Consider the following 71,056-nt stretch of genomic DNA (forward strand, 5'->3'; position numbering starts at 1 on the left):
AGTAATGCCCCTGTTGCAGCCGTGTAAGTCACACTGAGATCTATAATTCCTGCTCCTTGAGCAACTGCACTATGATAGATCGTATATACTTTTAGAGACAGAGGTGACATATTGATCTGAGCATCTGAACATTGACGAACGTGTTTCTCCCCCTCTCCTCTCCTGTCCCCATCTTTCCCTCTCTGTCTTCCCCTGCATATTACTGCAGTACTAGTGATAACACTCTAATTCATCATTGTGCACTTGTCCCTGTTGATATCCATAGTGATTAATAGGTTGTTTATCACTAATCGTTAACAAAATAGTGACTATATCTAAATTTGTCACACATGAGCCCTCACTATGCGTGTTCTGTGATTAAAAAACATTTTATCACTAGTAATACGATAAATAGTGATAAAAGAAAATTTAGTCACTAGATATGTATGCAATACTGACAACTAGATTAATTGTCACTATAGAACTGCTTACTAGTGAGAACTATGGGTTTCATCACTAAAGTTCATCACTAAAAGGCTAATTCCTGGTAGTGCTAACTTTGAGAGATTAAAAATTCATTAGCAATTGAGTTGCAATCTTGTAAGTTGTTGTTTGTGTTCTTCAATTCGTAATTAAGGATTAGCCTTTTTGACCAGATTAATTGGACGACGCACGGTTAATACTTAAGAGAACTGGTGCAGTGATTGTGGGGTTTAGATTGCATAGATTGGAAGCATGATCAGCTTGCGTCTCATCTCCGCTCACCAAAGTTACCGAATCCTAGCAAAAAAAAAATTCAGATAATACCGTTCCCATGAAACCTATCACTCGCTTCATCTTAATATATAAGAGCAGGTACAATAAACTGACTAGGCGGGCTAAAAAATTATACATCTCAGCATATTCCTATGTGGAGGGGAGAGAATTGATGGCAGAGAAGAAAGCCGGCGACAAATTTGTCGCCGGGCGATAGCTCTCTTCTCGACGTGTTGCCGCTCGACTACATGCCAACTCGCGATAAAAAAGTGATTTGTGGGCCCCACGCACCACAGCCGATCCCCTTCCCCTTGGAGCGAGCTCGTTCCTCCCCCCTCCACCCTCGCCGCCCCCGCTCGATCTCCGCTCCCCGAGCGCGCGCTCGACTCCCTGATTTGTGCCTCTTCCCACGCACGGCGATTTCCGGCTCTCCCTGCGTACGTACTTCTTTCCCTCTCCCACGTGCACACAATCTCCCTCCACAGCTCCACTCCGCTTCCTCTTTCATATCTATATGGTACGATACAGGGGCAGACCTTCCCAGATCAATAGTGTCAGTTAACAAGTTTGTTGGTTTGCCGCTTTGCTTCCACTATCTTGCAGTAGATCCCAAACGAACTTTCTTTGTTGGTGTTTTTTTGCTTGTGGTTTGCCTCTTTGCTTCTACTATTCTGTACTAGAGCACATATAAACGCAACACTCAATTAATCTCTTTAACCACCCAAGATTAATTAGGTATGGTTGTTTGTGTATTTTTGATCTGTACGAATTTTGATCTTTCCAGACTTTGAGGGTTGTTCAGGTCTCTGATATGGTCCTGGCACAAATGGCTACAAGGATGCAATTCACACTGGATCATACGTATAGATATGTGCATGTTATATTTAATTATTTGATTATGAGATGTAGCCAGCTAACAGATAATCTATTGTACCAGTAGCTGGCTTTAGCAATGGGCTAATAGTCAGCAAGTTTTGTGTATGATTCTGGACCATATATCTTGGGACACAGCAGTAACTTACTTCCACGTAAGCAAGCACGTAGTGACATGTCACAGCCACGAAAAATGCAACGTGGCAGCGAACTTTGCTCAGCTCCACTTAAAAATACCGAGCTGGCTCCGTTTCCCTCCCCAGTACTTCTCCCTCCTCCCGCCGCCGCCGCCGCCGCCGCGCGCCGCCAGATGCGCCTCCTCGCAGCGGCGGCGAGAGCACCCCGTTCACAGCGCCATATCTTGCTCTCCTCCTCCTCCTGCCACCTCTCCTCCTCCGCCGGCGCCGCCACCTCGCACCCCTCCTGCTCCTACGACCCCGTCAAGCAGTTCCTCCCCTCGCACCCCGACTCGCGCCACCGACGCCACCTCTCCCTCCCGGCCTCCCTCCGCCGGGATGCCGTCCTCGCGCTCGCGCGCCTCCTCAAGGTCTCCCCGCCGTGCCTCCACGCGCTCGCCTCCGCGTCGTCGTTCCCGCTCCCCGCCCGCTTCGCCGCCGCGCTGCGCCTCGCCGCCGCGGCGCAGCCGCTCCGCCCCTTCGCGGCCCTCCTCGTCGCGGCGATCCTCCCGGACGCGGCCCCTCATCTCCTGGCCTTCTGCGAGACCTTCCGTGGCCGGAGCGGGAGGTACGCCGCGCGCCGCCTCGCCCTCCATGCCTTCCTCGCCGCCGGCATGGCCAGCGAGGCGCTCGACGTGCTCGCGCGGGTACGCTGCTCTGGGGATACGCCCAGCCTCTCTGCATTGGCGGCACTGCTGCGCCTGCTCTTCCGTGGCGGGGATGTCCGGGCTGCCTGGATGGTGTTCGAGGAAATGGCTACAAGGGGCCCGCGACCGAACCTAATCATCTTCAACGCCATGATCTTTGGGTTCTGCCACAGGGGTCTTGTCCGTGTCAGTAGTGGACTGCTCGCCATAATGGGGAGGTTCCATGTCGTCCCGGATGCATGCAGCTATAACATCCTGATGAAGGGGCACTGTGTTTATGGGCAGGCAGAGGATGCCTTCCAGCTGTTTGACGAAATGCTTGCAGCAGGTTGTTATCCTACTATTGTCACATATAACATATTGATGAATGAGCTTTGCCGTGAGGGCCGGATGGTGGAGGCAAGGGGGCTGTTTGATGAGATGGTGCAGGCAGGAGTTCAAGTGAACACTATCACGTTCAATGTTTTGATCGATGGCTATGCAAAGGCTGGACAGATGGATAAGGCTAACATGGCCTGCTCAGAGATGAAGGCCATGGGATTAATGCCTGATTGCTGCACCTTCAACATTCTTTCTGCTGGAGCATACAAGTTTGGGATGACTGCGCCATTTGTAATTGATCAGCAGCAGTTGCATGAAATGTTTGGTCCACAGTTGTTGCCAGATGGAATAGATATGTTAATCTGTAGACTATGTTGGGATGGGCGATTGGATGATGCCTGGGACCTCCTGCGTAGTGCTGTTGAGCAGGGTATTCAAGTGAGCATTTCAGGATTTAATGCGCTGATTGCTGCATATAGCAAGGAAGGATTTGACGAAGAAGCCTTTGAGCTGTATAGAGTGATGAATAAATTAGGTCTTGCACCATCATCATCAACTTTGAATTACTTGATAATGGGACTATGTAATCATGGCAGACTTGATCAGGCACGGCTGTTCTTAGAATATATGGTTAAAATGGGATACTGTGTGAGCGCATCTTTTACCATCTACTTGGATGCATCCTTCAGAGTTGGTGATGTAATAGGTGCCATGAAGTGCTGGGATGAAATGGAGATAGTTGGCATACAACCTGATTTTATTGCCTTCTCGGCATATATCAATGGTCTTTGCAGATTAGATTTTCTAAATGAGGCTTATAATGGTTTTATCGAGATGATAAGAAGAGGTCTTATTCCAAATAATTTTACTTACAACTCCCTAATATCTGCATTTTGTAGGACTGGAAATATGCCTGAAGCATTGAAATTAGAGCAGAAGATGAGGCAGAATGGCCTTGTTCCTGACATTTTTACATGGAACATTTTAATTGATGGCTTTTGCAGAGAAGGGAGATTAAAAACGGCTAATAACCTTTTCTTTGGCATGTACAGTACTGGTTTAACTCCAGATGTTGTGACATATAATACAATGCTCCATGCATATTGCCGCTCTAAGGATATTAATGGTGCAATGATTTTCATGGATAAGATGCTTGCAGATGGCTGTGAGCCTGATATCTTCACATATAACATTTGGATGCACAGCCTGTGTAGCAATCATCTGCTGAATCGAGCAATGAAGTTACTGGATGATTTAGCTGCAATGGATTGTGCTCCTAACTCTGTTACATACAACACATTGATGGATGGGATCTGCAGCGATGTTCTAGATCGGGCCATGATTCTGACTGGCAGACTGATAAAATTGGCTTTTCAACCCAACACTGTCACACTTAACATTTTGTTTTCGCATTTCTGCAAGAATGGTTCTGGAAAGCGGGCTCTTGTGTGGGCTGAGAAGCTGAGAGATGATTCCTTCACTTTTGATGATGCTACGAGGAATATACTCGACTGGGCATACAGGGAAATGGAGGATGATCCTCATGCTACCAATGCAGACATTGATAAGTGCCTATTTCTTGAGTTCTTAATGCTCATGACATGCACAACTATTCACAACAGCAGATCCTTGAAGTTTACAAATGTACCCATAGATACAGTTTTTGGTTATTCTGGCAGCAAAAGTTTGGATACCGGATGATAATTGAAATGTTGAATTCATAACCGCATGAGCTGCTGGATAGTTTTCAGGTCATGGACAGTGCTGCTGCAGGAGTACCATATTCACTATAGTGCTTTTCATGACTGGCAGTGCAATAAGATGCAATGGTTACTGATCACTTTGCTACTCTCAAATGGAAAGTCAGAGGTATTTCAGAAAAAAGATGGTGATGGAAAACGAGGAGAAGATTGCTGACATGGGTGTTGTTTGTTCCTTGTGTAGTCAAACATTTTATGTAGTGAATGAGAAACAATCCTAAATGAACTAACTGATACCGACATGCTGTACGAAGGAATCTTTTGAAGATGTCTGCTTAAAAAAGGTTTGGAACTCTTAACATTCTATTTGATTTGTGAATAGTGATAGTTGTATAATTTTACAAAATTGTCACAGTTTGCTTTGTACCAGATGCAGATCTCATGTTGGTAGTCACATACTCACATTGAAAAATCTGGGAGTATATATAGGTTAAGACCATTTGAGCTGTGGTGCTATAAATGAGCCTGGATCGTTAAACAAATATACACATGTCAATGGGGATATCCAAATGGTGAGGGTTCAAAATCATTTTGATATACTGGCATGGGTTTGGGTTTCTGAAGTATTTGATGAAGTCAGAGAGACCAAAGCAGTATTTGAGTCAGTCACTGCTAAACCTTGTGATCTGACTGAGATAGAGCTGCTCCAAAGGCAACTGCACAAGGAGGTCAAATGTAAGAAAATATTGCTTGTGTTGGATGATGTTTGGAATGAGGACCCAAGCAAATGGGAGTCAATGAAACAACCATTTTCTGCTGTTGTCGTACGGAGCCATATGATCATCACTACTCACGATGAGAATGTATCCACAATTTTCGGGCAAATAAGGTCATTCGTCTAGGTGGATTGCCAAAAGATGATAGCGGGGCACTGTTTTGTAAATTAATATTACCAAACAATTCTTGTACAGAAACAGAGTTGGTACTGGTTGGGTGAAAAATAGTTGAAAAGAGTAATGGAGTGTCAGTAGTGCTGAGGACACTAGGTGCAATGTTAAATTTAGACACTAGCTTGGAGTTCTGGAATTATGTACTGAGAAGTGATCTCTGGGAGCTGGAACCGGGATGGGGTTGCACTTTGCCAATTCTAAAATTGAGCTATTACAGTCTGCCTTTAGTTTTGAAGTGATGCTTTACATTTCTTGCTGCCTTTCCTAGCTGTCACAAGTTTGACTTAGAGGAATTAGTTCATATGTGGTGTGCATTGGGTTTCATTCCAGAGGATGGTGCAAAATGTATGGAATAAATTGGGCACTCGTATGTATATGTGTTGGTTCAGAGATCATTTCTTCAGAACCTTCACTTGGCTGGTTCATGGGAGAAGATTGTCATAGTGCATGACCTCATTCATGACCTTGCTAAATCAATTGGAGGTAAAGAGATCCTCGTCAAAAAGTGTCATGACTCATGAGTCATCTGTTGGTGGATGCAATAATATTGCCAATAATCATCTTTAATATTTAGCTGTTCTTTTGGAACAACACCCTTCTACTTAAATACTTCCAGTTGCTGGACACTTCTCCCTAAGATCACTGTTTTCTCAGACTAAATAGAGAACTTGTCTCGAAGTGTTAGAAATAACATGACGAAGTTCTTTCAGGCCCGTGTGGGGGCCAGTGGTGTTATAATCATGAAGGTTGTTTGCTGCATTCACCACATCTGAGGTATTTATATATCCTAGATGTCTGATCAAGTGATCAGACCAAACTGGATAAATCAGTGGGGGTTCATCATCTCCGCTACCTTGGGGTGTGTCAAAGAGAAATTTCAGAGGTTATTTGCAAAATGTACAAGCTGCAAACTCTACCATCCCAGAAATGTAACGGCACTGTCCAAGTAACCTGTGTCACCTTGTTCTTCCAAGAGATTTCCCTTTCACGATACCATCAGGAATCACGATGGCCAATGCAGGGAGCGGAGCTGCCACGCTGGATGAAATCAAGGGCATTAACATCACCCTTGACAGGATTTGGGAATCCAGGAATGCAATTCTGAGCAAGAAAAGTTAACTCGTTTGTAACTAGCGTGGAATCCTCTGCCTTCCTACAAAAGCATACCCCATGATGAGGCGGCGTTGGAATCCCTGCGTCCTCACAACCTCATCCAGCAACTTGTGATTAGTGGTTTTAGGAGATTGAACTTCTCTTCATGGCTAGGAGACTGGTCCTTGTTTAGAACTGAAGCTGTGCAAGTCCTACCCTGCAGTGTGCCGCCACTTGGACATCACTGATTGTGGCAAGACTCCATGCAAAGATTCTGGCAAGGTACCTCATGTGGATGTAGATTTCCATTTGGCACCAAATGCTTCCTCCCCATCATCTCTTTGCACGCACCATCCTACGCATGTAAAAATAGTGTTCATAATTCTACTCTTGTTGAATTTTTGTAGATCGCGTTGTTTTTGAGTAAAATTGTGCATTCTAGCCTACTGCTGTGGCTTACTTGATGGACGTGAATTATCATCTACCATGCTTTTGCTTTTGCGAACAAGAGTTGTTAAGGTTCATTGAGCTGCTGCTTTTGAGGATTCAGTATATATTTCATGGTTCTGTCGTTGTTCTTTATGCCCACTCTTTTCTGTATTTCTAGGAGAAACAAATAACCTATTGAGAAGTATGTTTGACCTAAGAGATGGATATGCAGCATGATATATACTGATTTCATCATCTTGGAAATTAGTAAGATTTAAGGATTAGTTCTCATCGGGATACTTGTTCTGTTTCCGTTGCAGTTTTGCACTTACAGCTTAAGCCATAGATGTTTTCATGGATCACAAAGGGACTTGATTTCTAGCTGAGTTTTCTTGGAGATGATTATACTGAGTTGGTAAGTTGTTACTGCAGTAATTATTTTAAGTTCTTTTGGCCTATTACTAAATTAGCATAGCACGTATCGCGCCTTTGTACTTTGCTTATTAGGCTTTATTCGGTCTACTAAGGCTCTAATATGCTTTTATGGCTCCTTGATAATTTAAGGCCTGGCGAGATTTCTGCTGGGGTCTCTAAAAATCGATTCAGCTAATGGTTATTTCTGTACTCTGCAGTATACATTAATTTACTGCCAGGATGTGCAATATAATAAAGATTGGCAATGAAATTCTCTTAATATTACTACCTCCATTTTATATTGTATGACTTTCTAGCCTTGTTTAAATTCATTTATTGATGAATGTATATAATTTATATGTCTTATATTCTGAAACGGAAGGAGTATGCAATACTTCAGAACGATGAGATATTGCACGATGAAGCACTGAGACGAAATCATGGACATGCTCCCTGAGCTACCAATCCCTGCTGTTTGAAGATGAATCAACTGCAGAGATTGCGATGGGATCGGCTGGTGCTCTGGACAAAGCTGAAGAGTGAGTAAAAACATCCATATGCTTTGCTGTATCCCGAAAAGATTGCGAGTTTTTGGGCATAACCTTGTAGTAGTATTATTTTTCTGATCTAAAAGAGTCAGATCCTGTAAAAAAAGTCTTAAATCCCTGTGTGCTGACTTGGTACAGTCCCCGTGTTATTGTGACAAAGATTAGTGGTGTGTAAACACTTTGAAGCTGTTGTAACCTTCCGTTATTATTTCCTAATACTAATAATAGAATCCAGGCAAATCCCATTTAGTGTAAAAATATTCAGTCTAATTCACCAGATGAGGAAATGATCATGTGATTTACTTTCACAATATTGCACTGTTGTGCTGTAATTTTCTGCATCACTTGAATACCATTCCATCCTAAATGCTATTCTGATTCTTGCAGAAACTCTCCAGATTGTTGGATATATAGTGCCGGTGGGGAGGACATTTTCATTTTCATGTAGCTTGTGCAGTTGGTAAGCTCCATGATGTCATGACAGTACTGATGACGATGGCTAGAATTGATGATAATGTGATCATCTAGTTAGTAGTAGTTTTCTTGCAAGGATGGTTCTCTGAACTAACAAAACCACTTTTCTGTATACACAATTATGATCCTATCCCTGCATCCTTACATGAGATATTGTTCTATCTATTATGGAAATGAAGGGATATTGTTATATCTATTCTGAAAATAAATGAGAAGCTGACATGATATTTCTTTGGTTTGTCTGTCCCGCTGTTTGTGACGGCAATAAATGATAAGCATGACCTTGTGAAGGTACTTGGAGGATGTTTTTGTTATAGTCTTAGATAAAACCGGGCGCATAACAAACATGGCATTATATCAGGTGAAAACAAGTTAGTTATTCAGAATACACATGAAAAATAACGAGTTCAAGTTTCAGGAAATAAACATGTGAGAGAAGGAATGATGAGGCATGAATAAGGTTTGTTAGAAAAAAAAACAACAAATGTTGTTTATCAAGAGAGGTCTTCTTTTGTGAAAAACAATAGAGGTGGGAGAGCTGGAGGAGATTAGGCATCATATTTTCACTTATTCTTTGTGGAAGAAAAAAAAAGTTCACTTGTAAAATTAACCCAATGCAACTAACCTTCGTTCTAACCGAGCTACTACGTGTAAAATTGTCAATCATCTAAATGGCTTCGTGTGTAAAAAGCTCCCCAGAGCACTACCCTGCTCTACTTTGCGGTAGATTAATAATTCACATTTGAGATGTTAAAAACTCATTTGATCAACTATTAAGAAAGTATAAATCATGGGTTGGACCGGAGGTTGATTGTTTCAAGAGGTTGATTGTTTGATTTTTTTTTTGGAAAAACAAAATACATATTTTCTAACAAAAAATAATTTATCAATAAAATTTTTATATTAATGTTCTTACCGATCTAAAATTTTAAGATTAAATAAAGTATGATAAAAAATATTAAAATTAACTCTAAATTAAAAATAACATAAATACGAGCGAGAAAATGAGGATGCCAATCTTTTGTCCATTCATTTCCTTTTTGGATTAGTTAATTTTTTTAGAGAAGGGTATTTTTACCCGGCCTCTATATCTACTCGGATATATGCAGCCATTTGTTTTATTTTAGAAACTCTGGGAACTTAGCCCAAGTAGAGGATCTAGCCCCTCAAATACCTAATCTAAAATTCATGTTTCTATAGAGATTTAAACTTAAAGACCTTGGGTGTTAGTTAGGTTGATGTAACTTTGGATTAAATAACTCTCTCATGAAAATACTACAATGAAGATGAACATGCATGTAAGATGCTACAATACCGACCAAAATTGGGCTAAGTGAACGATGCTTGAACAAGCACGACCGACATGACATTGTCTCGTGACAACTGGCAAGGCAGGTGTTATATGCAGCTAGGCTGTGTTCTTTTTCACTTTTAGCTTTTGGATTTTCACATATACATTTTTCAAACTTGTAAACGTTATATTTCATATAAAAAAATAACACCTAGCCTTTGTAAAGTAAGCCTTTTACTTTATAGTAGTTAATTCAGTTATCTATGTCATCAAATAGATATCAAAAAATCAAATAGTCTCACAATCCTAAAATCTTAGTTATCTCAAACGCTACCTTATTTCAGTTGTGAAATAGCGATGACTAACTTAACCATTTTTTGGGCCATTAAGCCATTGTGTAAATTGTAACCATGATGTTGACAATAAAGCATAGATGTGTAGCGAGAGGATATCACTTGTTACACATGTTAACTAACTAAAATCTAATGCTAAAATTTTCTTGGATACTACTATACAGTCTAGCGGATGATTTTTCAGAGCAAGGGATTGTAATAGACCCCCCCCCCCCACTCGAATTTTTTTGAGAAATAACATTATTTTAATGAAAAATCACAAGATTAGAGGTCATCCATAGAAAATCATAACTTTAACACCCTGTCAAACTGTGAGTGTTTGATTAGGCAGAAAGGGAAGTCAAACGAGTACATAAGTTCAGACCACACGAGGACGTAACACACTACTTTTGTGGTGTAGATAATTGTGTGTAAAAAAACCTCAACCTCCATCGAGCGTGGTCCTCCTTTTTATACTTCTAAGGGTAACTGTCCGGTGGAGAAGTTACAAAAGAATAAAAACAGTGTGCATAGACATGGGCGGTTCTAGGGCGTGACCTCGATGGGCCTAAGACCACCAAAAATTTACATCTAAGGCATACTGTATATGAAAAAAGAAAAATAACTCCTATGAAAGGGAAAAAAAAGAGAAACTCCCTCAATAATACACGATAATGAATTATTGATTAATTTTAAGCTTGTATGGTATATTTGGTATGATACGTTTATGGTATTTAAACAAATTATATAAGTTGGACTATCCAAAATTAAAATCCTAAATACGCCACATAGATAGGACACCTATAGCAGGGATATAAATGCCCTTTGTGACCGGCTAGGGAGCCATACCTCCATGTTGCTCCTGTTGACGCACAGTACCAAGACACCCATAATATTCTTGACATTTTCTTCTTGCATCCATCATTCGTTAGTAAACGTGATTTCTAAGCCAACCATCTCTGCCTCATCACATTCGCGGACAGGAGTAATAACGCCCCTGAAGTTGACATGTAATAATGACAACAAGATCGGTAAAGTGAGTGTCAGGGTGTGTGTGCGTGCTCCTAACCGTCCTTGGCTCTGACGCACACCATTTGTTGTCAGTCTAACAATTAACGGGTTGGTGGTACATTACTCAAGCTCCTTGTTCAATGAAAGCATGTGGTTGTAGGTATCAAGCGCTGACTGTTGTGACACCCCCCTCCTCTGGTTCGGGTTGGGTGTTGGGCTGCCCCGTCCCTGCTTTATGGGTTGCCTGTGGGCGACCCCTTTTTTGGGATTGCTTACCATTAGAAAGGAGATCATGGTTTCCATATCACCGATAAAGTCTAGAGTGAAAAGTAGACTACTCTTGGCCCAAGATGCAGTATTGGTAAATAAAGATAGTCTAATGTGCAATTTACTCTTCAAAAATTTGGTTGGCCTTAAATGTTATTATCTTATTTCTCCCATCTTTCTCACTCATTTATCCTCTTTCTCTCTAGTTGGACTGTCAGAGGAGGTTCGCAGATCCAACCATGGGGATATGGAGTAGGAGGCGATACATATGTGGTTCCTCTTAGGTGCTAGCAAAGAGATATTTTCAGTTGACTGCAAAGATGTGGGCATCAAGAAAAGAACAAAGTAAATCAACAGGTGCCACGAAGCAAAGGGAAATGGCGATGTCCTACATGAGGGTTGTGGAGCGGCATAGTAGGAATGGACACATTCCAATAGAGCATGGGAGTCAAACTGGTCGATGGGGGTACTGTGGAGGAGTTCAGGGCTGATGACCCATTAGGCCAAGAATCAAGGCTGACGTAGGAGCCAAGGCATTGCCCAAGGGGATCAACTACAACAAAGAGGTGAGGTGAAGAGACCTGAAGGCTAAAGGAGGAACCCAACGGGAGGAGTTGACAGTGACCATATATGGTCTTAACATTAAGTCACTATATTTGTCTTATGATCCCAAGGTGCTTCCTTCGCTTGGGTCCCCTAAGTCACCACCACTATTTCATTCTTGCCCCAACGTGACATTACCAGCTCATCCTCGCTCCCTGGTTACCGAGGCTCTTCCTCAAACACTGACCTTCTTCTTTCTCGATAAAAAAGTACAAAAGTGTAAAATTTAAGTTGAAGAGGGCTAAATCAGATTTAACCAAAAAACTCATTATAAATGTGTCGGCCTCCCGTGATAAACGAAGCCAAATACGATTGGCAAAAGCTAAGATTTAAAACAACATACAAATCCACGGATTGCTAAACACGTTGTTGCTTGATGCTCGTACTTGAAGTTTTTATTTTTATTTTTATAAATATTTATAGAACTAGATTTTCATTCAAAAATAGTAGCTGACGTGGTAGACGGAGATAGGGCGGCGATGACGGCCGTTAGCTGGTCGGTGCATATTTTTGCAAATTAGCCCCTTGTTGCCCTTAGGAGGGAAATGGAAATTTTTCGGCGCTCGGTCGGTGAGGCGTCGCACACGGGAGTCAAGGACTAATTAGGCTCAAAAAATTCATCTCACGATTTCCCCCTTAACTGTGCAATTAGTTTTTATTTTCATCTATATTTAATGCTCCATTTATATGTCCAAGGATCCGATTTGATGTTTTTGAATAAAATTTTGGAAACTAAGTGGGCCCTAAGGGTGTGTTTAGTTGTGAAAAGTTTTTGAGTTTGGTTGTCCCATCGATGTACGGATATACATTTGAAATATTAAACATAGTCTAATAACAAAACAAATTACATATTTCACCAGGAAACTACAAAACAAATCTAATCCTAATTAATCCGTCATTAATAAATGTTTACTGTAGCACCATATTATCAAATGATGACACAATTAGGTTTAAAAGATTCATCTCACAATTTACAAGCAATCGGTCTAATTGGTTTTTTGTTTTGCCTACATTTAATACTCCACATATATGGCTAAATATTCGATGTGACAGTGTGAAAATTTCTGTTTTGGGATTAAACAGGACCTAAATTGCAAAAATAACCGTCAGCCCGTTAACAGTCGTCGCCCAGGTCCGATCTCTGTCTGCCACGTTAGCTAACGCGTCCTTCCAGAGGACATTTTCTATATCGCGCCCTCTGGTTTGGCGCGAGGAGATTAGAATTACAATTTTTTTCAATAGACATATATTTCTGTAAATATTTTAAAAATGAAATTAAAAATAAAAAGTCCTCCTCCGACACCCAAATCAGATTCGAATCCAGCGCAGTCTCCTCCGCTTCTTTTGCGTAAACCCCCTCCAACTCCTCTCCATTCATACCCAACCCCACCGTTCCCCTCCCCTTCCCTGAGTTCCCTCTCCTCCACCTCGCTCCCACCACCTCCGCCTCCTCCTCGACTTGTTGATCCGGAGCTCCGACGCACCAGCACCACAGCTCCGGCGCGATGTTCTCTTCCGCGAGGTGAGGGTTTTCTCTTTTTTTTTTCTTTTTTGGTTTGGATTGTCTGCTGGGGGGTGTTCTTGGATTGGGCTCGAGGTGTTCGGCAGATTGCTTGGTCGGCTGATTTGGCTATGTGGGCGGGCGCTGGTGGGGTTTGTTTGGCTGCAGGGGCTTCTGGGGGCGGCACCGGCGGAAGATACTGGCCTCGCTTGGGGTCGCCGGCGCCGGCTACGTCGCCTACAAGCTCTACGACGCGCACCGGAGTCAGAGCCAGCTCGTCCGGGTGGAGCAGCGCGCGCTCGAGGAGCGCGCCGCCGAGGAGATAATCAAGAACCAGTAAGATCCCAGAAGCTTCCTTTAAGGGTGTTCTGCTGCTACTTGTGTGTAGGGTTTAATTGGGTTTCTTTTACTTCCTCTTCTTCTTGCATTGCTGTGGTCTTCTTTGATGTGTGGCGTAGCAGCTGCGTGAGGATAGTCGAATCTAAGGTTGGGGTTGAGGAAAAATTGAACCTTTTGTTGCACGGATATAATTGTAATTGTAGTAGACTATTACTTTCTTAGTTGTGTTCAGTTGGGTTGGGGATTTTTGTTCTTGCATTGTTGCTTTGCCAAGTCCTATATCGGTTGAAGTGTAAAATTGTGGTTTGGACCTCCTTGAGACAAGAATAAGAATGCCAAGTTGGGTCTCTTAACTATTTTAGACGATTTACATCTCTTTTAGTATGATAGGAGGGATGGAGAGAAAATCTTGTTGTCTTATTTATGTTAGACTAGCTAAATACCCGTGTATGGATAAAATGAACTATGCACATGTTAGCATTGTTTGGAACAAGTTAATTGTGAGATTTTTCAAACAATTTCATCCCTACAGATGGCTTTGCATGGTTAACTTGTATTCTAGAGCTGAAATAATATATTAATAATACGTAAGAAGGATTTTTTTCTAATATTAAAGGACATGGAGTAGTTGGTAAAAAAATCACCATAGGAGGTGGGGTGGCAGATTCTCCACCACCATTGCTTTCTTTATAGATGAGAACTGAGGAGTGCTACAATCTATGTTCATGGAGTTTATGTTAAGAATGAGAACCAACTACAAGGTATGAGGTATCAAAGTGCTAGAAAAGATGTCCTTTTCTGTTTTAGTAGTGAACTAGTGATACAGAGTGGTCTGTGATGTACAGAAAACAGTGTAATGTTGAGATTAAGTATAGCATTGTTTCCCAAACAGACTGCCTTGTGATCATTTTGTATGCTTCCTTTTGCAGATTGCAGACCCATTTTGAAAATGTGCAGAACATCTCGGACACCACCACACTGCCTTTTGCTATGCATTATCTCCGTTCAAGGATCATGGAGGAATTGGATATTTCACACCTGACTGAGAGGCTAATGCATGGGAAGGGAGAACCCAGTGCCCTGACACCAAAGGAGAAGTATGATACTTGGGAGAAGATAAAAATTTTGAGTATGCTTCTTATGTTACATATTTTTTTGTTGCATGCCTAGTTGAATTTTTCTTTGGCCAATAGACTACAATAAATTATGGATTGATATTCTTGTTGTATGGCTTCTTCTTTTTGTAGGTTTCACAAGGACAGTTTCTTCAATATGGGCAATGACATTGCTTAGCTTATATGTTAGAGTCCAGGTCACTATATTAGGCAGACATCTATACTTAGATTTTGCTCGTGTTACAGATGGTGCACAATTGCAGGTAAAACTCCAAAAATTATGCTTTTTCCTGTGCTCTCAGTTGTTTCCACTATAGGAAAGTTATAGTATGCTTAGATCTTTCTTTATCTTAATTACCTGGTAGTGATGCTTGTTCTTTTGAAAGTTAAAATTTGAATTTATACTTGAATGAATTTAGCCCAAGCTATTTGCTGATATTGAAATATATCTTTTTATAGGAGGGATCTGATACCTTTGGCAAAAACGGGCACAAAGACTTTCTTGCAACTGCTGATTACCTTGCCACATATGGTATCAATGCATTAATTACAAAGATGCAACATGCTGCAACAGATATCTTGAAAGAGTAAATATTTCTTTCCCTGTCCATGTGGCGATTATATCGCCAATTTTTTTATTAATTATTGGATTACCAACATGATCAGCACTTTAGAATGGAAAAGTGTTTCAGTTTTACTTCCTGAAATAAGGATTACAGCAAAGCACTCATTTATAAATGAGTATCCAGACTTCTATGTTCAATTCAAACTAGAATTGTATTGCTTGGTGTGTTTCTCTTAGTGATAACTTCTATGGAAAAATATGCAGGAAACAACTGAAAGACCCTATGAGCATTGATCAAGTATTAGAAACAATTTTACAAATATTGAACCAGTTCATGGGTCTTTGTGAAGATAACTCTTGGATAAATTACCTTGTGCCTGAGAATGCCAATCTTTATGCACAGTTGATGGCTGTGTCCAGCAGCGGCTTTGATGATTCTTCACTTCTGAAAGATGTTAGAAAGCTTGATCAGTTAATGTCTGAGACACGTATAGTGTTGTCAAGGTAATGGTACTCCTATGCATGTTAAGCAATATGGTAATTTGCACTGCAAATCTTTTGTTTTCTCAATCTTTCACATTGCTACACATTATTTTTTTCCATCAGTTTTGATTACTTTAAAATGCTGCAAAAATACTTTTGATCCCTATGAAATATATAACTACATAGTGAAATTTATACTTACAAATCTATCTCAAATGGCATGTGGTATGTAAGCTACTAGATCGTTATTATGATCTTCTACAGTTATTAAGAAAGAATTAGGTTGAAACTTGAAACACATATAACGATGGAAAGTAGTGATGAAATTAAAAGTTGTTGAGATCAACATTTCAACACAATCAAGTGATACAACAAATTTTCCTCTCATCTGTATGCATACCATTATTATGATATTGCTACTGGATAAATAAAGGTGCTCAATTTTTATTAGATGGTATTTGTTCATTTGCAATATGTATGCAAAAGAGTACAGTGTCATTGCTATACATAGATAAATGTTGGTTGTGATAGGAAGGTTGTATCCTTCTACAGTAATTAATTGCAAAAGTTTATGATCAGTGACATGTTAGTGATTTACTCTTTCTATGATTGGATATATTTCTTAAAAGAAATTACATGAATATCCTACATAATCAAACATTCTGATTGCAGTGATGATTTCAGAAATATCATGGATAGATCATTGAAGAAGATAGCGGGTGTCGTAATAGAGGACTTGGCTGTACAGATTGGAACTCCAATACCACCATCTGGATTGCCTTTGGCAAAGCTCTTGGCCAAAGTAGCTCAACTGAGCTTGCCATTGCTTGAGGAGCCAAATAAGAACAAGCACATTCAGATTATCCGAAGTATGCCTGAAGTGGAACTCTTCTACACTTTCCTCTACGCGAACATGCCACCAGAAACATAGTGAAACACACTGATGTGGAAATACATTGGTTCCAAATTTTGCCCTTAAAACTCCAAAAGACCTGATCTATATGATATTTTGAGCATTCTGAACTCGGGAAACAGAAGGCGGAGAGAACAGTGATTTATGCTCTACCCTATATGCGCTAGCGATGTCCAGTTATCACTAACACGGATCTAACTGATTGCAATCCTTTCCTTTGATTCATGTATCTGCTTGTGTGCTTCTAGCTAGAACTGGTACTGTTTCGGCCATTTATTTATATTTTTGGGAGCTTACTATGAAAATAACGCTTGACAGATGTTTCAAACACTGAATGGTTTATGTAAAGTGTGATATAGATATTACTGTTGATTGCTCATTTGTTTGAATGTAAAATTTTCTATCAATGTTTTCTTTTGATTGTTTATCTGTGCATGCTTGTCGAACTGTGCAGTGGAAGTGATTCCATGATTTAAACAACTTGGTGACATTTTACCCAATTCCAAATTTCCGAGTCATGTAAGGCCAGCCTACATGAGCACATGAGGACTACTTGAAAAGATGTTTGTGGTTCACTACCAACATGAAATAATGGATGCTATGTTTCATGTGCATGAATAGCTTATGCTACTGCTTCAGATGTAACCAGTTAGAAAATAGGATAAATCATGCTAATTATTAGTGGTTCCCTTTTCTCTACTTAACGGCAGAACCCTCAAATTTGAATTCTCAAACTTGACTTAGTGCACACAGTTGGAAAGATTAACACCATTATACTTTCTCCTGTTTTGGATGGTTTTTTAATTGCGACGACATTCATTTTTGACATAGATTTAATCATTCATCTTATTTAATATATATATATATATACTATTTATTTTTATCGTGATTTGTTTTTTTATTAAAAATAGTTAATACACACCTTTCATATTTGCTCACAACTTTTGAATAAGACAGCCGCAATCAATAATGTACAGCCATTTTCTATCTATTTTACATTAGATATGCTGTATGTAGGCAGAAATATTTGCATCGAGATTGGCATGGATAATTTGAGATGCTCATAACGTTACAAGTAAAGGAGAGGTCATACTAGTACAAGACAGAATCAAGTAGAGCGATTAACTATTACCTGTGAGAGACAATATGAGAAACCCATGTTCAACAATCAGTTTTGTCAGCTATAATAGGCGATTTCCATATTAGCAGTGCATTACAAGTTTACAATTGGCATGACTGCCATTCCATAAGAAAAAAAAAACAGCAGCAAAACCTATCTGTATTCCTGAAGAAATTGAGTAACACAAGCAGGAGTTCATTCTAGAACAATACTGCTACCAGATGGTATCGCGTACGTGTGATTTGTTGCGAGGATTCACAATACAAAAGAAAAAAAAAGAAGCCTATTTCAAGATTATAGGATGAAGTTAATGTAAATCTAAGCACGTAATTCATACATCTGATCCTTTAGGAGATGGAACCAAGCTTTGTTTCTCCTCATCAAGCTCAGTGCTCTCTTTATCATCTTCAGTTTGCTCAGATGATGCTGCCGGTTCACGCTGCACCACATTGTTTCCCTTCTTTGTGACTGATTGCTGGTAGAGAACTCCACCAGCAATGGTGAAGAGCAAGCAAATCAAACCAAATGGACTGGAATGCTTGTCCCAGATCACAACATTGATGGCCACGGTGAGGAACTTGTTGACAACCCCGGTGACTGTAAATGCTGTTGCCGAGATCGCCTTCCTCGCTGCGAAACCGAAGAAACTGATGAGCAATCCAAACACACATGACAAGGCCACTGCCACAGAGGCATCAACCTGAAACCAGCCTTCTTCCCTTGATCCTGTTGTCCCGAAAACCGACTTGTACTCCCCCGTCAGAAACCAAAAGATCGGCGCCATCATCAGCGAGAGAAGGTTGTTGTAGAGCACAAAGCCCCAAGTGTTAAGCCCCAGGTTTGTGACAATGTGCTTGATGTACACCATCTCAGTTGTTATGACCACCAGATAGGCAAGCGCCCATGAGTAGGCCGTGAGGCTGAATGCTGAATCTGTCATCACATAGCCGACTGCTCCTCCCAATATGACCACAAGGGAAAAGAATGTGAGCTTGGAAGGACACGGTTGCTTCCGGAAGGCGGTGTCGGCAATCGCAACCAGAAGCGGAGTCAAGGATCTGAACACTATAAAAGTGTCCACATTGGCATGGTAGAGGAGGTTTGTGTTAGTGAAAATGGCAAGGTAGAAGACGACCGCGGCTGGCGCGAATTTCTTGGCATTCTCCAGGTTGAAGGGGTCATGGCAGAGAAAGCCTAGCTTTCCAAGGATCCAAACACCACCAGCAGATGTCAGGTACTGCAATGCAGTCAGCAGAGCAGGATAACCAAACTTTGTGACTGCATACTTGTTAATGATTGCAAGTAAGCTTGAGCACAAGGCATAGCCTATCACAAGGCTGCTAGTTGCGTAGTTCTGTTTCGCCATACGAAGAGTGGAGAGAAAACCTGCAATTGCGTAATATTAGCAATATATTCGAACATGAACATATGAATGTGATATGTTTCCAAAGTATTGTGTGGACTATTTGGATCCTAAAACAAGAGTACATGCCCTTGTTTTCAATTAATTCATACACTTGATTATACATAAAACAGGCAAGGGCAGGTGAAATGACCACATTGGCTACTAAAACCTCCCCATATATTCATATCGATATTATTGGGGAAACAGAGATCTTTTTTTTTCCTGTTAACAAGATCAACAAATTTAGCATGCAGAGTGCTTCTTCACTTGTTGCTACACCTATGACTAGTGCATGTAGCAAATCTAAGGCATCAAAATCGAAGTGAATCAGAACATGCCATGTTGCTTGGAAGCTGCAGAGTTCATAAGAAATACTTCTGCCTAGAGCTCACATCATATAACAAGAACTCTCAATGAGAGTTTCATAGGTAATAAATAGGATGTCATGTAATCAAAAAAATTTTGATGATATGCAAAGTATTAATGAAGAAAGAGATGAAATGAGTTTTATGGAGATAAAACCTTCTATACACTTATCTAGATAGTTTGTGTCTTGCATGTAACCTAGAAAACATCAGGAGATGAAACATGAATTAAGAGAGGAGTGTTTTATTTTAGTTTCAAACTTTTTAGATGATATGTTACTCTACGTAATCATGTCCATAAAACTTACACTGAGTATGGCCTAACAACTCGTGTTTTGCTACTACACATCTCTCAACACCCAGTTGAACAAAAATCCCAACTCATCAATTTAATGCGCCCCCCCCCCCTATCAGAATTCCCCATACAATGTTCTCTCCCCTCCATTGCTACAAGTAGAACACCATCCAAATAGTCACAGCCACTTTGAAAGCGCTGAAATCTCAAAAAATAGAATAAAAATGGCGCATTTCACCACTGCCGACATGCCGAGAAGTAGACTACCATCAACCCACAACAGGAATGGCGAGCCAAGATCCTATTTCTCGGCAAAAAGAACCCACCGAGAAACCCCCACGAATCCCCCCGATCCCCCACTGGTTCCCTCCGGCTCGCCTCAACCAAAACAACAGCATGAACAGAAAGAAAGTAACAAAAAGAAACAGCAGCTTCAGATCAGGAACGGGGAGAGGACGAACCGAACGCGAGAAGGGGAGCAGGAGGAGGAGAAGAAGAAGAAGCAGGGCAGGGAGAGAGCGTCTCTCTCCAGGGGGAGGGCTGCGTGCTCCGGTCGCGCAAATGCGAGGCTGCTGCGAGATGTGTGTGTGGCCTGGCTGGGGCTCTCGGCTCGATTGATTTATACGGCGAGTGGTGAGGCGGAGAAGAAGAAGAATGATATTATTCAAACCGTTCGTAGGAGTAGTAATTTAACTTAATTACTGTGATTAATCACGATTGCACAATTTGTTCTGCTCAATGATACAGTGCATTAATCACGGCTAAGCCTTGGGTGGTGGTAGTTTTGTTTTACTGGTTTACACCTGGATTTTTCTTTTTACTGATCTACTTTTGCAATTTCTTTTATGACGGCTTTAGATACTCGCTGAGTTTTTTTTTAATTTGAGGTTATTAACTTTTAGTCGTCTTATTTAAAAAATATATAACTATTTATTATTTATTATAATTTGATTTTATTGAAGAAACTTTAAAAATAGCATATAACTTTTTGTATTTATATAAAATATTTAAATAAGACGAATGGATAAATACAGATCCAGAAGTTAACCGTGTCAAATAAAAAGAACTATGACATTTTTTTTAGTAATTTAACCGCGCAATGGATTTGGGAATGAAATTGAGAATTAGATGTCACCTTATTTGTTATTGGTGTTCTGATTATCCTTTATCCAATATTTTACCGGTATTTTGACATTTAAAAAGTAGATTTCACTTATTTGTTGTTCTGGGTCATGTGTTATTAACTCATATGGTCTCACACCTTACTGTCGTATAGGGTACTATAACTAAATAACATTTTTTAGATTGGAATTTTTCACTTTCTACCTTAGGCTTATAATTCCCGGTCACAAATTCTACTCCGAAAATAAATTGTTGGGAACTACTCTTCTGGGCATGAAAAATGAAACAACCGATTAGCACATGATTATTTAAGTATTAGCTAAAAGAACGTATAAATTTTTTTAAATATACCGTTTAGCCGTTTAGTTACCACGTGCACGAAAAATGAATGATAGGAAAGATCGACAAACAAACACGGGCACGAAAAAAGAATAAGTATATCGCGTTGGGAGTACAAAATTGTCATCTTTGTACTGCCCTGTCATGAATATATGAGGTTGGAAGTACAGCATTATATTATTCGTGTTTTTTTTGGTATTAAAAGAATGGAAAAAAAAAACGTCATGAGAACAGTAGGTAAATAGTGATAGAGCTACGTATTTTGTTTCAATCCTCAATTGGACAATTGGCTCGTTTGCTTCAAAGTTCAATCCTCTAATAAAGACTGAAAACAACTGCTATTGTCTATTATCTCTGTCCCATTTTTTTTTAATTTCTCTGTCCAACTTTTAACCATCTGTCTTATTAAAAAGAAATTTAGAAAAAATTAGTCACGCAAAAAGTAATATTTATGTTTTGTCACCCATAAAAATATTAGTTAAAAAATTTAAATAAGATGTTAAGTCAAACATTATACCCAGAAACTAAAAAATAGACTTATTTTAGGATGGAGGGACGGAGGAAGTACTTTCTACTGTCCTCATGCAACATATCAAAATATTTGTACGTTCGCTTTAACTACAATTTGTATTGACTTAATTGGCAGGTGGCAAGTAGGAACGAAATTGGTTACAGAAATTCATCTCCAAAAGGGGGGAAATGACTTTCTAAAACTTTTACAAATAAAACTTAAAAAAACATCTCCATTTATTAGGAAAAATATCCGAATATTCCTACTGTTCCACTTAATTAGGATTTAGTGGCAACGTGCCTACCATGCCATGCCAACGACCAAATTCTCTGCTTATTTTACTTAATTACGTATGGATATATTTCCATACTAAAATAAATATTCAAGCGGTCAGTGACAAAACAAGCAACGCTATCTATTGCAAACAACTAGTACTCAGTATCTCCCTAAATATTCAATGTCGTTAACCTTTTATAGCTGTTTGACTATTTATCTTATTTAAAAAAATTTACATAATTATTATTTATATTTATATCATTTTAATTGTTAAATATAATTTTGTGCATATATATATATATAGCTTTACATATTTTCTAAAACTTTTTAAATAAAATTTTTAAACATGTGTCAAAATGTCTGGTGAGGAAGGAGGGAGTAGTATTTTTCAGCGATCAATTTTTTTCTCGGACGTTGATAGTTTTAATTTGGAGGCGGAAGTGGTGGCGCTCAGGCGGCAGCCCAATATGCCTGGGAGTTATATCAGCCTCTCAAAGTGGCGTCTCATAGCATATACGTTCTACTTAAGGTTGCACATTCTCGTAAATACTTAATACTTAATTATTTTTATATCATTTCGTATATTGTTAAATATATTTTTATGCATATATATATAGCTGTACATATTTAATAAACTTTTTAATAAAACAAATATTCAAACGCGTATAAAAAAAGTTAACAGCGTCAAACATTTAGGGACGGAGCTATTATGATTTTATCAATTGTAATAGAAACACTATTAGAAAAAAAAGGAACAATATACATTTGGAAGACCACTAATGCCCCAAATTTTAAAACTGAACATCTAAACACAACGAAACTTTACAGTACCGTTACCGTCCATGTGACTCTGAAATGGTTTTGGATCGTGATGTATGAAACTTCGTTGCTATTACAGGTAATTCGGGGTGATTGTTTGACTTTTTTTATAAAAAACTTATTTTATATTGTTAAATAAAAAATAATTTATCAATTAAACTTTAATATAAATGTTTTTGATGATATAAAAGTTAGGGCTGAAAAATAATTTATCAATTAAACTTTAAATTTAAGTCTGAGAATTTAAATTTTGACTTCTCAGCGTAACGAATCGGAAGTGAAAAAATTGTCATTCTTCTCCTATTCCTTGTTGACTCGTGATGTATGAAGTTCTTTAGCTATTAAAGGATGTAGCACTGTTTATTGTTGACTAGCCATGCATCATCGTCACAATTCACAAGAAACCTCGTAAACTCATAATTGAGGTTATCGAAACTACATATTTATAAATAAAAAAGATAAATTTTAAAAATATTTAAATACGTGTTCTTGGTGATTTAAAAACAACTGCTATAAAATAAACTACAATAAACATAATTCTAAAATCAACTCCAAAATCAAAGTTAAAAATTTATATTTTATCTTATAAGTATAAACACAGATACAGCGTGGGTGAAAGACTTGAAGATTTGCATTGGAATCTTCTCTCTGAAAGTACTTAATATACTCCGTACGAAAAGATGGGTCAAGGGTGGTGTCCATGTTCTAAAGAATCTATTCGTAACACAGAAGCGAATGAACATCGATCTTGTAAACCGCAGCAAGTATGAAGTCTGGGCAGAGAGATCGAGGATAAAATTTAAATCAAGCTGACACTGCAGAGAATTGACAGTGAGATCAAGCATTCGCTGGTCTTCCTTTTCGTAAGGAAAAAGGAGAAATCATAAGTCAGCTCTGGTAACAATGATGTATTAAAAAGGGCATGTATCTTTGAACCGTTTGTATGTTGCGAAATTTGTAAAAAGACCCCACCCTATCTAACAGACGGTCACAACGTCTCTTCGCGAAGAGATAGCATGGATGCGTGCTTCAATGCCAAACCGACACCACTGGCACTGTTGTACGTCGTGTCTCGTCTATTCGCTAGTACTATTGATTACCTTGATTTATATGTCAAAAGATAAATTAAATGTTTTACAGACAAATAGATAAATCATTATATAAGTCGTCTATTTAGCTGTCTGTATGTGTTAAATAGACAACAACCGTCTACATGGTTATACTTGCCTAAAAAATATATTTGAGGTTATTAATTATTGTATCTAAAAAAGTCTCTCGGTGTATAAGGACGGAGAAAATTAGGATATTAATCGTTGTGTGGATCTCAAAACACCTCCCACGAGCCAACGACGCGTGGGGCCTAGGCCGACAGGTCAATTACACACTATGTATTTTTCACCTCCATGATTATTTATGGTACTGATTAAATTACTAACTACTCCCTTCATCCTATAATACAAGACAACTATTTTTTCATGTCATATGACTCTTTCATGATTTTTTATTAGTATTAGTTACGTCCTATATTATATTATGGGACGGTGGAAGTACGATGGTACTGACTAGATAATTGGCCTCAACAAATATGTGTGGAGTCCATCCCATGGTCTCAGACACACTACTGAAATCATTAGTTTTTATGTGATATGAATATTACCTTTGTTAAAAAATAAAACTATTTTTTGGTTGCTTACCAAATACTAAGGTTTAGTCAAAAGTTTTTTCTAAGTCACTTTAGTAATATTTTTTGTATTTTGAATTGTTTAGATTTCTTTGCAAAAACATGGCTGTGGAATTATTGTAATCATGGGAATTATAATAATCAATGCAGAAATGTTTATGCTATGATAAAAAATTTGAAATCTAGAAGTGCTTATATTTTAGAATGGAAGGGCAAATACGAACGTCGTTTTTTTAAGTAGATTTGTTCAAGATCCGAGCCAACTATTTTGAAACTACCTGCAGTTTTTCTCGTTGATATAAGCTATAGTATGCAAATCGTTCTTAATATATTAGAAGTATTGTTATACTATGAATTAAATATACCTGCAATTTGACTAATTATTACTTAAAAACCATAGGGCTTATTTTCTAAAAATGGATTGGAGATACCCCTTCCATTCCAAAATATAAGTATGTATTACAATATAAATATTTCTAAACATTTCTATGACATTGATTCCAATACACAAAAATCCATACATTTTCAGCCAATGAGATGATTGGGAAGAAAATTTAAGCAATTCAAAATTGACATTTTTACCACTGAAGTGACTGAGAATCATGTATTTATACCTTAGTTTTTACAACACCATGTGTACTCTCTTTTTACCGATGCAATGTGGGCAAAGATGCCGGAGATTCGAGTTACAGTTAAAGCTGATACTACTACCACCATTGAAGGAGACGCTTTACTCCCATGGCGTATTGGAGTCTACCTCGAGTGAAGAGCAAGTCGTCTTCTGAATTGACCAAACGCCAGGCTAGGTCAGACCTTGGGCAATGCCGTAACAACGGGAAAGACAACCTTACCTGTTTCATACGTTGATCGACCCAGCACACAAGACCAAATGTCGCAGAAAAGGTAAACCTGCAAACAGTGGACCATGCTGCTTGTTTAGTTGTTTGGCAATTGGCACAGTACGTGGTTTGATGTGCACCTCTCAAAAGAAACCCAAAAAAAAAAATGCAAAACGAAGAAGATGCAGAAGCTAGGGTAGATCTTTAATCCTGATTCCCAAATGCAAATACAAGTGTCCTGACGAGGTTCTCACAACGCATTTAACAGGGTAACTCATAGTTCAGGATCTGGTAACACTAGACCTAGACATTGTTTGTTCTCAGCTGATTCTTTACCCCAGTTTTCAGCTTTGGAGAGAATTGAGTCGCAGGAGCTCAAAGGATTTCTAGTGCTTGAAGACGATCAAGACAGCAGTGCAGTTGTCCTTGCATCGCCTCTCACGGACAGCCTCCTTCACGAGGCGCCGCACTGCAAGCGTTGCTGATGAGGTCTCCTTCAATGGTTGACACAGTTGAATAAAGTGAAGTCAGCAACAATTAAGATAGTCTTTGTTTCGGTTTAGGGTTGTGGAATTCCGTAATCATATAACGCATCGCTGAATTAGTAATATTGAATTCGATCGTGATCTGATCATATCATTATAGATTATGTGTGCCAGCATAATCTGACTATAAATCCTTTACAATTGCTGTTAGATGGTGGGCAAAATGCAAAATATACGGCTTTTAGTTGCAGATAACAGAAACAAATAGCACCTTCAATTGATTCTGAACAAACTCAACAGCATCACCTGGTCCAAATACCTGGGTGCATTTACAACACATGTTAAAACAACTCGGAAAAAAAATATTATTGAAACAGGGCAGAAAAACAATTGGCGATAAAGGGGGAGAAGAGAAAAAGAACATACTCCCCATAAGCCATCACAGCCAAGAATAATAAATTGATCTTTTTTCGTTAGTTCAAAGGAGTGGACGTCTGGGGTAGCAATCAGTCCAACCTAAAAGAGTAAGCATATAAGTGATCAGCAAATAAAAAAAGTAGCATTTTCCTATGCCTATGTCAATAGAAAACAGAGGTAGAAAAAGTAACTTAATTTTAGCAATTCACATTATATCTTTGAAAGAACTACAAAGACCTCAAAAGTGCCAGCAAGCTTTCACAAAGCCATTTTACAAGTTGACTCCTCAGCAATGCATAGGATCAAAGATTGGCTGGAACTATAGGTCTAGCATGTGAGAAATCTAGAATTTCATAGTTGCCTTGGATAAGTATAAATGTGCATAATTGCTTATGAGAAATATGTCTGCTTCAGCAAACCTTCTTAAACTGACGATCACCCAAAGCTCTAGATACTTCAATGCGACCTTGTAATCTTCCATTAGGGCCCACAGAACCGCCAGTCTTTTGTAGGGAAACAGAAGTTAAAAAGAATCATGAATCAACACAAATCAAAGTCTTAAGTTTTAACTATACAACTAACAAGATCATCAAATAGCCATTACATCAAAACTGAAAGGGACTAAACCAATAACAAGAAGCAAATCAATAAAGGATCTGTAAATCTTTTACAACGCAGTAAAGCATGGAACACATGATAACATACTCATTGTTAGAAACAAAAAAACTGAAACCAGTACAAGTGGGGTCAACACCTGCATATCATCGAAGAAGAAACAACAGGTGATGAAAATGGATATCGACAATGCAGAGCTACATTCATATTTGCAGTTTTATAGCATAATCAGATTACGTTTAATAAGTTACAGTGGACGCAGCATGATTACATTGGAAAATCTAAAAATAACTTTATTGTATTACATAACAGTGCATGAAGCATAATTTATATTTGAACCTTTTGAAATGAATCTGTAAATAAAGTTTGACAGGAAAACTGAAATAGATGTATAAAGTAAAAAAGAAAGTCACCTTCTGGATTCGAGCACGTTCTTGTGGAAAGATTGCTTTATGTTCTCTCGTCAAAACAATAGACCTCAGTTGATTTTTGGTGTCATCCACCACAGCATTACCATCAGTTGATGTGGAACGAGCTAATACAGCTTTAGCATCTCCAGCATTTGCAACAAAAACCTGTTTTTCAAATAAAATAAACAACAAGCACATAATTGACAATATATTTCACTAAATAAAAAATAATGTTGAGATCTGGTAATTCAAAATTTAGAACTATAAAACACATTGCGTTAAAACAAAAAAAATGGCAAACCACGCGATTAAGTTTTATACATACATAAAACCGTGGTAGATTAGACTTACTACATATAGTATCATCAAGGTACGCATATGGGTATAAGGGGGATGTCATGCAGATCATGAAATTTATATGGGCCCCTCATGAAACGTCCAGCATCTACCACTAAGAGGGCTGAAAGTAAGCACTAACGCAGTTTCTAAACATCTCAGAAGCTTGTTTCCATCAAAATTCCAAATTTCCAGATCCAAAACTATTATAATGTTAAAATATTATGAGCACACAAAGTTCCCTGGACACTGAAAACTAACCGTCTGCCCCAGGACCCAGACACAGACAGCTGTTGCACCATCTTGCCAGTTTCCTATAGTATAATGAGGAAATAGGTACAAATTCAGTAGTCTAAAGTAAAAAACAAAAAAAAAAGAAACAAGAATGAAACTAACAAATTTGCATAATAGAGCTTCAAAATCCACAATACAAAGTATGCTATTAGTTTACAACAAAAGAACAAATGTTTTCCTTTTGTCGTTGTTGAGAATAGGAAAGTGGAATGAAATACAATCTGATTAAAGTATTGGATATCTCGTCCAAACAGAAGGAAAAGGAGACATTTTGAGCAGACGTTTAGCATCTTTAATTAGCTCTGGCTTCTGGAGATCACCACAATAATTATTTAGTTGTATGCATTTTGTTGATAGCACCAGCTAAACAATTATTCTACCAGGTAGAAGGCCTTTTATTGTCAGTTATAATTGATAACAACGCAGAACATCAGGTAGAATTTGCAACAAGTTCACCCGTTACAGGAGACAGTCCAGATATTATTGGGAAATATGCAGGGCAGAGTTATATGATAAATGTGCAGGGCAGCTTTTCCACACGAATTGGATGCTGCAGAAGAGTAATAGGGACACTTTTTATTGTTTTACATGTAAACTTTTGCATAGGAGTTCTTAAAAATCTATTGAAAAATCATGTGTACAGAAGATACAATTAGACAATCAAACAAAATGTTAACAACAAATTCAACTTTGTTTGTGAGATGTAAAATTTGGCGATGAAGAAAACTATTCCTGATTTTTGAATTTTTCTTCGTAGTCTCAATTTAAACCTCGCAGGAGTTCTAGAAATTTGTATGCTTATGTAATATAAACTTAGCTTCATGTGAGATTTTTTCCCCAAGTTTTTATAACTTTTATGCCGTGGTTTCCAGCAATGTATTCATACCATTAGCACTTTCTTGCAGTAAGATCTCATCAGTTTTACGAAAACCTGAAAAAAAACAGAGCACAAATCACTTTGCAGGACAGTAATGTACTAATTACCCATGGAAAACAAATACTTTCTATATAGAAATTAAAGAGCCTGAAACATCAAATATGCACATGACACAGGTACAGTCAGTACATGTAGAGAATATGCTAATGTGCAGGAAATATAACTATAAACAAAGAAAGGTTGGAATTGAAATCATAGTCCTCTTAACACTGGAACAACGGATAAGGCATGGAAATGCCTACTAATTTTCCATAAACAGTAAAATCAGAACTCAACATCATAAAGCATATAGGAATCAAGATCAACCGGCTGCTCAGCCGCTTGGTGCAACCAGCTGCTGCACCTAGCAGCAAGCAAAGCAGCTGCAGCTGCACCAAGAAGCTGAGCAGGACCAATGTGTCTATGTAGTCTGTACTAGGAGGATAATCCAGCTATACACAAAAAAAATAAAAAAAATAAAAAATCAACAAATGCAATCCTAGTATACTATAGTTTAGACTACCATCAGCAAGTAACTAAGATTCATGTAATAATACCTTCAATGATGGCCTTCTTTGCAGCTTTAACATCCATCTGCAAAACCATTTTTAATACCGTTAGGTAATTCACAAACCACACAACTGTGCGCTTTGCATTCACACAAAATATAGATTTATCAAAAGACACCATAAAAACATATTCATCATTGAAGGTGACTTGAACCATAAATCTAGTAATGGACCTAACTGAAACGATTCATTACTGAAAGGCAAGATAAAACATAAATTTAATGATGGGATAGTCCTATGTGATAAAAGAAAAATTCAAAATAAAGAAACATGGAATGCACAATTTTGCAAATACTAAACTATCATTCAGTTTGGAAAATAGAAGTTCAGGTAGTGAAAGGAAGCAGATAATGTAAACAGACCAACTCACGTGGTAATCCTGCTGCAATAACATTTTGATGCAAATGTTTCTGTGCATACTCTGCAGCCAAGCGACCGCCATGCCCATCATATATTGCAAAATGTGCACATCTGCATAAGCTACAAACGTCAGACTAAAGGTACTGGACTCTAGTACTCGATATGACCAGAGAGAAGCATACCTCAGTTTTCCCGGAGATTCCATGCTAGCATCAGGAAGCAGCACCCATGCATCTTCCATAGTATGTCTGCAACCCTTGTCTTCAGCAGCATCAGCTTCAACACTAGTCAATGTCACCTCTCGCTCACTTGATACATTTGAGTTTGTTATTGCTTTCTCCTCTGAAACACACGGGTTTGTCGACACCGTGTTCTCCTTTCGAGAGGCATCTCCCTTCTGAGCCTTTTCGACATTTGCTTCTTGGGAAGCATCAGACTTGAGAATATGCTCCTTCTCAGCCGCAGCGTCAGCACCTTTCGGGCGTTTCGACACCCACTCCTCATTGCCGTCGCTAGCCGCTTCACGCTTTTGATGAACCATAATGATCCCAAAAAACTCTACAGCTTCCAACAGCCTCTCCGATTTCACCAGCACACTGAGAAATGCGCAACCAAGGAAAATAGGAATCATGAGTTTGCCGTGAGTATTCCACTACTTCTGTGCTAGTAGAACCTAATCACAATAAATATGAATCCCTTCATCTGCATCTACCGAATCCCCACCTCTCTTCCCCCATTACATGGACCAACCCTTCCTATCCACCCCACAAAAAAAACCTAGCAATAGCAGCCATTATCATTCACCACCCTGTCGCTTCGTTCCCAAACGCCGCAGGGCGCCGCCACCGCCGCCGGACGCCACCATCCATCACCGCCTTGCCCCCCGACCACATCGAACCCACCGACGCGATCTAAGAGCTCTCCGGAGAAGCAACCCAGCGGTAAAAAAAAACCGGAATAGGGAGAGGCGCCTTGCTACACAGAAGCACGACGACGAAACCTGACGAGGGAGTAGCGGCGGAGTACTGAAACCCGGACCTCCTGCGCCGTAGAGCCGCCGCGCCGCCGGAGTATGACGCCGGTGAACCAGTCTCTCCGCGCGCCGCCGCCTCGTGACTTCGCGAGCGAGAGGGCCGGTCGACGGAGAGAGTGCGAAGGGGATTTTTTTTGGGCTTCAACAGGCCATTTCCGGCCCATCCTAATGGATCTCGGCCCATTTCGGCCTCAATTCCGGGCCATCCGCGAATACGGGACCGAAATTTCTGAACTAAAATCTCGGCCCACTGTTTTGATGGGCTCGATTTTCGTCCTACCCGAACTGGGCCCTAAGGCCCCCTTTATTTCACAGTAACTAAGTATGACACGCTAGACTTTCATTGTTGAAAATATGGTCACATTTCACCATATTTTAATCCAAAATAATAAGATAATAGGCATGACAAACTTAGGGAATAATCTAACGATTATGAAGAGAACATTTGACAGCATGCTTAATATATAGTAAGCTAAAGCATCCAGTTGATCATGATATAGATATAACAATGAAATCATTGCTATCAGGTATTCGAAAACATTAAATAGAATACAGGAGAATGCGATATACCCTGAAAATGGCACTTCGCTGGTGTTTGAGGCAGTACTGCCTCCGTTGGTGTTGTTGTTCCCGTTGATGTTGCCGTTGCCATGCGCACCGCCGCCATTCCCATGTGCGCCACCTCTGCCGTGGGCGGCACCACTTCCACCCCCGTTGCCGTTTCCATCAGTCGACATGGTGTGCGAATGCACTCCCCAAAAACCTTAGCACCCGCCTACCCGTGCAGGTACTCTGGCGAGAGGGGTTCCGGAGGGCCGCTCGTTCCGAACTCTCGTGCGCGCAAGAGAACAGAACCGGGGAGACAGAGAGGTAGCGCAAGAACTCGAGGAAAAACCAGAGAGGAGAAAAAACTATGGAGAAGAACACACCAGCCTCGGAAAGAAGGAGGAATATAAAATCCCCCGAATCCACGTCCCCTGATCCCGCGATTCCGTTACGGAATTAGCGCACAATCAAATCGCGTAATTACCGCTGCGGACGTTACGCAATCACGAGGATTTGAAATTCTTTCCTTTAACTCCCAGCCGTTGCAAAAAGAAGGGACGGGCGGCCGAACGAGCCGACGCCGCGCCACGCCCCGGACCGGGCCGGCCGGCGCGCGCGCGCACGTGTAGCGGCCTTCCTACTGTCTCAGCCAGTCAACGGAGAGTCTCACTAACCTCTCTATTTAAGTTGAGCTTCTCCACTTTAAATCTCCAAGGTGGTATTATTGTCTCTACCATTCATTGTGGGCTAGTGGAATTTTAATCAACTTTAATTGGGCCTAGCCCATTTTGATTAACAATGCCCAGCAAATTTCATAGCTCACAAGAAAAGTTCTCAAGACTTATCTTGTTTATTATACCAGTGCTTCGGTGAAGACTGTTAAGTTGAACTTTTACCTAGGTAAGGAGCTACATCAGACCACAACTGAACAATGGACTATGCCTTGAATTGTCAGTCTTGTGCGGTCAGGTTTCACTCAGAACCTTTACTGATACTAGGCTACCATCTGCATCCCCTCTTGTTTGGAGCATATGAGTCAAACTCCAGGCCCTTTTATGAGTATCTAGAGATTACCCAAATCTCATAGACTGTGACTAGCAGTCGAACTCATATAGGTGTGTTCCTTCTAAGATGTTCTGTAGGTCAACATCTCTGTTTTGGGAAAAACCTCTCGGATCACATTAAGGTATAAGTCATCCTACCATACAGAGTAGAAGAGAAATGCACTATAAAAATGAGTCATTTTAAGGGTCTATTCTCTCAGTTATTGTTAACACCAAAATTTGATAAATTTCCATATTGGATTTGGATAAGGAAAGGTGCAACCGCCGACAGATATTTTATCTGGAAGAGACCAAATTCAATAGGGAATCGTAAAGACCAAGGTTTGGCGACATAAATTTATCTATTAATTAGAATTAGTTTAGATTTTATCTCTAGCATATTAGAGTTTGATTGGGACTTGTTTGTTTTCTTTTATCTATTAGAAATTGTGTCGTGTTAGAACTGTCTCGGTTCAGTTTGATCTTCTAGTCTAGTTGCGTGATTGCTAGTTATTGTATTAGTTTCAACTTTGATCACGTTCGTGTTTTGAGTTGATCTGGTCGACCACTTTAGTACTGTCTCGGTTAGGTCCGATCTAGTAGATTGCGTTCGTCAGATGGTTTATATCAGATTGATGTATTTTACTCATTGTTTTATCGGAGTACCAGCCGATAAGTTACTAATCATCGGCTCATTGGCTTGATAGCAATCTAGATCTATTTAGTATCTATCCTGATATTGCTAGGTTTAATCTTGAATTGTCTCGGTTGGGTCCGATCTTCTATGATTATTCTTAGCAATCTGGGCAATGTATTTTATAGATCTTGGTTGTTTATCTGTCGTCTAAAGTCGATGATTTTTGTCGATCTACATGCTTATCATATTTACATCAATAGAGTAGCCGATTGCTTTACTGCACTATTTCTATACCAATCGGCTTGATTTAGATTAGATCGGCAGTTATTTATGTTGCATCGGCTTATGAGAATTACATGCAAGTTGGTTTTAGCCGATCGTAACACATGATTCATTGTTTATTCCAAGTAATTCGTCGGTTTATTTATTAGCCTTATCGATCTTCATGTTTCCTCTAATCATATTGTGCTCGACTGCATAATGTCTTGGTTAAGTCCAATCTCTGCACGTCTAGTTCAATCTAGTGATAGGGACTCGTCCGATCGACTAAGATTAATAAGTAACTTGGTGGATTACGTTGGTTTAATATTTAATTTCAAGTCTATTTCTATTGGTGTTTCTAGCCGATCCATGTTTTTAGAGCCGATCGCTCATTCTATCGGCTAACCATTGTAGCATCAACATCCAATCGGGTAGACTTTTTAGTTACGTATTGGCTCGATAGCCAATCGACTTGTTTTACTACTTATTCTTGTCAGTTGCAGGATCAAACTGACTGGCACGTCCGCGCACCTTTTCTAAGATTTAGGTCATGCACTGGAGCTGTCTAAGATTGACTTCCAGGCCTTCGTGTGTGACACATCAGATCATATTTTTGACGTCAACAGTTATACAACAGCTTGTCTCACCATCCAAATTCACAGGATCTCCGATCACAATGGATAGGTTTCTACTATTGTGCAACTTTAGGTGGGTCTCAAACCCATTTCCCTCGATGCATTGTCTATCACATTACGTGATAGTCCCTTGGCGAACTGATCTACCAGGTTTTTAGCCGTCTGGACATAATCCAATGCTATCACTTCGAAGTTTTTCTGTTTTCTGACAGACTTCAGTCTTCTCTTTACATGCCTAGATGACTTAATGTTGTCTATTGAACTGTTCACCTTAATAATCATTGTTTCATTATCACAGTTCATTAGAATTGTTGGTTCTGGTTTTTCAACCACCGGCAAATCCATCACGAGTTCACGAAGCCACTCGGCCTCAACTGTGGCAGTATCTAGTGCTATGAGTTCTGCTTCCATTGTTGACCTCGTTAAGATGGTCTGTTTGCAAGACTTCTAGAAAACAACGTCACCTTCAAGTGTGAATACGTATCCACTTGTGGTCTTTATCTCATTAGCATCAGATATCCAGTTAGAATCACTATACCCTTCTAGCACTTTTGGGTACCCAGTACAGTGAATTTCAAAACTCATTGTCCCCTTTAGATAGCGCATGACTCTTTCTAGAGCCCACCAGTGATCATCTCCCGGATTTGAAACAAACCGGCTCAGTTTGCCAATAGCAAATGAGATGTCAGGCCTCGTTGCACTGGATAAGTACATCAATGAGCCAATGATTTGGGAGTATCTCAACTGATCCCTTGCTATCCTTCGATTTTTCCTTAATAGCACGCTAGGATCATAAGGAGTAGGAGCTAGCTTGCAGTCACTAAAGCCAAAGCGACTCAAGATCTTGTCCACATAGTGAGATTGCAAAAGTGTAATCTCACCCTCATCTCCTCTCAGTAGCTTAATGTTAAGAATAACATCAGTCACTCCCAAATCCTTCATTTCAAAGCTTTTGGACAGAAAGTCCTTAACCTCAATCACATTGAGGCTGGTTCCAAAGATCAATATGTCATTGACATATGGACACAAGATTACTCCCCCCCCACCACAACGATAGTACACATATTTATCAGCTTCATTCACAACAAAGCCAGCATATGTGAGTGTTGTGTCAAACTTCTAATGCCATTGCTTAGGTGCTTGCTTGAGGACATACAAGGATTTCAACAATTTACACACCATTCTCTCCTGACCTTCTAGTACATAGCCATCTGGTTGATCCATATAGATCTCCTCCTCTAGTTCTCCGTTTAGTAAAGCTGTCTTAACATCCATCTGATGGACGAGAAGACCATGAGAGGCTGCCAGAGCTAACAGTACCCTAATAGTGGTCAAGCGAGCAACAGGTGAGTAAGTATCAAAGAAGTCCTCGCCTTCCTTCTAGGTATAACCCTTGGCCACAAGTCTTGCCTTGTACTTTTCAATTGTACCATCAAGCCTAAGTTTTTTCTTGGAAACCCATTTGCATCCAACAGGCTTGCACCCATATGGACGCTCAACGATTTCCCAAGTACCATTAGATATAATAGAATCCATCTCACTACGTACCGCTTCCTTCCAATAGTCAGTGCCACAAAGGCCTTTGGTGGTCTTATTGGCGGAGATGAATATGCCTCTTCTATGGTTCTTGGAGTATCATCTATGAGATATACAATGTAGTCATCTCCAAAGGATTTTGCAATCCTTTGTCTCTTACTTTTGAGTATCTACAATGTTATTCTCTTTGGGATTTTCCTCAACAGTTTGATCATCGTGTTCTATCGTTTCAAAGTGCTCATGGGATGCAATAGGTTCTTGACCAGAAGTGCTAGGTGTACTCTTCATGGAAATTCATTCTCAAAAAATGTAGCGTCTCTGGACTCAAAAATTATACCTATACGTATGTCTGGTACACCAGAGTTTACTATTAAGAATCTATAACCCACGCTATGGATAGCATAACCAAGGAATACACAGTCAACGGTTTTTGGTCCAAGTGTTCGCTTTTTGACTATAGGTACATTCACCTTTGCCAAACAGCCCCATGTGCATAGGTAGGAGATATTTAACCTCTTCTTTTCTCATTCCTTGAATGGTGTTACTTTCTTGTGCTTCATTAGAATTTTATTCCGGACGTGACAAGCAGTCAAAATTGCCTCACCCCACCATTTCTTAGATAGTTCCGCGGTATCTAACATGGCATTCACCATCTCAGTTAGAGCGCGGTTCTTTCTTTCGGCTATCTCATTTGACTGGGGTGAATAGGGAGGTATCCTCTCATGAATAATTCCAAGCTCTTCGCAAAAGGATGTAAACTCATTGGAAAAATATTCTCCACCTCTGTCGGACCCTAAACGTTTGATTTTCCTCTCTAGTTGGTTTTCTACCTCAGCCTTATAAATCATAAAGTAATGCAGCGCTTCATCTTTTGATTTTAACAAATACACATAGCAAAATCTAGTGCAATCATCTATCAGTGTCATGAAGTATTTCTTTCCACCTTTAGTCAACATACTGTTCATTTCACACAAGTCTGAATGAACAAGTTCTAGAGGTGCCAAATTTCTCGCCTCTGCTGCCTTGTGAGGCTTGCGAGGTTGTTTCAACTGAACACAAGTATGGCACTTAGAACCTTTGGCAAAAGTAAATTTTGGAATTAAACTCATGTTGGCTAAGCGCATCATACAACCGAAATTCACATGACAGAGTCGCGAATGCCACACATTGGACTCATCATTCTCACAAATATGGTTCACAACTTTATTATTACACATATCATCGAAAGAAAAAGCGGAACAAGCCTCCGTTGTCGTAGCCTTTACCAATAAAAGTTCCATATTTTGAAACAACACATTTATTGGACTCAAACACAAGTCTAAAACTATCTCTACATAGTAGAGAGCCACTAACTAGATTCTTCTTTATTGAAGGGACATGCTGCACATTCTTGAGTTGCACGGTCTTTCCCGAAGTAAACTTCAGATCGATCGTACCAACACCATGAACAGTCGCAAGTGACCCGTTTTCCATCAACAAGGAGGAAGCTCTCCCGAGCTAGTAAGAAGAAAATAGGGAAATGTCAGCACACACATGAATATTAGCACCTGTTCCTCCGCCCTCACTAATGACCATGTTGGCTCACGATCAGGACAGTTCTTGGCCCAATGCCCGGGTTTACCGCACACAAAGCAGTCACCCTTGGCCTTTTCCTTGCCTTTCTTCTTAAAGGCAGTAGTGGCGTTTGGTTTGACGTTAGGCTTGACTTTCTTCTTATTGTTGTGGGATGCATGAGGGTTCTTCTTCTGCACCAAATTGGCGCTAGAACCCCCCTCTACCTTTTTGCCTTTGCTGTCGTTTGCCCTTGCCTTCTCCTCAACACCCAAGGAGCCAATGAGATCAGTAACACTGAACTCCTGTCTCTTGTGTTTTAGAGAAATAGCAAAATCTGACCAAGAGGATGACAGTTTGGCAATAATGCCACCAGCCACAAACTTGTTAGGCAATTCACAGCGGTTGTTCTCAAGTTCCTTTGCTAGCATCTGAATCTCATGAGCCTGTTCCACTACAGAACGGTCATCGACCATTTTGTAGTAATAGAACTGCTCCATGACATACAGCTCGCTGCCAGCATCGGAAACTCCAAACTTGGCCTCAAGTGCATCCCACATCTCCTTCCCCAAAGGCATGTGCATATACACGTCCACTATGTTGTCGGCCAGTACAGTGATCAATGCCCCACGAAACAGGCAATCCGCCGACTCAAATTTGGCCTCCTCCTCAGGTGAGAGAGGCCTTTCGATCGGTTTGCCTCGTGAGACAAAGAAGCATTGCATGGCTGTCAACCACAGCAGTGCACGTGCTTTCCATCTTTTATAATTTGAACCATCAAATGCATGCGGTTTCAAAGTAGCAGCAAAACCAACTACCGAAAAGGACATATAAGGTTTTTGGATTGTTGAAAATATGGTCACATTTCGGCATATTTTAATCCAAAATAATAAATAATAAGACAATAGGCATGACAAACTTAGGGAATAATCTAACGATTATGAATAGAATATTTGACAGCATGCTTAATATATAGCAAGCACAAGCATCCATTTGATCGTGATATAGCAATGAAATCATTGCTATCAGGCATTCAAAAACATTAAACAAAATAGAGGAGAATGTAATATACCCTGAAAATGGCTCTCCGCTGGTGTTTGAGGCAATACTGCCTCCGTTGGTGTTGTTGTTCCCGTTGATGTTGCTGTTGCCGTGCGCACCGCCGCCATCCCCATGCGCGCCACCTCTGCCGTGGGCGGCACCACTTCCACTCCCGTTGCCGTTTCTGTCAGTCGACATGGTGCAGTGAGCAGTCGTGCGAATGCACTCCCCAAAAACCTTAGTACCCATCTACCCGTGCAGGTACTCTGGCGAGAGGGGTTCCAGAGGGCTGCTCGTTCCAAACTCTGGTGCGCGCAAGAGAACAACACCGGGGAGACAGAGAGGTAGCGCAAGAACTCGAGGAAAAACTAGAGAGGAGAAAAAGCTATGGAGAAGAACACACCAGCCTCGGGAAGAAGAAGGAGGAATATAAAAACCCCTAAATCCGCGTCCCCTGATCCCGCGATTGCGTTACGGAATTACCGCGCAATCAAATCACGTAATTACCGCTGCGGACGTTACGCAATCACGGGGATTCGCGCAATTAGCGCTGCGGACGTTACGCAATCACGGGGATTCGAAATTCTTTCTTTAACTCCCAGCCGTTGCAAAAAGAAGGGACGGGCGGAGCGGCCGGACGAGCCGACGCCGCGCCACGTCCCGGACCGGCTGGACGTCCGGCCAGCCGACACGCGCGCGCGTGTGGCGGCCTCCTACCGTCTCAACTAGTCAACGGGGAGTCTCACTAACCTCTCTATTTAAGTTGAGCTTCTTCACTTTAAATCTCCAAGGTGGTATTATTGTCTCTACTATTCATTGTGGGCTAGTGGAATTTTAATCAACTTTAATTGGGCCTAGCCCATTTTGATTAACAATAAGCATAGTCTTTACCGAGTATTTGAAGGCGTCGTTAGATTATTGGGGCCTCAATGGGTACACACGGGTTAAATCTAAAACCTGTACCCAACCCATAACTTCATGGGGCCCATACCTATAAACTCATGAGTGTGAATATACACCCATACTCGCACCCACTGGGTACAAAACCCGTTGGGGCCCTGGACCCATGGGTCCAATTTCCATCCCTAAAAACCATGAGCCTTTCACTAGGACAAAAGGGTTTTCTTCTTTTTTCTAATAAAATTCTTGTCATGTCATCAAAAAATCTAATGTGGCACCTAATTAATGTCAAATGAAAGGACCATTGAAAATGGCCTAATACGCACGCCGGTCACTTTGGAGGCTGTTGTACTGTTCTGGTCGGACTTTTGGTTTCAAATTGGCTATCCTCTTTGTTGCATGGCCATCTCGCTATAGCCTCCATTTAGTGGACCTCTGTTTAGTGGAAACGCTGCTATAGGCCATCTGGGCATGTACAACCAACTAGTGTGGTTAGTAATCCCAGTTTGCCGCAGCTGATGTGTTTGTATGGACTGTTATCTTGTAAGACTCCCTGGAGCTATAGGAAGCTCTAATGGCTTAGGCATGTCTCAAGACTCAAGTCGGAGACCACAATTTTTTTGAGATACAATAACTATGTAAACTTATTTCTTGGACTCATCTAGTGGTATCATGAGTTATAAGTCCACTAGAGGCTCCTTGTATTGTGGATGCCATAAGATATCCATACCTAAGCCTACTAATGGCCAAACCAAAATTGCCCCACTCCACTTGGGTGTGCAGAACACTCCCCAACCAATCCAATTCAATTCAGGATGTGTGAAACCCAATGAATCCAATCCAATAGGGAAGGAAGATCGAACTAGTCCAAACAAGTGTAGAGAAATGAACTCAATCCATTCCAAACCCATTCCCAAACCAAGTAAACTCCAAAACATTACTCACAGACATCAACTATCCTTCGCTTGCTTTTGCCCGTGCTTCCTCTAGTTGTACCCATCCTTCGCCTTATTGTTTCGCCATTGCTGTTGCCCTTGTGGTTGCTCGAGATGGTGGCATTTTTCCTTCCCTCTACTACTTGCGACTCCTGCTCCTGTGCAAGCACATACATGGATACTAGTAAGCTCGACTATAATTAACTTGGCCTCCGCATCAACCCTACAGCCTCATGCATCATAGCGATGGACTCACTCATTGACTCTGTCGGGTCGTTGTCGGCGTCCTTCGTCGTTGCCATGTTGTCTACCGTGGCCACGATGCTCAACTCTAGCAGGATCCCCACGACATCTCATAAGAAAGTCATGTACGTGGTCACTGTCTTCGCATCCTTAGAGGTTACCCGTTGGTTCTTGGCATAGGTTGCCAGCGCCGTCGTGCCCTACCTCTACCGCACGCTAGAGTTTGACAGCATGGCTGGCACCAAGCAAGCGTGCATAGCTTTGGGCTTGCTCACTGCAGACTTTTTGGACGACATGGTGGTAGTGGCAACTAGAAGGACTTTGATTCACCACTAGACAAGACATGATCACTTGGTAAAAAAAACCATCAAGGGAAGCTATTCATGGGCCTGGTGAAGCTTGGAAGCCCATTTGATAGGAATGTTTTGTCATCTCATCGTACTCCTTTGTTTGTCGTATTTATTTCCTCAGATAATAAATATTTAATATTCATGACAAGATTTGATCAATCCTTTAAACCCTTGATCACCAAATTTTTGAATTCAGCATGTTTATCAAATAAAGTTATTCTAGGTCGATGCATTGAAGTTAAGCATTCACACGTTCTCTTCTTTTCTCTAGTTACCAAATTGGATGTTTAAGAGCCTCGAAGGTTTTTTAGAGGTAATATATGTAGAAGCTAGCCAGTCACGCACGACCTTATTCAAATTGTTGAAGGAACTTTTTTAGTATCATTGTTTAAGGCTAGCTGAAATATTGACTCGAGAGAAAGGAAAAACAAAAAAGACAAAGGAAAAAATAAGGCAAGTATTGCACTTGGCAACATACTTGTATCCTTGCACACCCTCGATCATTTTAGTCGGTGGTAGATATAGAAATTTTCTAGAGTCAAGGCAAAATCTACTATGATGGAGTCCTTGGCATCTATAATCGGCGACTTGGCATGTCCACCACTTGTCATGTGATAGCGAGCTTGAGTAGCCATCAAAGACGACTGAGACTCCCTAAGTGATTCTAGCTCATTATTTCACGCCAATAAATCCAAACAAAATAAAAGAAGGTAAACGGATGCATACGTATGCAAACTGCAAGAGAACAATGCATGATGCAGTTTATTGTTCAATTAATATTTCGGTTTTCCTTTATAAATAACAGTTTTCCCTCGAAAGAGCTCTGCAAGAGAAAATAATTCTTCAGATAAAGATTCATTTTACGTTACGACTAATAACGACAACTAGAATAATAGTTGTTAGTGTGTATGACTCTACCTGCCATGATTTAAATCATAATGTTTATAAATATAAATATATGTATAATAACCGCCAGTGTGCATGATCCTACCGTCATGATTTAAATTATAATATTTATTAATCTTTAGTTAGTGCTGAGACCAAAAATTATGTTTTTCTCTATCCCATGAATAATGGCCGTTACTAGCTGTGAGCTTTGATGTATTTCAATATGAGGTGCTATCAATAATTTACTGCTAGCTTTGGCCCGTCCATAAAATAGATGGATTATATTACTCCATACTAAACATGGTTAATGTGTTGGCATTCTTAAATCCATCCCATAAATTTTCTTGCATTAATGCCCTATAGCCTAAAACAAATTTCCTTTTCTTTTCCCCCAGAAACGAGTCGGACAGTTGACACTAGGGGGTGTGTGTGGTGTCATCTCCTTCCTCCTCCCCGTCACGAGCAAAACCAAAGCGACAGTAAGCGACGCTCGCGTCATCACTGACACATGGGGCCCGTCCCGTGCTGGCCCACACTGTCATTGACTAGAGTGAGGCACTACCCTGGCCTGGGCCTCCTCGCCTCGGAGCCCCCGCACACGTGAGCTGCGCCGCGCGCGACTCCCGCTGACCTGCGTTGACCGGCGGCGCAGCAGGGCCCCATCTGTCAGCGACACGTCCACCCTTCACGGCGGTCGCGTGCCAGGACCGGAGGGCTGATCTCTCGCGGCTTCGACCGACCGCCCCATTGACCCTTACAGCCACTGCGGGTGGGTCCCGCGCTGACCTATGTCCCACCTGTCAGTGACTGTTCGGTGGATAGAGACGCGCAGCCGTCACTGGCTTTTTTTTTTTTTGGCCGTTGCTGCATATAAAGCATGCCGCGTTCACATGGTTGTAGTGCCAAATCTACCAACTCTTCTTCTCCCCTCCGCTCGCCCGCTCCGTTCGACGTCGCCGGCGAGCCGCCGCCGCCGCCGGAGAGAAATAAGAGGGGCCGCGACCGGTCAGGGCGGGGCGCATGGAGGCGAGGAGGGTTGTTGTGGTGGTGGGCGGCGGCGCCGGGGCGGGCCGGCTCAACCCGGACGCGAGGGAGTTCGTGCCGTGGTGGCGCCGCCGCCACGACGCCGGGACCTCGAAGCTCTCCGCCGACGCGCCGGAGTTCGTGTACGAAGGCTGGTTCTGCTGGCGATCAGGCGGCGATGATCTCACCGCCGCCGCCGCCGCCGCCGCCGAGGACGGCGACGGCGCGGCGCCGGATCGTCATCAGCTCGTCGTCTCGGAGCGCCTCCTCAACCCGGACGCGCCGGAGTTCACGTTCACCCCGATCCGCCGGAGAACACCCCCCTCCGCCGCCGCCGCCGGGAATGGCATCATCTCCTCCTCCATCCGCTCCTGGAGTGTAAGCAAGGGGGCAACTTACTTGCATTCCATGGATCTCTTTCGAATCATCGATCAAATTCGAATTTTGATTTCGATCTCGATTTCGAAATTTTTCTATCCTTTTTTGTATGTCATTACGATCTTGTTCAGGTAAATCCTGATGCATGCAAAGACGACTTTACGCTTTCCTTTTCGGGTGGCGCCGGCGGGTAGTTGCAGCGTGGAAATCGAGGCGATCGGTCGGGAGGGTTTTACGTTTTCGGTATAGGGATAGCGTCAGACCGAGGTGGTTGCTCATTCACTGAGAGCTTCAAAGAAACACAAGATTTAGGGAGTTGTTGCATGCTTTGAGTGCTTTGCTAGCTTCTCTCTTTTATTTGGATAATTATAAGGAGGGACTTAATATCTCTATTATCATTCTTGATATAGAAGAAAATTGGCGAGAGAACATGCGCTAGAGCGGACTCGAACACGACTCGACCTGACCTCCTGGGCGGCTCCGTAACCACTGGGCTACGGCGCCATTCTCTTGACTGCTTGTCTTTATTGGTTATTATTTATTCAAGCCGTATTTATATATTCCGACATGAGGATATTATATTATATATTAAAAAGATAAAAGATATATCATGCATTTCCGAGGGCTTTATCCATGTTGGCGTCATGCTCTTTGATGTTATTTGGTTTGAAATGATGGTTACATAAAAGAAATTAACCCCTAGATGTTTGGCTCCCCCTGTTCTTCAGGGGCTGTTGTTGTCCTCTCCCCTTGATTTTAGACTTTAAATATTTCCTATTTAGTCAGGTACCACTTTTGGTTCCACCTATCTTTTTCCTCTTTCTCTGTCTGTTCCAAATCTCATGAACAGCTACTTTCCTAAAGTTTGATATATGGTGCATATGCATAAAGTTTTGTCTTCTTTTTCACCCCTTTTTTTGCTGTTTGGATTTCTATATATAATGCTTCTTATCAAATGCATCTTATTTTATCTAATGAAGATCAAAATTATGCGCAATCTACCGCCGTCATAACACATCATCTTTAAATTGGGAATTTAATTTGCTATAGTTTTGAGGCTCCTAATTATTAATTATTTTTTCTGTGACATTTTTTTTTATTCTTATAGAGGAGGGATGGTAGAAACTCGCGACAAGGAAAGGCTCCGTTTTCTTCCCGGGTTCGAAGGGCCCAGAAGGAAGAGTTTGTGAGAAGAACAATTTTTGTAACCGATATTGACCATACTGTAAGAGACTGATATTTTCACATGGATTATCTATAATGCGATCGATGATCTTTATTTTTCAATGGCATTCATACTTCTGTTAATGTAAAATATGATATATTATCTGTGATTATATATGCATTTTGTTTCTGAAAGATAAGGTTTATGCATATTTCAGGTTACTGAGGACATGCTGGCTGAACTGTTTGGGAGCTATTGCAGCGTACGTCTCTTGCTTCTTCCCATGTACTTCCCATGTTTTTTTTATTTGACGCTTAACTTTTAAATTTTTTTATGAAATATGTAAAATTATAAGTCATGTTTAAAGTTTCTATAAAAAATAATTACTAATTATATAAACATTTTTGTATAAGACGAATGGTAGACCTAAAAATCAACAGCGTTAAATGAATAAAACAGAGAGAGTATATATATGTCATATTATACACACTGTTAGCTTTACTGTGGATTAATTTCTAGCTATATATCCGTTACTTCTATTTCTTGCATGTACATATATGAGTTAATCGGTACAGTGACATATAAACTCATATATATGAGAGAAATAGACCCATTTGTGACAAAAAATCAATATGCAATGTGTTGTTAATATTTGTAACGTACCTTTCTTCTCATTTTTCTCAACATGTATATACGTTCATATTCATATTAAAACTGCAGCACCATACACTTTACTTCTTGTCAGATATCCTTTCAAAGATACACCTGGATCAAATGAAACTCTTAGAAGTATGTGATAGAACTATAGGACCTCTAGGTGTCGATCTAGTGTTAGGTATCAAGGTCGTTAGTTCACAGGGTTTTGAGAGAGAAAGCTACACCTTCAGTCTTCGAGGATGAGGCGGCCATGGCGATGGCAGTGGTGGTGAGATTTTCCCGCTCACTTCAGTGCTGTTCAGATCAGTAGGGTTAAGTTCTAGGGTTTTGTGAGGAGCACTTGTGCACGATGAACCGAATTGGGTTGCGTGCGCCAACGGCTCTACTTTTCTTTTTATACAGCTGCGTGAGGAGGGGGCCCACAACCATTGTACGGCTGGCGCCCCCGATCAGCGCGTGTAGGCGGAGTGGGGATCGGGAAACCAATCCCCCGGAGATCGGATCAATCTTAACTAATAGTATGTATGCACCAGTTATGAAATTTTATACGGACATGATTAATTTCTCGTTTTTAAACATGCATGCAAGTCCTGTTATCGTGTACATCACTTCAGGAGAGATTTTGTTTATAAGATGGTCTCCTTATTTGGTTCTACTAAAGATAATATTTCCATAAAGTTAGCTTTTAAGTGAATGTGATTTAACATCATATGTTGCAACAGGCCGTGGTGGCGGATTGTCGCATCTGTGGAGACCCCACATCTGGGCTTAGGTTTGCATTCATTGAATTTCAAGATGAGGGTAAGTTGCACATTTCCAACCCCAATTAATCTTGTTTATGATCAATATAAGTCAGGACTGAGAGGTGCTCATAAAAATGTAGTCTGAAACTATAACCATTGCAACCCTTTTTCAGATGATGCATATGCTGCATTGGACCTTGATGGCTATGTTCTGGGCATTTGCCCTCTTAGGGTTGCACCATCCAAGACTGCAATCATGCCTGTGAACCCTTCTTTTCTCCCTCAGGTCAGTACAGCCATGAAACCATGTTATTACCATGGATGCTTAATTTGTAATTAAGGTAGAGCAAAAGTGTTCCATTTTCAAGATGTTATGGGTCTTAAATTAAATTTTTGTACTGCAGTCTGACGCTGAGAGGGAGATGTGCTCAAGAACAATCTATTGCACGAACATCGACAAGAGTGTAGGCGAAACCTTAATTCTCCTTGAGAGATATTTCTCCAATAAGCAGTTGTCTCCAATTCTATTAAGTTCCTTGTTAACCTTTTTGTAGGTCACTAAATCAGATTTGAAGTACTTCTGCGAGGAGTATTTTGGTCAGGTCAGAAGCATAAGCATCTCACGAATTGATAATTATTTTTCAGTGGCTCACACTATATATATGTTTTTTTTTCTGAATTATCTCCTTCCTTCATTGGTTATATAAAGGTTTCCCGCATAAGGCTTCTAGGTGATGATCAACACGCCACTCGCATAGCTTTTATTGAGTTTGCTGAGGTGATACTCTCAAATATCCCAATTCTCAATGCAGTAATTTTCTTATATTGAATTGACATATATCAATGTGATGCATGATAAACATTACACATTATCATCCTGTTAAGCATGCATGCTTCTCTTTTTGATGGTCGGCAGTCACTTTTTTTGTCTAGAAGAGTAAAATATATGGTCAGTCGTTAAACTTGAGAGCAGATATTATTTAGATCCATAAAATTAAAAATTGCACATTTAGGTTTTTAAACTTCAGAGCGCATGTCATTTCGTTCTGTAAAATTTTAAATTGTCCATCTAGGTCCTTAACTTAAGAGTAGACGTCATTTAGATCCGTAAACTTAAAAATTGCATATCTAAATCCACCATGTTGGTTTAATGAATCATAGCCGGTCTAAACTTCATTGACTGAAGCTGACCGTGGAGGGGGTTGTTTATAAATGTGCTACCCAAATAAAATGTCATGTCAGTGGTCAACTTCAGTCAAATGAGATGTGAATAAACTATGATTCATTAAACCAAGATGGTGGATCTGAATGTGTAATTTTCAACTTTACGAATCTAAATGACATCCGCTCTCAAGTTTAAGTACCTAGGTATGTAATTTTTACATTTATGGACGTAGACGACATCCCTCCTAAGTTTAAGGATCGGTCATGTATTTTACTCTATTTAAAATTTAGATTATGTCACTAGCTTACAACCATTTTTTATGCTTATCTCTGCTAATTAAAAGAGGAGTCCTCCGTTCTCTTCCCCACCTCACATCACGCAAAAACCGCCGCTTCCTCCCACCCCACGCCATGCAATAATCACCGTTTTAAAAAAAAAGCAAGTGGTTTATTTAAAAAACCATTTCTCTTCTATAGGCTTGTGTACTTATGCAGTCCATCATTAATATACAAGTATTTTGTAATGCACGAGTATATTACTGATTTATGTAAATGTCAACCCCATGCACACTCACTACTACAGAAAAGCTGATTGCATTTTAATTTGTTCAATGATTCGAGGGGTTAGGTTCCTAACATAACTACCAACTGTCAGATATTTTATTCTTCTATTGTTCGTTATTTAGTTCTAAAAGGAAATACCATCAAGAGGTATTATAAATCGTCCATTCAATGGCCTTTTAATACATTTCGTTCCTTCAATTGGATAGTACTAGCAAGAATTTCAGCATAATATAAGTCTGAAATCTCCATATCTATAATGCAACTACATGTTGTGTTCACATTTGCAGGTTAATGGTGCTATTAACGCCCTGAACTCCAGTGGCATATTTGCAAGTGGCCAGCCTATCAGGTTCAGTAATCCTTACTACACCCTCTCTTAACTATGCACTATGTTTCTTCCTTGTATTCAGATATAGCAAGACAGAATTACACCTTTTACAAACCATCACCAAACTAACCTTGTTTGCCCATTGTCAGGATGTGCCCTTCAAAGACGCCGATCAGGACTGATCATCTCCCTCGCCGTCCAATCGTCTGAGACATCGCAATGCCGGCCAGAATCCAGAGATATGATCTGCTCATCTGTTGATCCTGCCATGCAGTAGACATATGGCAGCTTCAGCTAGTGTGTAGTTTTTTTTTTTCCTATTGAGTTTCTTCCTCAAAGAACCTTCATTCTGTGACCTGCCTGCAGACAGCAGAGAGCTGAATCTGATAGACTAAATTCTTACTTGTCCATGGTCATGTATGTCAGGTTTGCTTGGTTGTAGTGTACCTGAGACTTTAGCCATTGTCCAGACTCCAGAGAGTCGTGTTTCTGCATCAGTTTGCTTACTGGTCTCTTAAATTCATAGCTTGGCATCCAGTGGTTTCACCAGAACAGATTGTTCCCGAAAATTATAGTGAAATTTATAGCTGAATTTTGAAAGTGCGCTGCAGAGAGAAGTACTTTCTTTGTAGGATAACTGATGTTCATCTGGGAGGATACAACTTCAGGCAGCCCAACTGTGATGGATAAAAGGGGCAAAAGGTGTGGTGCAAGATAACAATAGTCATATGCTTAGCTTCAGGATATTTGTGATGGCACAGGCATTTGTTTTGTCACCAACTATGTATACTGTTGAATGTATGAGATAGTGCAGACCAAAGAAAAGAAAATATAATAGCACATGCCAGGGATTTTCCCAATTACATCATGCCATAAAAATAACTTAAGAGGCAAGCCAAGAAAATTACGTGATACAAGGTGAGGTAATAGAGTGTTCACTGCTCACTCCATATATTCCATAGCACTACCATCTGCCAATGCCCGCATCAAACGCACCCAAAAGGATTCAGTTGATATAACTGAACATAATCTAGAGATGCAAACAACACATTTTCTCTAGATGGTAGAGTTGTGAATGCACATACAACCCGGCATAAAATTTGCATTAGTTCCATATTAAAATAACTTCCTTTATGGATTAAAGTCCCGTTCTTTGGATTATGGATTACCATAAACAGCATTCCTAAGCTCCTAAAGGGTATGATTTTGGGGAAAAAACATTCTTCCTCAGTATTTAATTTCTTAGAAAACTTCTCTACATTAATTTTCAATTCTCTACTTAATACATTTATCTGGAGTTCAGATCCTCTGTAATACTGCACCTATAATACTGCAGCCTGTATTTGTTTGTGCCCTTGTCATAAATAAATTTCACCCACCCACCAGCTAAGGCCCCGTTGGAACAATTTCTGGCTCACAACTCTAACTTTTTTGGAGTCGTGCCAGATGCAAATTCTAATTTTTTGGATAGAGTTACCACAGTTGCTCCTAAGAAATGAACTAGAAAGGACAGCTTCTCCAGCGCTTCACTCTACCCTAAAAGGCTCACTATCCTCAAGTTTTTTTATGTAATTACATAAAATTACCACTCACATGTCTCTAATATTTTCTCTACCTCCCTCTGTTCCTCTGTTGAACGCTGAATAGACGCAGTACTTCGAAACAGGTGCGCAGAGGGGACGGAGGCGCTGGCAGACCGCGCAGGGCTGCAGCGACACGTATTATTTTATGGACATTTCCTTTATGTTTTTATGGCAATGCTACTATAAATTATAACTAAACATTTCTATTATGCGTTAATTTTGTCACGTATTTATACATGTCGATTATTTTTTAACCATACAATTATGTTGCTCAAACTTTAAAGAAAAATAATTAGTATTAAATTACATCCAAAAGAAAATTAAGCAATCACATGCTTCTATTATAATTATAAATACAGTATAATCCACAAGAGTATTATTGTCAACCTACTCCATATTCTCGTTTTTAGAGCTGATCAAGCTAGTCAAACCGTTTTGAGTAGCTCTCTAACTTGCAACTTGCACAGGAGCTGGCTCCTATTGGAGTGGAAATTTGGAACCCTACTAAACAGGCCTCGAAGAACATGCCCTCCCCAAGAAAACCAAATTATATATTTTATGTCATGGGGAAGAAACATTTTTTCAATAGGGGAAGGAACATCTTAAACAAAAAGAAGATGCATCTCAACATGGCATTAAAAAAATACCATGCAAAGTCGATTTATTATTGGAAACATAGCATTATTCACTTAATTTCTTTCCATCCCCTTTTGAGAAGTTTATTGATATGGCTCATTTTTTTGAGAAACCACATGAAAACTTTTTTAAGTGGAATATTACATTTAAAAATCCTCTTGCTAATAGAAATAAAATGATTCAGCCCTCATCATTTTACTTTTTCTTACGTTTATAAGCCAAAATTTGAATTTCAACATTAAATTTGAAGTTGATTTTGTGATTTTCGTCGTAGTTTATTCTTTAGCATTGACTTTTAATCACCAAGAACACATATATAAACAAAATTATTCTCAAATTATTTTTTATTTATAAATATGTTGTTTGTCTTTCTCATGATCGGACTGATCAACCCTGCTGAATAAGAAGGCCAAACAGGGTAAAGCAAAGCAAAGCAAGTAAACAGCACTGCTGTCTTCTGAAGTCAGCTTAAAGACTTTGGCATAACAGAGTTTACTAAGATAGATGCAGCTAAAAGTTTACTTACCAATATAGTAATGCACCCTTTTGTTTAGGCTTAGGTTTATTGACTTAAGGTGGCCTTAAAGTTTTAAAATTAATAGTGAGGTGCTACTTCTATTCTAAATAAGTTACTGCTTTTAGAAGTTACTGCTTAATTTTGGCTTAACAGTCTTGTAGCTTTAAAGAGCCCATTAAAAGGTTGCTTGTTTGTTCAGTCTTATATTTTTTGGTTTAAAAGTCAGCTTATAAGGTTAAACAAAGAGGGACTAAACACCACTATCTTTCTCCAGATAGACCAGTTGTTGTTTTTTCTGGACATGACATCACATTCTGATCATAGGCTGCAAATTCATCCCTGTAAACTTGAGTGGTGAAGAAACTTTGGCGAGTAGTCTGACAACGGAAGAAAACCCTCTCCAGGTACTGCACAACCTGTCGCATTTCTATTTTTTATTTTTTAAAATATGTTTAATAAATAATTTTATTACTAAACCTTGTTGATATTTTTTTTCACAATTTAAACCTTTTCATTATGCCACTCCTCCTATCACGACGGGACAATGCTTCCACGTTGAGTAGTTGGCCTAGAGATGCTTCTTGCCAGCGTTGACTTATCATGCTCGAAGAAATAGCGTGAATTTTAATGAAAATATTTATCTAGAAGATTTAATAATAAAAAATATTAAAAATAAAAAAAATATCGCCTTGCTGGCCTTGCCTTGGGTGAAGGATGAGAGCATAGTAACCCAATAGGCATATTCACTATGTTGCCAAAGAAACCTCCTCATCTATTGGTAAAGCCAAAATTTGGCATTGCTAAAATTTTGGCAAGGTCAAGATATGTAGGAGTAGGCTATATTTAATTTGATATCTTAACAATTTTTGGCATACTTTTGTAAGTAGAAGTTTATAGAATTATTAAATATTGGTAGAGTTATGATGGTAAGGTTTACTAGTTTGTTACTTAAAAAAGATTTGACACCATGAAATTGTTGACAAACTAAACAGTCCCTAACTCTCCACTCTTGGGTATATGTGTCAAACTGTCAATGGTATCAGCGACTGAACCGTTTCTCCGTGTGTCAGCCATGCCAGAAACAAGAGATCCGTTGAGTTAACTTTTTACAAATAAAAAATATTTTATGTACAAAACTTTTATATACTTGTAAAATACGATAAAAAATACACCCAAAATCAAATTTAAATTTAAAATTGAAAAAACTATATTTTAGCTTATAAGTACGAGTTAAGCGAAAAGATAGAGCTTGGCCAAATTTGGGATAAGTAGAACGATCATGATCTCCTTTTATTTCAGTAACATAACATACCAAGGCCAAAAAAAAAAAAAACACCGTTATTTGTTAGCCCTCACCCAGTAAGGAGACTAATGATCAAAAGGAAAAGACACATCAAGAGACAAGAAAGATGTCACTCAGGCAAATCAAATCTCTAGTCCTGAACGGCCTCAGCCTGTGTTCTGCAGCCCTGCGGCAACGCCCTTCATGGTGAGGATGAGCGTGTCCTCCAGCCCCGGCGCGTACTCGCTGCCCGGGTTCAGCTTCACCAGCTCCGCCGCCGGCTTGCTCCCGTCCATCACGTCCTTGGACAGGTGCGGCCGCAGCGTCACGTGGTAGCCCGGGTCGCGGATCCGCTTCAGCGTGTACGCCTGGCACACGTTCAGGGTGGTGATGTAGGCGTCCCGGAGCCGGAGCCGCTGCTTCAGGTAAGGGTCCCCTTCAAGAAGATCCCTGTGGCCAGCAACCTGACATTCCAAGACAGCCAGTTCATTTCATTCACGGGATGGTTGTTTGCAAACGGAAAATATATGCGTATTCTTAGCGATCTAGGAGCCAATGCTGGAAAATAAACTTCGGTGCAAAAGTTCCAAATGTAAGGTTGAGGATTAAACTTTTAGCATATAAGTATAAGCAGAAGCGGAAAAATGGTGGTGTCTTTGCGTATCATTTGTATGATAAAAGGGAATGTGGAGGTCAGTTCTGGCGAGTAATCTGACTGAAGTGTGTAGTAAACATACCTGAAGAAGAAGCTTTTGGGTCTCTACATAGTTGGCTCTCAGCTTCTCGCCCAGTGGCTGCAGATCCTCCGAAACGAGGAGTTTGTCGTAGAGGGCAGCGATGCCGGGGTTACCCTTGGCGAAAACCATCTCAATCAGGTCGAGCGTGACCCTGAAAAATGGCCACTCGTTGTACATCTCCTGGAGCATGTGGAGGTTCCTGATGTCCTTCTGAAGGGCATGCTTGAACGCGGCGCCAAATCCTAGCCAGACGGGAAGGTGGAAGCGGGTCTGCGTCCACGCAAAGATCCATGGGATTGCGCGGAGCGATTCAATGCCGCCACTCGGCTTTCTCTTGGATGGCCTGCTTCCTATGTTCATCCTTCCATACTCTGTCTCAGGTGTTGCCTGCCAACAAAAAATCATCATTGGTTTATAATTTTGAAAAATGTTAAGGTCTAAGTCGAACTCAATGGCTCCAAGAATTTTCACCCTAGAAATCTTCTGTTACATAACAAACATACAGTATGCAATTCCTAAGCTGTATCATGCTTCATTATTTTCATGAAGTATAGGATTTTCCATTTTAAATCATTGCATGAATTTCATAATTACTGTAAGGTCAAAGTTTTTTTCAATCTATTTTAGAGGTTTTGACGAGTCTGACGATAAATAAAGGCAAGGACTTACAAGGCGGAAATACTCCACAAAGCGTGGCTCTTGGAACACAACAGATCGATATTCCTTTGTTGCCACAACAGCCATCTCATCAAGAAGAGCTCGCCATTCTGGTTTCGGTGCAATGGGTGGATGCATGCCATGCTCAAGAGTAGCAGCAGTAAAACGCTGCAGTGTCCTGAAACACAAGTGTTCCTCACCAAAGCTCTGCTCAATTACTTCACCCTGAACGGTAACACGGAGTGATCCGTGGATCGTATCTGGTGGCTGGGACAAAATGGCAAGGTGAGTAGGGCCGCCACCCCTTCCAACAGTCCCACCTCGTCCATGGAACATTGTCAACTTCACCCCGAATTCCTTCGCTACCTTGATGAGCTCCTCCTGAGCCTTATACAGCTGCCAAGCTGCTGACAGACGACCAGCATCCTTACCTGAATCTGAATACCCAATCATGACCTCTTGCTTACCGTTGATCCTCTGTCTGTACCAACCTATCGAGAAGAGTCTGGCCACTGCTGCCGGGGCAGCCTCAAGATCAGCCAACTTCTCGAACAGGGGGACAACTCTAAGTGGCGTCTTGACATGGCACTCGCGCTGGAGGAGCTCAACAGCAAGGACATCTGAAGGGGCCGTTGCCATGGAAATAATGTAGGCTCCAAAATTGTCAGCAGGGAGCTCAGCGATCACATGGAATGTGTCTAGAACATCAGCAACTTCCTCTGTCTTGGGAAGGTCTGGGCAAAACAATGGGCGCTTCCCATTGAGTTCGGACAACAGCCACTCTTGACGGCGTTCCTCAGACCACTCACGGTAAGATCCTATCCCCAGGTATGTCGTGATGGCATCAAGGACATCAGTGTGCCTATCAGATTCTTGCCTAATGTCAAGCCTCACAAGGGAGAGCCCGAATGTAGAAACTTGACGCAAGAAATCAAGAAGGCTTCCATCAGCAATGACACGGTCACCACAAGCACACAGAGACCTATAACATAGCTCCAAGGGCTCCAGCAGCTGAAAGAGAAGACAAATATGTATAAAAAATCATTAAATATGTATAAAAGTCATTAAACAAAACTAGCATAGATCAATTATTAATTTTGACAGGCATATCCCAACCTGCTCAACATTTGTCAGAGTTGCTTCCTCAGGGATGTCGGAATGTCCACTGGATAACAACTCCCGTGATCGTTCACGTGTATTGTAAAGCTTATCTCTCACATCACTCAGTATGACCCTGTATGGTTCATTTGGAGGAACCTTCTTCCAAAACTCTGCATCCATGATTTAACAAAAACAACAGTTAAAATCTTATTTTCAAAAAGAGATTTTTTTCGGTTTAACAAAAAGTACCTCGAGGTGCCGGTACCTCACGGTGCCAAATCGTTTCTGACCGTTGGATCTAACAATGTCCATCCTGCTCAGCTAGATCCAATGGTGAAAAACGATTTGGTACCGTGAGGTACCAGTACCTCAAGTTACTTTTGTTGGATCCGAGCAAATCTCTTTCAAAAAAGGTCTTTTGTAGCAACCTACAAAATTAATTATGCCCAGAATGCTATAACTGTACCTATGTAGTGCTTTGCATCCTTCTTAGAAGAGCGGTGAAGATCATCAGCTCGTGAGCGTAGCTCCTCGTTGCATCGCCACATAGACAACTGTAATCATCTAAAATTTTATCAACATCGAATGGCCATACATAAAAACTATACTTTAAAGTAGTCAAGCAAATTCTACCTCAAACATGAGATCCTCAATTTGTGAGCAATACAAGTTTGCTGCCATCATTCTTGCAAGCAAGCAGACATCCCTTGTAACCTCTGGTGTTACTCTTGGATTTCCTGGATTTTTAAAGGTGTTAGAAATTTAAATGCATACATACATGGTATGCCCAATGTAGCCATATGTAAAAGACAATGACATAAACGAGGACTCATCAGGCACAGTGCTCAGAATCAAGAGACCATATAACAACATGGATATGTTTCTCACCATCACGATCTCCTCCCATCCAAGAAGAGAACTGAATAAGAGGAGCATTGTAAGGAACACGCTCATCAATACCAATGTTCTTCAATGCAGTATCAACTCGGCGCAAGAACTTTGGAACACCCTTCCATATTGTTTCATGGAAGTAGCTCATGCCAGCACGCATTTCATCTTGGGGAGTGGGCTGTGTTCTTCGGATCTCATCAGTTCTAAAGGCAGCTTGGATCTGAAAGAGTAGCATTTCAGGTGAATTATAAGAATGGATCCTTCTGACCTTATGTTGCATCATGCACATGCATGTCGTATATAAACATAAAGGTTTACAACAAGCACCTCTCTCTGGAGAGCCTCATCAAGCTCTTGCTTATCATCTGGAGTGATATCCTTCGAATATAGCTGAACCAAACAGTTCCGAATCCTGAAATAAAAATGTTATAAGATTAGAGGCTAGAAACTATATCATGTGATGTGAGCTAATGGCACCATTTCTCTGACTAACCTGGAGTGTTTCTGGAGCAGTGACCTCCTCACAGACTGTGTTGGATGTGCAGTCAAAACTAGGTCAACAGTTTGGCTCTTGAGGGCATCAAAGACCTCAGCAGGGGATTTCTTCAGGTCAAAAACAAGCCTCTTAAGTGTTTCCTCAATGTCAGATTCAGTGATTGCTGAGTTTTCATCAGCAAAATCCCCCTTCTTGAGCTTGATTCTCCTCCTGTATGCAATCTGGACTTCTTCAGCCAAGTTGGCCAAGTTAAGCATGTGAGAAAAAGCTTTCGCGATCACAATTGAGTCGCCTGCATCCAAGCTTGTTATCATGTTTCCAAGCTCATCAAGCTTTTGCAGGTCATGCTTTGTTTCATACTCCGCAGCCACCTCATAGCATTCTTGAACCTATGTAGCATGCAAATTCAGTTTAAAGATGGCACTCTCTTTTAATCAAATCATTTTTTTAGATAATGTCTTTTAATCAAATCATAAATACCAACAACAAAAGGAATCAAAATCATTTGTATATCTGCTAAAAGGTGCCCAACCAAGCCATGAAATTCAATAGATAGTAACCATTCCTGAATAGTGGCACAACTTCTGGGAATGCCATACGTTGTATGGATTCGGTTCGGTTTATAGGAAAGGTAACACAAGAACAGAGTTTTGCAATGAACTCTGCTTCTTGAGAAGCATACTCCCATCATACCACACGTGAAAATGTTGAACACTGTGCTTTCATTTAGTGTCTAATCAATTCATAGTTTCATCAGAGAAACCCTTGTCAGCTAAAAATAGCTTACCTAAATTACCCAGCTCAGTAAAAGGCATGATCAACAACAATAGATCCCCAAACAGATGAGGTCAAGTTTGACTGACATGATTTACAGATGAGCTATTATTATTAATCCTAAAGTAACCACGATTTTATAAAAATAAAAAGAGGGAAAACAAAATTCACTAAGATGCTCAGTGTCAGTAACCAGGTCATCAAACCGACCGACACACAAACAGGTAAACAATCTGAACACAGAAAACACTAATCCACCTCCAAGATTCCAGCTTTACACTAAACTCACGCTACTAATAAACCACATAATTAACCAGAAACGATTTTACCCCTCCTAAGGATTAAAACTCCACACAGCACAGTTAAAACCCACAAAAGAATTCTCAAAAAAGAAAACTAATCCACAAAAAAAATGCCACGTGTTGGCCAGAAACGAAAAGCTCACTAAGCACCACCGAGATTCGATTGGATTGGATTGAGAAATTAATCGGATTGCGAAAGAGGAGGAGAAGAAAGCAAGGAGAGTGGTGGAGTAGCGATGAGCACCATCTCCTTGAGGTCGTCGCCGTGGAGGCCGTGGAGGACGTCGAGGAAGCGGTCGAGGAGGAGCGCGTCGTACTCGATGAGCTTGTCGTCCTCCGACAGCTTCGCCGGCACCAGCAGCCGCAGCTGCGCGTCGATGGACGACAGCCGCTCCACCTTCCCGCCGCCTCCCGCCGCCGCCGCCATCGCCAAGAAACGCCGGCCGATCCAACACCACCAGGTCCACCACCACCACTCAGCAGCAGCAAGAAGAAGACGCGACGACGATGCTGCTTTGCTGCCGCTGCGAAAATCCACAGGTAGTCTAGTCCTACTTATAGAAGGCAGGGAGGAGGCTAGCGCGGCGCGATTGATTCCGGCGACGAAATCTTTGGAGAAGAAGCAATAAAAAAGAAGAAATTTTTATTATTACTATTCTAGTGTAATGGATGGGATGCGGGTGTGGTGTGTGAGAGTGTCTCGGAGCCAGAAAGTTCGCGAGACTGTTGGAGACTCACACTCTCACTCGTGATTAGATTAGTATAATTTTGTTTGGAGCGAATAAATAATAATAATAATAATAAATAATAAACAAATAAATAAATAATGCGTAGTAGTGATGGAGTCTCGAGGCGGTTACGTCTCCACGTGGACGGACACGATGTTTTCTTATTCATGAAATTTCTATCTGTTCTGAAATGTTAACGGAGGGATGTATAAGTTGATTTAAGCATAAATAAATGATTTATTAATAATTTTAAAAAAAATTATGAGTAAAACGTTTATTTACGTGTTTTGAGTGATCTAAAAGTTATAAAAGTAAAATACGATTAAACATCCTAAATCAACTCAACTTCAGATTTAAATTTAAATTTGCCGTATAGGCATCGATATAAGAAATGCGCTATAGATTATTTGTGCCATGATTTCAAGAGTTGGTTGTATGAATTAAGAAAGCAATGCAATGACTTTTTTGTATTCTATTTATTTTATATTAGTAGGATGGAGCTTTATTCTCGACGGGGAAAGAGAGAAGTTACATAAAAGTTCTACAAACAATTTCTTTTAAAGAGTTGAAAAATCCAAAATGACTTATATTAGGAATCAAAACGACTATAAAAGTACAATTTCTTTGAAAACTTGTTACATCAACATTATTTATACAACATTTTGTAATAAGTACTTAGTTGGCTTTATAATAAAATAATGACCAAAGTGTCTATCAGCTAATTATTATTTTTTTGGTACCCTACATCAAATTCATGATCTTACGGTCCACTAGCTAATTACATATTTTTTTGGATGTCATGTAGTAAATTTAGTTTTTATAATATATAGTTTTAATTCTTTTCAGCCCATAATATATATCAACCATGAAGTCAGAACACGTCATACGTAGAAAATTCAATGTCCGTGTAACACGTGCATTCGAAAGTTTTACTTGTATTGATTGCATGTATGGAAACCAAATCTGAAAGTAATTGCATATTTTACTTTTCACAAATAGAATTTTTAAGTAACATAATTATTTTCCGGTTAAAACCACGTTGCGATAACCATGACATTGTTTTAACACAAAATATTTGCCTTTTTTTTACAAGAAACAAAGGGCACTTACATATTTCTTCAATCTGCTTAGGACCGTTTAGTTCACGAAAAATTTTTTTTTGGATACCACATCATATGTTTGATCGGATGTCAGAAGGGATTTGTAGATATGAATGAAAAAACGAATTTAATAGCGCACCTAGAAACCGCTAGACGAATATTTTAAACCTAATTAATCCATCATTAGCACATGTTAACACTTATGGCTAATTATGGACTAATTAAGCTCAAAGATTCGTTTCATGATTTTTCTCGTAACAGTACAATTAGTTTTTATTTTTATCTATGTATAATGCTTCATTGGTGTCAAAATGTTTTTGAAAAAAAAATTGGGAACTAAAGACCCTTAATTGAATACAGCAGTTAAGAGGGTACATTACTTATAACTCATCATGGTCTCGACATGATGCTGATATGTATTTATTAAGTAGCATGATTTCTAATCATTACATTGTTAAAACGGCAGTATGGAGAAAAAACTATAGCTTTTATATATCAAAAATAATATTGGTGTCAAGCAGATTTAATGTCAAATCACCTAGGCACAAAAGAAAAACTATCCACCTAAGAGAAAAAAAAAAGCAGGTGCACAATGAATTAAGACATTGTGAGGTGAAAACCATTATCTGGGCACAACGGTACATCTCTTTTTTTTTCAAACTCTGTTTTACACTGCCATGCATCCTATTAAAGTACTACTATTAGTCGTTTGGGCTTGGCAATGTCGCTTGCTTCACCATTGTTTGAAATGGCATTTAAGAACCCAATATTCAAGAATGGTATTGATTAATTTATCTCAAAAAGTTATATAGAGGATAAATGTTGTCTTCTTTTATGGATGAAAGATGAAGGATAAAAAAATATCGAATTTTTCATAGCTATTTAATGGTGTAAAAATGAAATTAACCATTACAAAGTTGAATATCTATTTTAGAAATGTGAGATGATGAACTCCTATATAGGAACTTTTGCAAAAAATCTCCATTTAGTAGTTTAGAAAACATGCACGTAAAAATTGATTAATAATATGCACCGTAGCATCCAAAGCGAACACAGACAAAAAAGCTCAAATGTTGGTACTCCCTCCGATTTTTTGTTTGACACCGTTAACTTTTTTGACATACGTTTGACCCTTCGTCTATTAAAAAAATTATATAATTATTAACTATTTTATTATAATTTAATTTATTACTAAAATAACTTTATATATGATTTATAATTTTATATATTTGAACAAAATTTTTGAATAAGACGAAGAGTCAAACGTAAATCAAAAAATCAAACCAGTGGGAGTACATTCGTGCGTGGTCCCATATGCTTCCAGAGAAGAGAAAAAGACTCCACTGGGACATGGGTTGGACATGGACTTGTCACATTTTGGATCCTTTTTTCTAGAGGCTTTCAATAAAGATAGTGATGCTTCTCGTGTTACTTTACCTCACCTATTTATTAGCATTCAAATTAGCTTAGTTGATATAAAAGGTAGCTTAATTTTGGTAGAAAGAACAAAAGAAAGAGAGCAAAATGTACATACAATCTTGCTGTTCTCAACTTCACAAATGAATGAAAAACCATATTTCATATTCTTCTGGTATGGTTTCAGGGAAGAACCATACTTCTACAGGTCTTTATCAATTTTCCACGTACAGATTCTAATGGCAGCAATTTTCTCGTTCCAGTCAACATCTCCAAAGATTTGGCAAGTTTTCCCTCTTGTTGCCTGTCCTTTGTTGATTTGCAGTGGGAGTACACGACCCACCAAAATGTTTTGGATCGATGATTTATCTACGCTATTAAAAAATATAAAAATATATAGTTAAAAACATAATGAGTTCTAAAAAAGTCAAGTGGTGACAACATGACGTAGAATATTTTCATGATGTTGCTTACATCCGTGGACTATGGAGATAAAAAATGGACGAAACTTCTCTAATATAACTTTCTAATGATTTGGTGGCTGACATGTGGGCCCAATGATTATGGAGCTCATATATCAGTCTCTAAAGAGAAGGTAAAGCTAGATAATCTCAATCCATGAAAAATTACGTTTCGGGGCAACAATGTGCTGATTTGCTAGCTATCTCATCAAGCTTTTTCCGTACTTATAGGATTAAAGTTATTGCGCGTTTTTTTTTTGCCTAACATGAATCTGATGTTGACCTTATAAAAAAGGTTCTAAAATATGGGCCACATAGGTTCTCTTGGAAAAAAAAGGGAAGCATCTAGTAGAGCATGAAGTAACTGAATTCATACAAGAAAGAATTATGTTGTTTCAAATGATGCCTCACACTTTTACAGATGTGCACATATGTGTCGACTTGAGATCAACAAAAGCTCTACAACTTAGGTCTAGATGCAAAGTATCCCTTGATCCAAGGTGTACTTGCACTAAAGCAACAATCAAGCATGATATGATATATCTGTACACGTTATTATAAGAGAATCACATCGTCTTTAACACAATGTTTGGTCCATAAGATGCTCCTAATAAGATAAACTGATCAGAGCATACCAATTATACGTTCTTATCTCCTTAATTTTGTCCCCAAGGAAAAATAAGAAGGATATGTGCGGTTTGCAGCTGTAAGGTTCGACACGTCACTTTGTGAGCAATAATGAACTAAAATTATGCAGTGTAAGTAAGATCTTTTTGTGTGTGCACCAACATCTGCTACTAGTTTCATATTGTAAGACTTTCTATTATTTTCTAAATTCATTCATTGATAAATATATATAATTTATATATGTGTCTAAATTCGTTAGCATCTACATGAATCTAGACAATACTAAAAAGTTAAACATTGCAAAACGGAGGGAGTAATAAGAAACTTGATTGGTTTTGTGAGCAATTGAACCTTGAATTGTCATGTACATAGGCAAGTAGTCCATCAGGTTGTTGTACTTCCATAGCATCTGATCTAAAAACTGTACACAAATTCATAGCTTGTATAAATTTCTTTCTGCTGACCGAAGACTTATTGATGTTTCATTAACCGGTGATGGAATTATTGCACTAAAAACTTTGATTCTATGTTTCTTGCACAGTTCTACTATCTGAACATGACATGTCAAGGAAAGAATATATATGTGGCTACAGTTGAAAGATTAATTTCTTTTCTTTAGCCGCAATAATTGAATTCTGCTGTATCATATCACACTTAGCTTATCAGATCAACTGGTGATAACTTATGCAGATCTGTCAAGCACTCAAGTGTCAACTCAAAGATAACCTTTTCAAGAAGAATAATTGAGCAAGAAAAAGCTTCCTCGGCAATGGAATCAGAGAGCACCATTTTTTAAATTCAATGATGGGAATTAATTCTTTGGCTTGGACGGCGTTGTTTATGTCATCAACGACTAACAAATGCTGATTAAAAGTTATACTTTTCTATTTGCCTTCTCCCTCTCCCTCAATTATTGCATTTTCAATAGGTGCAAATCGTATGTCACTGTTGTCCGGTTAAATTAATAAATACTGGCTTTCTGGAACTTATAGAGTAAAGCTGATATTTTAATGCTATGAATATTCAGAAACAATTTACATAACATAACTTTATTGTCAAATAAACATTAATATTTGCATCAGTTTTTAGGTGTCCTCGGAAGTGGACCAGTTTTATGTTTTGACGTACTCTTTTAACAAATTATTGGGGTTGTTATGTTTATATAAGAACTCGGAATAAAGTGCATTTAGGTGGAAGAAGAAGGGATAAGGATGCAACATTCATATTGATATTTGTTAAGAGAATGCCACATTCCACATGAAAATAAAAATACAGAGAATAAAACAGCAGCGTATTTTATATTTAAATCCCCGATATGACGGAGGCAGAATAATATAGCAAAAGCAAAGTACCCATACACAAATGAACCTTGCTGCAAAATTGAAACAAATCCTACATTAAATGGAGAGTTTAAACTTGAAACCACAACTTATTCAGTTTACTTTGAATTCCCTTAAAAAAAAAAAGAGAACTTGTGTGTTATGGAACAAATCCCATAAAAAAAGGATATGAAAAATCCTTGCTTGGATTAAAAGAATCCAATAATGGCACCCAGATGGAATATCCCAAGCATCTCTGACCATCTAGAACACTCTCGTATCTCTTTTTCTGATTCTTTCCAAGATACGATGCTGAAAATTAAAAATGTTCGTGCGTCCTTAGTGCTGTTGCGTCAGTAGAGATGACTTATTTAGTCTTACTAATATGTGCCTTGTCCAATTCTTTTGTTAGAAAAATATATGCTGTGGCTGCTCAATTATGTGGACTATTTATATTTGCCCTGATAACTGAGGTGATAAGCTGGTAGAATATCACATCACATGGGACGAGAGGTCAACTTATCGCACCATCAAGAGATAGGTTATGGATTTTTTTTTTTGGCAAACAGATCGGCTATGGAATTGATTAAAGTCGAACGAGGCAGACGGAGGTTATTAATTACTGTATTTTGTTTTCCCTAATAATACAGCTGCCAGCTGTTCTTTTTCCAGAGAAACCAATTTTTTCAGATAATAGATTAAACCGGCCTCTACACCCAAAATGATGTACGCATCCCGAGAGAAACCAGTTAAATACACGTGTTTTGTTATAGATAGATATGAATTATATATACATTAATATTGTTTGAGATAAATTTGCTCTGAATTCTTAGAACAGCTTATCGACATTGTATAATAAACGTGTATTTTTATAAAACAACGGTATATAAAATGACTATTTTGTAATAGGACGTAAGTATATCAAAGAGTATTAAAAAAATATATACTCCCTCCGTCTCTAAATGTTTGACGTCGTTAACTTTTTTATACATGTTTGAATATTCGTCTTATTCAATAAATTTACATAATTATTAATTATTTTTAGACTATTTTATTTATTGCTAAAAATACTTTTATGCACATATATAGCTTACATATTTAAAAAAATAAAAAAAAGAATGGTCAAACGTGTAAAAAAAAATCAATGGCATCAAATATTTAGAGACGGAGGGAGTATAATAGAGTTAGCAAGATGACACATTGATTGCTACCTTGGTTACCTCCTCTTGGAATGGAAAACCTAATAGGTGTAACAAGCCTACGTCAGCAGTTCATAGTAATCTTAAGATCAAATTTGTGCCTAGAGGAGAATGCAAGGTGAGGAGAAACACAAACGAGTATTCTGCAATTTGTCATGTATTACCGTTTCAAGTGGGACATCAGGTACTCCTGACGAGGTATTTATTAGTTGTCACCTTTTCTGTTGTGTACACGCTTTCTAAATTGCTAAAAAGTCTTATATCTTTGTTGATTATTGTGGCACGGGCATAGAAGAATCATTGTCTCTTCTTCCTTGTTACAATAGCATCAAATTGGTCTATAGAAGCAAAAACGAACATTTCAGGTGATAAGCTTAAAGATTGCACATTACAATAAAGCGTAAATTCGGTTAGCACTTAATAGATACCATCAAGCTCTAGATCAGAGGGAATAAAAGAAGAGAAGTTCTCAATCTCTTATGCCAGTACTCCCTTCGTCCCAAAATAAACTAATTTTTCACCTTTTACCTATAATTTTTGACTCTTCGTCTTATTCAAATCTTTTTACGATTGATATTTTTGTTTTTATTAGATGATAAATCATGAATAGTATTTTACGTGTGACTAATTTTCTTCTAATTTCCTAAAAAAAATTTAAATAAAACAGATGGTCAAACGTTGGACACGGAAACCGGAGAATTGGTTTTTCTAGACAGAGGGAGGGAGTAGTTGAGAAGGAATTTCTCAAATTATTGTGCCTTTCTTCCTCAAGTGTCCTCATTGGCATACGTGCAGAATTGAATACTGTGTTCCTTGCAGAGAAATTTTTGCCTCTGTTCAAAGACTTTGATGTCAGTTGCAGTCTTCTTACAGGCAAATCGGTGCCTCCCTAAATATTTCGGCATTCTCGTCCCCAGAAAAATACTCCCAAGATAATTATTGATCAAAGGTACACAAATTTTGTAACAAAGTGTTGTCAGAAAAACATGGTATGCCCTTGTGAAAACGAAAATGGCAAAAACACACATTTTTTTAGAAAATGGATGCTTTATTGAACTCACAATTACATTAAGGTGATATAACCATATTGAGAACACCTCCGGCCAAAATCACACAATACATGAATGGTATTCACCAAGTACACACAATGAATGGTATTCCTGGGCAAAATCAGAAAGAACTAACCTTATTATTATTTCCTTGAATGCCAAAATCATAAACACCTGGCCATTCAAGAATTAAAATAGTTGTACTGTACAACCCTAGGCGGGAAAGGAAAAAGGAAACAAGAGCGCAAAAGAAGAGTTATTATTAACCAATGTGCCTATTCAATACAGACAACTGCCCAGAATCACCATTGAACAGGTAAACCTCCAATGGTGAGTAAGATGATGAGAATGGCGATGACGTGAACCTCGTCGATGGCTGTAAGATTCTGCTCCCCTTGGGGCATGGGATCGTTAGAAGACGTGCCCCGGTCCGCATTTGCCAAATCTGTAAACACACAACACAACCTCACACTATTAAGTTTCCAGCGTCAATCCCATTGACAACCTTCTGTAATGCAGGTTTGCCTACTTACAGATGTACATATATTATCTTTATTCTGTAAGAAGAATGCTGTTGCAAGTATATCATGTATATCATATGTTTAATGGGGAAAGCCTCGAGCATAAAACTACCTCAATTATGCCTTTCCGTGGGGCATGAATTGCTAGACACAGACAATAGTCACCCTTTGTATATTCAGTGTGCAGTGAACTTGATGCTTTGTCTTTGTTCAGAAGCATCTCCACGAAAAGACAAGAAGCATCACGGTAACCCTGGAAACTTGACACATTAATATTAAAAAAATAAAAAAAGATCCAGACAGTAGAGGATGACTTAAATAGTTAAATTTTAGTAGGGAACTACTAGGTCAATTATCATCGTTCAGCACTGTGAAGGACTTAATCCCATCGATTACTAAGCAATCGACTCCTGCTATTCAAGAGTTACTTGGTCTGATATATCACTTCCAATACCCACATCTGGATCAACATTATTTATCTAAATTTGGAGTGATAAAATTATGCACGCAGATGCAAATGTTATAAATTATGCACATGGATACAAAACCAAGTATTATTAGTTAACAGAAGGAAATATTGGAGACCTGGCTATTCCGAAGAACAAGATTGAACATAAAAGATTCTGGATGGGCTGCAGTTGGTAACCACCTATTTATCTGAGTTATATTTTACACTTGGTTAGGAGTTTTTGTTTCAGTTGTACCTATTCGTATCTCTTCCATCACATGCTTGGAGCTAACATATAACTAAAGTTACCTTATATTTATAAAGGGATAAATAAGCCAGAGGAAGAGCCTAAAGACAATACAGTACCTTTTAATCCATTCTTCTTGCTCAATCATATTTTGATAAATAGAAGTTAAGGTACAACCACCAAACAGTATCCTAGCCTATTACTCCCACAAGGTACTAGTTTATGATGTGAGAGCTGCAGATAAAGCAAAATGCCATTTTATGTGCATCAAATTAAACCTTGCATAGTTAATAACTATCTAAAGGGTGGTGGGACCAAGAAAACTGCACAAGATAGTGAGCTAGCTAAACAAACTTATCACCAACCACGGCAAAACAACTAAGCTATCTAATCGAAATAGGTAACAGCAGTTAGTCATTAACGAACATTGATCTCACACACACTTAGAAGCTGCACTGCAGCAGTTATTGAGACAAACCATGCTAAGATAGTACAACCTCCGGTTTTTAATAGATGACACCGTTGACTTTTAGACCTGTTTGACCAATGACTATTCGTCTTATTCAAAAAATATGTAATTATTGTTTATTTTGTTGTGCTTTGGTTTATCACTAAAGGTATTTTAAGCATGACTTACATTTTGTACATGATTGCATAAAAATTTTGAAAAGGGCAAACAGTCAAAAGTATACCTAAAAATCAACGACATCATCTATTAAAAATCGGAGGGAGTAGTTAATGGAGCACAAAAAAGTATCCATGCTTACTACTTTCACAAAAGCACTGCTTTAATAGTAAAGCTTGATGGCTAGTATGTGAAAGCACAAGAAAAAGCAAAATACCTTTTTCATGTGCACAATCCTAAACTTTGCTTAATTAACCACTAAGAGTGGTGCGACTGCAAAAAAGGCAAAGAATATGGTGCCAGCACACTGAGGGAAAAACAAATGTGTTGCCTTGGCAACACAACACAACAATCTAATCAAAATATGTAACAGCAGCTAATAGTAAATGAACATTGCTGCCACACATTGACTAGCTGCGATTGGGACAACACCATGCTAAGATCTTGGCCTACTAGTCCCACAAATAATTGCTTTAATACTAAAAACATGATGTCTAGGATGTGAGAGCAGCAGACAGTAGAAAATACCATTTTATGTGCATACACCTAATCCTAGCACAATTAACCACTATCTTAGGGTGGTGCAACCCACACACAAGAAGGTAATACCTCTGTTTCATATTATAGCTACTACTAACATTTAAATTTTGTCCCAAACACCATTCCCATCTCAACAAATCACAACCATCTCTCATTCAATCTCTGCACCTACTTTCCCATCTCAACCAATCATAACCATTTCTCACCTCCTCCAAAAAAAAGGGAGAAATAGCTATAATATGGAATAAAGCTAGTCAACAAGCACAAAGCAAAACAAAGATGTACCATCATTTGCTACAATCAACAAAATGCAGCATGGTTGCCTTGCCGACAGCTTGAGCAGTGCCATCTCCTGGTGGCTTGAGCAGCGGTGTAGTGGCCTCCGCATCAACTTGTGCACTGACAGAACAAGGTGTGGGCTGCTCGACTAAAGCACGAGATGATCCAGAGCAAATAGAGGGGAAGCAGCATTTGTCCAGAAGCAAAATTATATGTCTTTGATGTTAGGGGGTTCATTCGGAAGAGGGAGTTAATGGATGGTGTACCTAATCAAGGAATTAGTCATGGCATTTGTGGGTGAACAACATAAAGACCTGATTATTCCAATATTTGGATGCCAAAAGCACGAGACCAATGGAGGCAATCAGAAAAACCAATAGGAAACACGAGGAACAGTGCTGACAATGTACAGGCACACACAACACAGTAACAGGATCAAGTGCACATAGAGCCACAGGCCATAGCTAGCCGATGAAAAGCCAAGAGGAAGGAATTGACGCAGGAGAGATAAGAAAGAAAAACATTATTGTGGAAAAGGGGCAAATTTGCTTTATCATTGCGAACTTAACGGTGATATTATAATGGAATAATGGAAATGACCTGGTAGGGTGAGAAAATTTAAACCAGTGACATGTAGGCAAAGGGTCAGTTTCAAAGGCAAATAAGTAAACTGTGCACTTTGCCTGGCAAATAAATAATTTTCTCAAATATAAACCTACACAGAGTTGGATATCCAAAATCCAATTATAGAGCTATACCTAGAGCTAGCAAAATAGTATAAATATGCAAGTGTTGCACCTAGACTGAACCAACATCACCACAACCAGGTGATGTATTATTTTCATCTTTTATCTATAACTTCCAAAAGTTGTATTGCTGCCTTTCTTTTTAACATAGTTGTTCTATTTCTTTGATCAAATCCTCTGTTCACCAAGGCTGTATTCTCCTATTCTTTTGGATTTGTGGCTATCTTCATTTTATGTCAGTAACAATGCAGCATGCAGTTTTTGTGTTCCATTTCAAAATTTCAGAAATAGAAAATCAAGTTATACTTGAGTAATTACCTTCCATAGCCGTACAGCCACAAGGGCATGAGTGTCCAGTAGTAGGATGCGGCCAAGAGAATCAGTTATGGCAGCCAATGTACCACTTGGGGATAGTGTAAGCCGTTCACCCTTCCTTGGTGAATCTTTCAAGCAAGTTAGGGGTGATGCTGCATAAATTGTAACTGTGAGACACGAAGTCTTTTTTTTATCTTCCAAATAACGGGAGCCATATTATTTAGGCCATTACTTTTTGCAAAAGACTGAGGCTTAGGACGTGATTTCTTAGTCGGTGATGGTTCGCTCCGCCATAAAATTTTAGATAAAGAAGATATTGTTGAAAATGTTGCAGCAACACCTCTTGACAAAATTGCACCAACAATTGACCTGCTTCTGTCTTCTGATAGCCTGTGAAGCCATCAAAATGTTGAAAAAAAGCCAAAACAAGAGCAAATTATAACTTCATCTTCCCATTTGCGGCATTTGCATTCATAGAAGTTAAACAATGAATCAAACATATATATTTGTCAATTATTGTTGCAGAACAGTTTGAATTGGCAAAATGTGTGTGCATAAAAATTATGCAGGGCAGACAGGACCCAGATATGCCTTGCAACCCTAAACCATGTAGCCTATGATGGAAGCACAACAGGAACTCACCTATATGCAGAAACTACAGCATCCTCTCCAACTGTAATGGCACAATAATGGCGCTGACTCGACTGCCCAGCAATATAAAAGCAGCTGAATTCAATACGATAAACTTCAGAAACCTTACTGAAAAGTAACTTCTTAAATGAAATATATGGTATAAAAACTGAAATGATACTGACAAAGTCAATCTGTATTTGAACAACAATTTCTAACATTAGGGGTTACAGAAGTAAGAGAAGAATATGAGGGCAAATCACCTGCAGTTCCAACAAGGGAGGTGGCATCAATCCAACAATTGCAGCATCTGCACTAGAACTAAATTTGCTTACATTCCAAATTTGAAAAGGTATTCTTCCGAAAGAACTATCATCGTCAGCATCTTCCTGTTCAGAATTATCTTTCCACACGTGTGGTTTAACTTCATTAAATGATTTTTGAAGCATGTTCTGCAAGTAAGAAATAACTATTATTTTAAAAAAATGGAAAGATAAAATGTTACTGTGTATGAAATGGCATCATGGTTGTAAAAGAAAAATGACATGTTATCAGACTCTTGGTAGTACTGCAAATCACACAGTTTAGCCATCGGCTAGAAAATAAAATTATAAACTACCTCTATCTCATAATAATTGCATTTCTAGAATTCAAATTTGTCCCACAAAAATTGTATTTCTGGAGCACTAGCTGTCACATCAATCACCTAACATTTAAAGCTGTCCTTATTTTACCCTCACCTACCTCTCACTCCATATATCTCCTTATTTAACGAGGGGCATTTAAGTCGTTTTTCTTCCTAATTAATTTGCCTCTCAAGTGCTGGAAATGCACTTATATTGGGACAAACAGAGAGAGTAGCACGTTATGATTGAATATAGGTATATGTTCCTCTAATACAGAACATTGATGGTATTTGTATGAAAAAGAACGTCACTCCAAAATATATTTTTTTTTCTTCATCATTATTCATTAATGAACGACTGATATTTGATAGTATTCGAAGTTCCATGCTCTTTTATAGTTGTTTGTCAGAGACATTCTCATTGCAATCAAGGTTGAACTTCTCCCAAGATCCTATTATTGGTACTAATAATAAATGGTTAACTAAGCTAAGAATGCTATAAACTAAATTCCTAAAAGCAAGAGAACAAATAAACAAAATATTTAGAGCAAATCTATGAGGATCTACACACATCATATAAGAATGAGAAATCTGATCTCAACAATAGGATTAAACTTGGATGGTGAGAATGAAATAAATTTAATCAATTTTATGTCCCTAAAAAGTGAACAGACTGAGTGCAGAGTAAAGAAAAACCTTTTAAAGAATGTAAGCAACTTTCTGTAGTTGACCAAGCAAAACTAAATTCTATTGAAAGGCCAAGACTACTCAGTAGTTCCAAATTCTCACTTTTTAAGTTTCATAGGGTTAATTAGATCTATGCCATTGTAACTTTCACAAATTAGAAAAATACCACTGCAATTCGCTTATTTGGATTGATGCCATCCATACTTCTTTGAAATTAGATCCATGCCACTCCGTCATCAATTCGACGGATTCGCTCGTCGCTGCTGCTTGCTACCGCTTGCAGGGATTCGACGGGGAGGACGGGATGGGTGGATGGAAAACGTTGGAGGAGCGACGGAATTGATGACGGAGTGGCATGGATCCAATTTCAAAGAAGTATGGATGGCATCAATCCAAATAAGCGAATTGTAGTGGTATTTTTCTAATTTGTGAAAGTTACAATGGCATTGATCTAATTACGCAAATTTCTAAATTCCATATCTGGGATTACTAACATTTTCCTTATGAGCATTTAAGTTTGAAACAGAACACTTGATGCTTTAGTCATGACATACTGGTAAAAATGTCAAAATACAGGATTACTGTTGCATGAAGTTCTGACATATCTTAATACTAGAATGGGTGTTTTTCATATCTTCATCAAAACACATGAAAGTATAGTGCATAAAACTCATATCATACTTGCTGCTTTGTACTGTGCAAGCAAAAAATTGTGATGATATTTCTCTAAAACAATTAGCATATCCATCAAAATATGAATTTAAATCCTAATAGAGAGACAAAAGAGTTATAAAAACCTGAAGGTCAGCACCATCAAAACGTGCAATAACACCAGGGAAAACCACAGAAAGTTCATCCGAGCCTGAATCTTCCCAAGCATTTTCCTTCCTCTCGCGGAAGTTAAGTTTTAGTATCTTTGCAGGGTAAATACTCTGAAAATAAGC

The 71,056-nt window shown here is 39.3% G+C and overlaps 7 protein-coding genes across 12 annotated transcripts in view; 3 read left to right on the plus strand and 4 right to left on the minus strand.

Annotated features, from left to right (window-relative positions):
* Positions 1–2,480: 2,480 nt before the first annotated feature.
* Positions 2,481–8,574, plus strand: LOC102709398 (pentatricopeptide repeat-containing protein At1g63130, mitochondrial-like). 3 transcript variants are annotated; one of them, XM_015841411.2, is made up of 5 exons: positions 2,481–4,796; positions 4,883–6,776; positions 7,244–7,338; positions 7,720–7,876; positions 8,273–8,574. In XM_015841411.2, exon 1 carries the CDS (start codon positions 2,522–2,524, stop codon positions 4,451–4,453), a length of 1,932 nt encoding a protein of 643 aa, XP_015696897.2. In that variant the 5' UTR covers positions 2,481–2,521; the 3' UTR covers positions 4,454–4,796; positions 4,883–6,776; positions 7,244–7,338; positions 7,720–7,876; positions 8,273–8,574. The 3 variants fall into 3 exon arrangements, with proteins under 3 accessions (XP_015696897.2, XP_015696899.2, XP_040383379.1); XM_015841413.2 differs by having other exon boundaries at positions 7,738–7,876; XM_040527445.1 differs by lacking the exons at positions 7,720–7,876; positions 8,273–8,574 and adding an exon at positions 7,556–7,648.
* Positions 8,575–13,260: 4,686 nt separating this feature from the next.
* On the plus strand, positions 13,261–17,207 carry LOC102709676 (peroxisome biogenesis protein 3-1-like). 2 transcript variants are annotated; one of them, XM_040527446.1, is made up of 7 exons: positions 13,261–13,385; positions 13,533–13,700; positions 14,633–14,832; positions 14,951–15,081; positions 15,278–15,405; positions 15,648–15,887; positions 16,539–17,207. In XM_040527446.1, the coding sequence occupies exons 1-7, from the start codon at positions 13,369–13,371 to the stop codon at positions 16,795–16,797; spliced, it is 1,143 nt and encodes a 380-aa protein (XP_040383380.1). In that variant the 5' UTR covers positions 13,261–13,368; the 3' UTR covers positions 16,798–17,207. The 2 variants fall into 2 exon arrangements, with proteins under 2 accessions (XP_040383380.1, XP_040383381.1); XM_040527447.1 differs by having other exon boundaries at positions 16,551–17,173.
* Positions 17,208–17,919: 712 nt separating this feature from the next.
* Positions 17,920–19,279, minus strand: LOC102708739 (GDP-fucose transporter 1-like). The gene has a single exon (XM_006660466.3). The coding sequence runs from the start codon at positions 19,263–19,265 to the stop codon at positions 18,231–18,233; it is 1,035 nt and encodes a 344-aa protein (XP_006660529.1). The 5' UTR covers positions 19,266–19,279; the 3' UTR covers positions 17,920–18,230.
* A 5,986-nt stretch (positions 19,280–25,265) lies between these two features.
* Positions 25,266–31,084, minus strand: LOC102709023 (probable protein phosphatase 2C 67). 3 transcript variants are annotated; one of them, XR_001550966.1, is made up of 12 exons: positions 30,954–31,084; positions 30,136–30,549; positions 29,956–30,064; positions 29,582–29,618; positions 28,995–29,039; positions 28,076–28,128; positions 27,482–27,643; positions 26,873–26,956; positions 26,463–26,552; positions 26,308–26,355; positions 25,564–26,045; positions 25,266–25,493 (listed from the first exon to the last, which is right to left on the minus strand). XR_001550966.1 is itself a non-coding variant. In XM_006660467.2 (11 exons), exons 2-11 carry the CDS (start codon positions 30,492–30,494, stop codon positions 25,938–25,940), a joined length of 1,095 nt encoding a protein of 364 aa, XP_006660530.1. In that variant the 5' UTR covers positions 30,495–30,549; positions 30,954–31,084; the 3' UTR covers positions 25,266–25,937. The 3 variants fall into 3 exon arrangements, 2 of the variants coding, with proteins under 2 accessions (XP_006660530.1, XP_015696500.1); XM_006660467.2 differs by having other exon boundaries at positions 25,266–26,045; XM_015841014.2 differs by having other exon boundaries at positions 25,266–26,045; positions 30,992–31,080.
* Positions 31,085–42,470: 11,386 nt separating this feature from the next.
* LOC102710237 (polyadenylate-binding protein-interacting protein 8-like) lies at positions 42,471–48,176 on the plus strand. Its single transcript, XM_040527802.1, has 10 exons — positions 42,471–42,953; positions 44,062–44,178; positions 44,336–44,380; positions 45,498–45,576; positions 45,692–45,804; positions 45,923–45,982; positions 46,073–46,120; positions 46,228–46,296; positions 47,534–47,595; positions 47,724–48,176. The coding sequence occupies exons 1-10, from the start codon at positions 42,573–42,575 to the stop codon at positions 47,782–47,784; spliced, it is 1,035 nt and encodes a 344-aa protein (XP_040383736.1). The 5' UTR covers positions 42,471–42,572; the 3' UTR covers positions 47,785–48,176.
* A 3,365-nt stretch (positions 48,177–51,541) lies between these two features.
* On the minus strand, positions 51,542–57,190 carry LOC102709305 (phosphoenolpyruvate carboxylase 2; the record flags this gene model as incomplete). The annotated part of the gene is made up of 10 exons (XM_006660468.3): positions 51,542–52,056; positions 52,330–52,716; positions 52,999–53,997; positions 54,103–54,257; positions 54,554–54,641; positions 54,721–54,824; positions 54,976–55,198; positions 55,306–55,390; positions 55,472–55,863; positions 56,795–57,190. Coding segments are annotated over 10 exons (3,126 nt in total), but the record flags the coding sequence as incomplete, so codon positions are not given.
* A 7,371-nt stretch (positions 57,191–64,561) lies between these two features.
* LOC102710525 (rab3 GTPase-activating protein non-catalytic subunit) overlaps positions 64,562–71,056 on the minus strand; it is an 8,115-nt gene continuing 1,620 nt past the window's right edge. Inside the window, exons 2-8 of the mRNA XM_040527479.1 lie at positions 70,910–71,044; positions 69,064–69,252; positions 68,813–68,874; positions 68,403–68,560; positions 68,174–68,322; positions 65,083–65,223; positions 64,562–64,894 (exon numbers count right to left, since the gene is read on the minus strand). Coding sequence (XP_040383413.1) covers positions 64,712–64,894; positions 65,083–65,223; positions 68,174–68,322; positions 68,403–68,560; positions 68,813–68,874; positions 69,064–69,252; positions 70,910–71,044 — 1,017 coding nt within the window. The 3' untranslated portion in view covers positions 64,562–64,711. The remainder of the gene's footprint in view (positions 64,895–65,082; positions 65,224–68,173; positions 68,323–68,402; positions 68,561–68,812; positions 68,875–69,063; positions 69,253–70,909; positions 71,045–71,056) is intronic.

This window comes from Oryza brachyantha, chromosome 9 (assembly GCF_000231095.2).
Source record: "Oryza brachyantha chromosome 9, ObraRS2, whole genome shotgun sequence".
In the NCBI taxonomy this organism is placed as follows: Eukaryota; Viridiplantae; Streptophyta; class Magnoliopsida; order Poales; family Poaceae; genus Oryza; species Oryza brachyantha.

Coding starts and splice junctions, on each gene's coding strand:
- LOC102709023 (XM_006660467.2), bottom strand. CDS start 30,494: ATGGTTCATCAAAAGCGTGAAGCGGCTAGCGACGGCAATGAGGAGTGG. Junction 30,065..30,135: donor GAATCTCCGGGAAAACTGAG/GTATGCTTCTCT, acceptor TAGCTTATGCAG/ATGTGCACATTTTGCAATAT. Junction 26,046..26,307: donor TTGTTCAGAATCAATTGAAG/GTGCTATTTGTT, acceptor CAACCATTGAAG/GAGACCTCATCAGCAACGCT.
- LOC102709398 (XM_015841411.2), top strand. CDS start 2,522: ATGGTGTTCGAGGAAATGGCTACAAGGGGCCCGCGACCGAACCTAATC.
- LOC102708739 (XM_006660466.3), bottom strand. CDS start 19,265: ATGGCGAAACAGAACTACGCAACTAGCAGCCTTGTGATAGGCTATGCC.
- LOC102710237 (XM_040527802.1), top strand. CDS start 42,573: ATGGAGGCGAGGAGGGTTGTTGTGGTGGTGGGCGGCGGCGCCGGGGCG. Junction 42,954..44,061: donor CCTCCATCCGCTCCTGGAGT/GTAAGCAAGGGG, acceptor TTATTCTTATAG/AGGAGGGATGGTAGAAACTC. Junction 46,297..47,533: donor CTTTTATTGAGTTTGCTGAG/GTGATACTCTCA, acceptor TCACATTTGCAG/GTTAATGGTGCTATTAACGC.
- LOC102709676 (XM_040527446.1), top strand. Junction 13,701..14,632: donor GAGGAGATAATCAAGAACCA/GTAAGATCCCAG, acceptor TTCCTTTTGCAG/ATTGCAGACCCATTTTGAAA. Junction 15,406..15,647: donor GCAACAGATATCTTGAAAGA/GTAAATATTTCT, acceptor AAAAATATGCAG/GAAACAACTGAAAGACCCTA.